The sequence below is a fragment of the Salmo salar genome, chromosome ssa09 (genome assembly GCF_905237065.1).
Source record: "Salmo salar chromosome ssa09, Ssal_v3.1, whole genome shotgun sequence".
NCBI lineage: Eukaryota > Metazoa > Chordata > Actinopteri > Salmoniformes > Salmonidae > Salmo > Salmo salar.
The window spans coordinates 104,378,856-104,439,803 of NC_059450.1; the positions used below are offsets into that span (position 1 = coordinate 104,378,856).

General features: G+C 42.3%; 1 protein-coding gene across 1 annotated transcript; it reads left to right on the forward strand.

Moving 5' to 3' along the window:
- The first annotated feature begins 20,092 nt into the window (after positions 1–20,092).
- Positions 20,093–57,666, forward strand: LOC106612322 (cyclic nucleotide-gated cation channel). Its single transcript, XM_014213371.2, has 12 exons — positions 20,093–20,398; positions 21,090–21,196; positions 25,468–25,578; positions 26,007–26,186; positions 26,355–26,462; positions 46,054–46,160; positions 46,364–46,623; positions 48,410–48,619; positions 55,005–55,283; positions 55,930–56,144; positions 56,276–56,507; positions 56,819–57,666. Exons 2-12 carry the CDS (start codon positions 21,090–21,092, stop codon positions 57,038–57,040), a joined length of 2,031 nt encoding a protein of 676 aa, XP_014068846.1. The 5' UTR covers positions 20,093–20,398; the 3' UTR covers positions 57,041–57,666.
- Positions 57,667–60,948: the final 3,282 nt, after the last annotated feature.

Here is a 60,948-nt window from a genome sequence, read left to right on the forward strand (position 1 = left end):
GATCTCCTCCTGACTCTCTGTAGATCTGTATATAGATCTCCTCCTGACTCTCTGTAGATCTGTATATAGATCTCCTCCTGACTCTCTGTAGATCTGTATATAGATATATTCCTCACTCTCTGTAGATCTGTATATAGATCTCCTCCTGACTCTCTAGATCTGTATTTAGATCTCCTCTAGACTCTCTGTATATAGATCTCCTCTTGACTCTCTGTAGATCTGTATATAGATCTCCTTCTGTCTCTCTGTTGATATTTATATAGATCTCCTGACTCTCTGTAGATCTGTATATAGATCTCCTCCTGACTCTCTGTAGATCTGTATATAGATCTCCTCCTGACTCTCTGTAGATCTGTATATAGATCTCCTCCTGACTCTCTGTATATAGATCTCCTCTTGACTCTCTGTAGATCTCTATATAGATCTCCTCCTGTCTCTCTGTTCATCTGTATATAGATCTCCTCCTGACTCTCTGTACATCTGTATATAGATCTCCACCTGTGTCTCTGTAGATCTGTATATAGATATCCTCCTGACTCTCTGTAGATCTGTATATAGATCTCCTCCTGACTCTGTCGATCTGTAAATCGATCTCATGACTCTCTGTAGATCTGTACATAGATCTCCTCCTGACTCTCTGTAGATCTGTATATAGATCTATTCCTCACTCTCTGTAGATCTGTATATAGATCTCCTCCTGACTCTCTGTAGATCTGTATTTAGATCTCCTCTAGACTCTCTGTAGATCTGTATATAGATGTCCTCTTGACTCTGTAGATCTGTATATAGATCTCCTCTTGACTCTGTAGATCTGTATATAGATCTCCTCCTGACTCTCTGTAGATCTGTATATAGATCTCCTCCTGACTCTCTGTAGATCGGTATATATATCTCCTCCTGACTCTCTGTAGATCTGTATATATATCTCCTCCTGACTCTCTGTAGATCTGTATATAGATCTCCTCTTGACTCTCTGTAGATCTGTATATAGATCTCCTCCTGACTCTCTGTTGATCTGTATATAGATGTCCTCCTGACTCTGTAGATCTGTATATAGATCTCCTCCTGACTCTGTAGATCTGTAAATAGATCTCATGACTCGCTGTAGATGTGTATATAGATCTCCTGCTGACTCTCTGTAGATCTGTATATAGATATATTCCTAACTCTCTGTAGATCTGTATATAGATCTCCTCCTGACTCTCTAGATCTGTATTTAGATCTCCTCTAGACTCTCTGTATATAGATCTCCTCTTGACTCTCTGTAGATCTGTATATAGATCTCCTTCTGTCTCTCTGTTGATCTTTATATAGATCTCCTGACTCTCTGTAGATCTGTATATAGATCTCCTCCTGACTCTCTGTAGATCTGTATATAGATCTCCTCCTGACTCTCTGTAGATCTGTATATAGATCTCCTCCTGACTCTCTGTATATAGATCTCCTCTTGACTCTCTGTAGATCTCTATATAGATCTCCTCCTGTCTCTCTGTTCATCTGTATATAGATCTCCTCCTGACTCTCTGTACATCTGTATACAGATCTCCACCTGTGTCTCTGTAGATCTGTATATAGATATCCTCCTGACTCTCTGTAGATCTGTATATAGATCTCCTCCTGACTCTGTCGATCTGTAAATCGATCTCATGACTCTCTGTAGATCTGTACATAGATCTCCTCCTGACTCTCTGTAGATCTGTATATAGATCTATTCCTCACTCTCTGTAGATCTGTATATAGATCTCCTCCTGACTCTCTGTACTATAGATCTCCTCTAGACTCTCTGTAGATCTGTATATAGATCTCCTCTTGACTCTCTGTAGATCTGTATATAGATCTCCTCCTGACTCTCTGTAGATCTGTATATAGATCTCCTCCTGACTCTCTGTAGATCTGTATATAGATCTCCTCCTGACTCTCTGTAGATCTGTATATAGATCTCCTCCTGACTCTCTGTAGATCTGTATATATATCTCCTCCTGACTCTCTGTAGATCTGTATATAGATCTCCTCCTGACTCTCTGTAGATCTGTATATAGATCTCCTCCTGACTCTCTGTTGATCTGTATATAGATCTCCTCCTGACTCTCTGTAGATCTGTATATAGATCTCCTCCTGACTCTCTGTAGATCTGTAAATAGATCTCACTGACTCTCTGTAGATGTGTATATAGATCTCCTCCTGACTCTCTGTAGATCTGTATATAGATCTACTCCTGACTCTCTGTAGATCTGTATATAGATCTCCTCCTGACTCTCTGTAGATCTGTATTTAGATCTCCTCTAGACTCTGTCTGTATATAGATCTCCTCTTGACTCTCTGTAGATCTGTATATAGATCTCCTCCTGTCTCTCTGTTGATCTTTATATAGATCTCCTCGACTCTCTGTAGATCTGTATATAGATCTCCTCCTGACTCTCTGTAGATCTGTATATAGATCTCCTCCTGACTCTCTGTAGATCTGTATATAGATCTCCTCCTGACTCTCTGTATATAGATCTCCTCTTGACTCTCTGTAGATCTGTACATAGATCTCCTCCTGTCTCTCTGTTCATCTGTATATAGATCTCCTCCTGACTCTCTGTACATCTGTATATAGATCTCCACCTGTGTCTCTGTAGATCTGTATATAGATATCCTCCTGACTCTCTGTAGATCTGTATATAGATCTCCTCCTGACTCTGTCGATCTGTAAATCGATCTCATGACTCTCTGTAGATCTGTATATAGATCTCCTCCTGACTCTCTGTAGATCTGTATATAGATCTCCTCCTGACTCTCTGTAGATCTGTATATAGATCTCCTCCTGACTCTCTGTAGATCGGTATATATATCTCCTCCTGACTCTCTGTAGATCTGTATACAGATCTCCTCCTGACTCTCTGTAGATCTGTAAATAGATCTCCTCTTGACTCTCTGTAGATCTGTATATAGATCTCCTCCTGACTCTCTGTAGATCTGTATATAGATCTCCTCCTGACTCTCTGTAGATCTGTATATAGATCTCCTCCTGACTCTCTGTAGATCTGTATATAGATCTCCTCCTGACTCTCTGTAGATCTGTATACAGATCTCCTCCTGACTCTCTGTAGATCTGTAAATAGATCTCATGACTCTCTGTAGATCTGTATATAGATCTCCTCCTGACTCTCTGTAGATCTGTATATAGATCTCCTCCTGACTCTCTGTAGATCTGTATATAGATCTCCTCCTGACTCTCTGTAGATCTGTATACAGATCTCCTACTGACTCTCTGTAGATCTGTAAATAGATCTCCTGACTCTCTGTAGATGTGTATATAGATCTCCTCCTGACTCTCTGTAGATCTGTATATAGATCTCCTCCTGACTCTCTGTAGATCTGTATATAGATCTCCTCCTGACTCTCTGTAGATCTGTATATAGATCTCCTCCTGACTCTCTGTAGATCTGTAAATAGATCTCATGACTCTCTGTAGATGTGTATATAGATCTCCTCCTGACTCTCTGTAGATCTGTATATAGATCTCTTCTTGACTCTCTGTAGATGTGTATATAGATCTCCTGCTGACTCTCTGTTGATCTGTATATAGATCTCCTTCTGTCTCTCTGTTGATATTTATATAGATCTCCTGACTCTCTGTAGATCTGTATATAGATCTCCTCCTGACTCTCTGTAGATCTGTATATAGATCTCCTCCTGACTCTCTGTAGATCTGTATATAGATCTCCTCCTGACTCTCTGTATATAGATCTCCTCTTGACTCTCTGTAGATCTGTATATAGATCTCCTGCTGACTCTCTGTTGATCTGTATATAGATCTCCTTCTGTCTCTCTGTTGATATTTATATAGATCTCCTGACTCTCTGTAGATCTGTATATAGATCTCCTCCTGACTCTCTGTAGATCTGTATATAGATCTCCTCCTGACTCTCTGTAGATCTGTATATAGATCTCCTCCTGACTCTCTGTATATAGATCTCCTCTTGACTCTCTGTAGATCTGTATATAGATCTCCTCCGGTCTCTCTGTTCATCTGTATATAGATCTCCTCCTGACTCTCTGTACATCTGTATATAGATCTCCTCCTGTGTCTCTGTAGATCTGTATATAGATATCCTCCTGACTCTCTGTAGATCTGTATATAGATCTCCTCCTGACTCTGTCGATCTTTAAATCAATCTCATGACTCTCTGAAAATCTGTATATAGATCTCCTCCTGACTCTCTGTAGATCTGTATATAGATCTCCTTTTGACTCTCTGTACATCTGTATATAGATCTCCTCCTGACTCTCTGTAGATCTGTAAATAGATCTCATGACTCTCTGTAGATGTGTATATAGATCTCCTCCTGACTCTCTGTAGATCTGTATATAGATCTCCTCTTGACTCTCTGTAGATGTGTATATAGATCTCCTGCTGACTCTCTGTTGATCTGTATATAGATCTCCTTCTGTCTCTCTGTTGATATTTATATAGATCTCCTGACCCTCTGTAGATCTGTATATAGATCTCCTCCTGACTCTCTGTAGATCTGTATATAGATCTCCTCCTGACTCTCGTAGATCTGTAAATAGATCTCCTCTGACTCTCTGTAGATGTGTATATAGATCTCCTCCTGACTCTCTGTAGATCTGTATATAGATCTATTCCTCACTCTCTGTAGATCTGTATATAGATCTCCTCCTGACTCTCTTAGATCTGTATTTAGATCTCCTCTAGACTCTCTGTATATAGATCTCCTCTTGACTCTCTGTAGATCTGTATATAGATCTCCTTCTGACTCTCTGTTGATCTTTATATAGATCTCCTCCTGACTCTCTGTAGATCTGTATATAGATCTCCTCCTGACTCTCTGTAGATCTGTATATAGATCTCCTCCTGACTCTCTGTAGATCTGTATATAGATCTCCTCCTGACTCTCTGTATATAGATCTCCTCTTGACTCTCTGTAGATCTGTATATAGATCTCCTCCTGACTCTCTGTAGATCTGTATATAGATCTCCACCTGACTCTCTGTAGATCTGTATATAGATCTCCTCCTGACTCTCTGTAGATCTGTATATAGATCTCCTCCTGACTCTGTCGATCTGTAAATCGATCTCATGACTCTCTGTAGATCTGTATATAGAACTCCTCCTGACTCTCTGTAGATCTGTATATAGATCTATTCCTCACTCTCTGTAGATCTGTATATAGATCTCCTCCTGACTCTCTGTAGATCTGTATTTAGATCTCCTCTAGACTCTCTGTAGATCTGTATATAGATCTCCTCTTGACTCTGTAGATCTGTATATAGATCTCCTCTTGACTCTGTAGATCTGTATATAGATCTCCTCCTGACTCTCTGTAGATCTGTATATAGATCTCCTCCTGACTCTCTGTAGATCTGTATATAGATCTCCTCCTGACTCTCTGTAGATCTGTATATAGATCTCCTCCTGACTCTCTGTAGATCTGTATACAGATCTCCTCCTGACTCTCTGTAGATCTGTATATAGATCTCCTCCGACTCTCTGTAGATCTGTATATAGATCTCCTCCTGACTCTCTGTAGATCTGTATATAGATCTCCTCCTGACTCTCTGTAGATCTGTATATAGATCTCCTCCTGACTCTCTGTAGATCTGTATATAGATCTCCTCCTGACTCTCTGTAGATCTGTATATAGATCTCCTCCTGACTCTCTGTAGATCTGTATATAGATCTCCTCCTGACTCTCTGTAGATCTGTATATAGATCTCCTCCTGACTCTCTGTAGATCTGTATTTAGATCTCCTCTGACTCTCTGTAGATCTGTATATAGATCTCCTCTTGACTCTCTGTAGATCTGTATATAGATCTCCTCCTGACTCTCTGTAGATCTGTATATAGATCTCCTCCTGACTCTCTGTAGATCTGTATATAGATCTCCTCCTGACTCTCTGTAGATCTGTATATAGATCTCCTCCTGACTCTCTGTAGATCTGTATATAGATCTCCTCCTGACTCTCTGTAGATCTGTATATAGATCTCCTCCTGACTCTCTGTAGATCTGTATATAGATCTCCTCCTGTCTCTCTGTAGATCTGTATATAGATCTCCTCCTGACTCTCTGTAGATCTGTATATAGATCTCCTCCTGACTCTCTGTAGATCTGTATATAGATCTCCTCCTGACTCTCTGTAGATCTGTATATAGATCTCCTCCTGACTCTCTGTAGATCTGTATATAGATCTCCTCCTGACTCTCTGTAGATCTGTATATAGATCTCCTCCTGACTCTCTGTAGATCTGTATATAGATCTCCTCCTGACTCTCTGTAGATCTGTATATAGATCTCCTCCTGACTCTCTGTAGATCTGTATATAGATCTCCTCCTGACTCTCTGTAGATCTGTATATAGATCTCCTCCTGACTCTCTGTAGATCTGTATATAGATCTCCTCCTGACTCTCTGTAGATCTGTATATAGATCTCCTCCTGACTCTCTGTAGATCTGTATATAGATCTCCTCCTGACTCTCTGTAGATCTGTATATAGATCTCCTCCTGACTCTCTGTAGATCTGTATATAGATCTCCTCCTGACTCTCTGTAGATCTGTATATAGATCTCCTCCTGACTCTCTGTAGATCTGTATATAGATCTCCTCCTGACTCTCTGTAGATCTGTATATAGATCTCCTCCTGACTCTCTGTAGATCTGTATATAGATCTCCTCCTGACTCTCTGTAGATCTGTATATAGATCTCCTCCTGACTCTCTGTAGATCTGTATATAGATCTCCTCCTTGACTCTCTGTACATCTGTATATAGATCTCCTCCTGACTCTCTGTAGATCTGTAAATAGATCTCCTCCTGACTCTCTGTAGATCTGTATATAGATCTCCTCCTGACTCTCTGTAGATCTGTATATAGATCTCCTCCTGACTCTCTGTAGATCTGTAAATAGATCTCATGATTCTCTGTAGATCTGTATATAGATCTCCTCCTGACTCTCTGTAGATCTGTATATAGATCTCCTCCTGACTCTCTGTCGGTATCTATATAGATCTCCTCCTGACTCTCTATAGATATGCATATAGATCTCCTCCTGACTCTCTGTAGATCTGTATATAGATCTCCTCCTGTCTCTCTGTAGATCTGTATATAGATCTCCTCCTGACTCTCTGTTAATCTGTATTTAGATCTCCTCCTGTCTCTGTAGATCTGTATATAGATCTCCTCCTGACTCTCTGTAGATCTGTATATAGATCTCCTCCTGACTCTCTGTAGATCTGTATATAGATCTCCTCCTGACTCTCTGTAGATCTCTATATAGATCTCCTCCCGACTCTCTGTAGATCTCTATATAGATCTCCTCCTGACTCTCTGTAGATCTGTAAATAGATCTCATGACTCTCTGTAGATCTGTATATAGATCTCCTCCTGACTCTCTGTAGATCTGTATATAGATCTCCTCCTGACTCTGTAGATCTGTATATAGATCTCCTCCTGACTCACCCCCACCTGCTCCTCTATCAGGCCTGGCTAATAGATCACTTCCTCTTGCTCCTCTATCAGGCCTGTCTAATAGATCACCCCCTCCTGCGCCTCTATGAGACCCGACTAATAGATCACTCCCTCTTGCTCCTCTATTAGGTCTGAAAAATCAGATCACCCCCCTCCTGCCCCTCTATCAGGCCTGTCTAATAGATTTTCCCTACTGCTCTTCTATCAGGCCTGACTAATAGATCAGCACCTCCTGCTCTTCTATCAGGCCTGACTAATAGATCCCCCCCTTCCTGCTCCCTCTATCATGCCTGTCTAATAGATCTCCCCTGCTGCTCTTCTATCAGGCCTGACTAATAGATCACCCCCACCTGCTCTCCTCTATCAGGCCTGACTAATAGATCACCACCTCCTGCTCTTCTATCAGGCCTAACTAATAGATCCCCCTTCCTGCTCCTCTATCATGCCTGTCTAATAGATCTCCCCTGCTGCTCTTCTATCAGGCCTGACTAATAGATCACCCCCACCTGCTCCTCTATCAGGCCTGACTAATAGATCACTTCCTCCTGCTCCTCTATCAGGCCTGACCATTAGATTCCTCCTTCCTGCTCCTCTGTCAGACCTGACTAATATATCCCCCCTTCCTGCTCCTCTATCATGCCTGTCTAATAGATCTCCCCTACTGCTCTTCTATCAGGCCTGACTAATAGATCACCCCCACCTGCTCCTCTATCAGGCCTGACTAATAGATCACTTCCTCCTGCTCCTCTATCAGGCCTGGATAATAGATCACCTCCTCCTGCTCCTATCAGGCCTGACTAATAGATCACCCCTCCTGCTCCTCTAGCAGGCCTGACTAATAGATCACCTCCTCCTGCTCCTTAGTCAGACCTGACTAATAGATCACCCCCTCCTGCTCCTCTATCAGTCCTGTCTAATATATCACACCGTCCTGCTCCTCTATCAGGCCTCACTAATGGATCACCCCTCCTGCTCCTCTATCAGGCCTGACTAATAGATCACCCCCTCCTGCTCCTCTATCAGGCCTGACTAATAGATCACCCCCTCCTGCTCCTCTATCAGGCCTGGATAATAGATCACCTCCTCCTGCTCCTTAGTCAGACCTGACTAATAGATCACCCCTCCTGCTCTTCTGTCAGACCTGACTAATAGATCACCCCCTCCTGCTCCTCTATCAGACCTGACTAATAGATCACTCCCTCCTGCTCCTCTATCAGACCTGACTAATTGATCACCCCCTCCTGCTCCTCTATCAGGCCTGTCTAACAGATCACCCCCTCCTGCTCCTCTGTCAGGCCTGACTAATAGATCACCCCTCCTGCTCCTCTGTCAGACCTGACTAATAGATCACCCCCCTCCTGCTCCTCTATCAGGCCTGACTAATAGATCACCTCCTACTGCTCCTCAGTCAGACCTGACTAATAGATCACCTCCTCCTGCTCCTCTGTCAGACCTGACTAATAGGTCACCCCCTCCTAATCCTCTGTCAGACCTTACTAATAGATCACCCCTCCTGCTCCTCTATCAGGCATGACTAATAGATCAGCCCCTCCTGCTCCTCTATCAGACCTGACTAATAGATAACCACTTCCTGCACCTCTATCAGACCTGACTAATAGATCACCCCCTCCTGCTCCTCTATCAGACCTGACTAATAGATCACCTCAGATACACTCTGAATATTCTGGAGGACCTTGAGATGGAGAGGCTGCTAACGATGACCTCATCATCAACTGGGTCAACAGAACCCTGACTGGAGCCAGGAAGAGCTCCAATATCTCCTGCTTCAAGGTGACAAGACAGATGGAACGGAGTGGCTTTATAGTGTCTGTTCTACTGTGTGATCTGTGATTCACTAGGAACTCTCAGTTAATAAACCGTAAACACAGTGTTTCTCTGTAGCTCCAAAGCCAGTGGTTCTCTATAGCTCCAAAGCCAGTGCTTCTCTGTAGCTCCAAAGCCAGTGGTTCCCTATAGCTCCAAAGCCAGTGTTTCTCTATAGCTCCAAAGCCAGTGCTTCTCTATAGCTCCAAAGCCAGTGCTTCTCTATAGCTCTAAACACAGTGGTTCTCTATAACTCCAAAGCCAGTGGTTCTCTGTTGCTCCAAAGCCAGTGGTTCTCTGTTGCTCCAAAGCCAGTGGTTCTCTGTTGCTCCAAAGCCAGTGGTTCTCTGTTGCTCCAAAGCCAGTGGTTCTCTGTAGCTCCAAAGCCAGTGGTTCTCTATAGCTCCAAAGCCAGTGGTTCTCTGTAGCTCCAAAGCCAGTGGTTCTCTGTAGCTCCAAAGCCAGTGGTTCTCTATAGCTCTAAACACAGTGGTTCTCTATAGCTCCAAAGCCAGTGGTTCTCTGTAGCTCCAAAGCCAGTGGTTCTCCTGTAAGCCAGTGGTTCTCTGTAGCTCCAAAGCCAGTGGTTCTCTATAGCTCCAAAGCCAGTGGTTCTCTGTAGCTCTAAAGCCAGTGGTTCCCTATAGCTCCAAAGCCAGTGGTTCCCTATAGCTCCAAAGCCAGTGGTTCTCTGTAGCTCCAAAGCCAGTGGTTCTCTGTAGCTCTAAACACAGGGGTTCTCTGTAGCTACCTAGCCAGTGGTTCTCTGTAGCTCCAAAGCCAGTGGTTCTCTGTAGCTCCAAAGCCAGTGGTTCTCTGTAGCTCCAAAGCCAGTGGTTCCCTATAGCTCCAAAGCCAGTGGTTCTCTGTAGCTCCAAATCCAGTGCTTCTCTATTGCTCTAAACACAGTGGTTCTCTATAGCTCCAAAGCCAGTGGTTCTCTATAGAGTGTGAGTCAGGTACAGAACGGCAGGGGAGGCTCAGGTACAGAACGGCAGGCAGGCTCAGGTACAGAACGGCAGGCAGGCTCAGGTACAGAACGGCAGGCAGGGTAAGGGCAGACAGAAAACTCTGGTAGATTTCACAAAACGAACTGGCAACATACAAACAGAACACAGGTATAAATACACTGAGGATAATGGGGTAGATGCGTGACATCTGGAGGGGGTGGAGACAAGCACAAAGACAGGTGAAACAGATCAGGGTGTGAGATGTCAGGGTGTGAGTCAGGAAAGCAAAGGCTAGCTTCTTCAAGCAGAAATGTGCATCCTGTAGCTCTAACTCCAAAAAGTTTTGGGACACTGTAAAGTCCATGGAGAACAAGAGCACCTCCTCCCACCTGCCCACTGCACTGAAGCTAGGTAACACGGTCACCACCGATAAATCCATGACAATCGAAAATTTCAACAAGCATTTCTCAACGGCTGGCCATGCCTTCCTCCTGGCTACTCCAAACCCGGCCAACAGCCCCCCCCACCCCCGCAGCTACTCGCGCAAGCCTCCCCAGTGTCTCCTTCACCCAAATCCAGATAGCAGATGTTCTGAAAGAGCTGCAAAACCTGGACCAGTACAAATCAGCTGGGCTAGACAATCTCTAACCTCTCTTTCTAAAACTATCCGGCGCCATTGTTGCAACCCCTATTACCAGCCTGTTCAACCTCTCTTTTGTATTGTCGAGATCCCTAAAGATTGAAAGCTGCCGCGGTCATCCCCCCTCTTCGAAGGGGTGACACCCTACACCCAAACTGTTACAGACCTATTTCCATCCTGCCCTGCCTATCTAAAGTCTTTGAAAGCCAAGTTAATAAACAGATCACTGACCATTTTGAATCCCACAGTTCTCCGCTGTGCAATCCGGTTTCCGAGCCGGTCACGGGTGCACCTCAGCCATGCTCAAGGTACTAAATGATATCATAACCGCCATCAATAAAAGACAGTGCTGTGCAGCCGTCTTCATTGACCTGGCCAAGGCTTTCGACTCTGTCAATCACCGTATTCTTATCGGCAGACTCAATAGCCTTGGTTTTTCTAATGACTGCCTCGCCTGGTTCACCAACTACTTTGCAGACAGAGTTCAGTGTGTCAAATCGGAGGGTATGTTGTCCGGACCTCTGGCCGTCTCTATGGGGGTACCACAGGGTTCAATTCTTGGGCCGACTCTTTTCTCTGTATATATCAATGATGTCGCTCTTGCTGTGGGCGATTCCCTGACTAATACCCTGACTAATACACCTCTACGCAGACAACACCATTCTGTATCCTTCTGGCCCTTCTTTGGACCTCTTACATCTAGACGTTCCGCTAGCGGAACACCTGCTCCAATATCCAATGATAGGCGTGGCGCGAATTACAAATTCCTCAAAAATACAAAAACTTCAATTTTTCAAACATATGACTATTTCACAGCATTTTAAAGATGACTCTCCTTTATCTAACCACACTGTCCGATTTCAAAAAGGCTTTACAACGAAAGCAAAACATTAGATTATGTCAGCAGAGTACCAAGCCAGAAATAATCAGACACCCATTTTTCAAGCTAGCATATAATGTCACAAAAACCCAGAAGACAGCTAAATGCAGCACTAACCTTTGATGATCTTCATCAGATGACAAACCTAGGACATTATGTTATACAATACATGCATGTTTTGTTCAATCAAGTTCATATTTATATCAAAAACCAGCTTTTTACATTAGCATGTGACGTTCAGAACTAGCATACCCCCCGCAAACTTCCGGCGAATTCACTAAGAATTTACTAAATTACACACGATAAACGTTCACAAAAAGCATAACAATTATTTTAAGAATTATAGATACAGAACTCCTCTATGCACTCGATATGTCCGATTTTAAAATAGCTTTTTGGTGAAAGCACATTTTGCAATATTCTAAGTACATAGCCCAGGCATCACGGGCTAGCTATTTAGACACCCGGCAAGTTACGAATTGTGCCATGCTCGTGACCCTTATTTACACTTCGGATAGTGTCTTGAACACACGAACAAAACGCCGCTATTTGGATATAACGATGGATTATTTTGGACCAAACCAACATTTGTTATTGAAGTAGCAGTCCTGGGAGTGCATTCTGACGAAGAACATCAAAGGTAATCAAACTTTTGTAATAGTAAATGGGAGTTTGGTCAGGGCTAAACTTGGTGGGTGTCTAAATAGCTAGCCGTGATGGCTGGGCTATGTACTCAGAATATTGCAAAATGTGCTTTCACCGAAAAGCTATTTTAAAATCGGACACCTCGATTGCACAAAGGAGTTCTATATCTATAATTCTTAAAATAATTGTTATGCTTTTTGTGAACTTTTTCTGTAAACTCTCCTTCCAGACTCATATTAAACATCTCCAATCCAAAATCAAATCTAGAATCGGCTTTCTATTTCGCAACAAAGCCTCCTTCACTCACTCCGCCAAACTTACCCTAGTAAAACTGACTATCCTACCGATCGTCGACTTCGGCGATGTCATCTACAAAATAGCTTCAATTACTCTACTCTGCAAACTGGATGCAGTCTATCACAGTGCCATCCGTTTTGTTACCAAATCACCTTATACCACCCACCACTGCGACCTGTACAGTGGGGAGAACAAGTATTTGATACACTGCCGATTTTGCAGGTTTTCCTACTTACAAAGCATGTAGAGGTCTGTAATTGTTATCATAGGTACACTTCAACTGTGAGAGACAGAATCTAAAACAAAAATCCAGAAAAATCACATTGTATGATTTTTTAAGTAATTAATTTGCATTTTATTGCATGACATAAGTATTTGATCACCTACCAACCAGTAAGAATTCCGGCTCTCACAGACCTGTTAGTTTTTCTTTAAGAAGCCCTCCTGTACTCCACTCATTACCTGTATTAACTGCACCTGTTTGAACTCGTTACCTGTATAAAAGACACCTGTCCACACACTCAATCAAACAGACTCCAACCGCTCCACAATGGCCAAGACCAGAGAGCTGTGTAAGGACATCAGGGATAAAATTGTAGACCTGCACAAGGCTGGGATGGGCTACAGGACAATAGGCAAGCAGCTTGGTGAGAAGGCAACAACTGTTGGCGCAATTATTAGAAAATGGAAGAAGTTCAAGATGACGGTCAATCACCCTCGGTCTGGGGCTCCATGCAAGATCTCACCTCGTGGGGCATCATTGATCATGAGGAAGGTGAGGGATCAGCCCAGAACTACACGGCAAGACCTGATTAAAGAGAACCTTGTTGTTAATCCCACCAGTGTCCGATTTAAAAAATGCATTACTATGAAAGCACACCAAATGATTATGTTAGGTCAGCAACTAGTCACAGAAAAACACAGCCATTTTTCCAGCCAAAGAGAGGAGTCACAAAAAGCAGAAATAGAGATAAAATGAATCACTAACCTTTGATGATCTTCATCAGATGACACTCATAGGACTTCATGTTACACAATACATGTATGTTTTGTTCGATAAAGTTCATATTTATATTCAAAACTCTCAGTTTACAGTGGTGCGTTATGTTCAGTAATGTTTTGCCTCCAAAACATCCAGTGATTTTGCAGAGTGCCACATCAATTTACAGAAATACTCATCATAAATGTGGATGAAAATACAAGTGTTATGCATGGAACTTTAGATAAACTTCTCCTTAATGCAACCGCTGTGTCAGATTTCAAAAAGCACACCATGCAATAATCTGAGTGCGGCGCTCAGACACAAAAATAAGCCATGTTGGAGTCAACAAAGTCAGAAATACCATTATAAATATTCACTTACCTTTGATCTTCATCAGAATGATCAATCTTTAGGATGTTTTTATCATAAATATTCAATAAGGTTTCAACCGGAGAATTCCTTTGTCTTTAGAAATGCAATGGAACTCAACTACCTCTCACAGGTGCGCGCATGACTGAAGCTCATGCCCTTCTTAGCAGACCTCTCAATCAGATCTTATTCTCCCCCACTTCACAGAAGAAGCCTCAAACAAGGTTCTAAAGACTGTTGACATCTAGTGGAAGCCTTAGGAAGTGCAATATGACCCCACAGACACTGTATATTGGATAAGCCAATACTTCAAAAACTACAAACCTCAGATTTCCCACTTCCTGGTTGGATTTTTTCTCAGGTTTTTGCCTGCCATTTGAGTTTTGTTATACTCACAGACATCAAACAGTTTTAGAAACTTCAGAGTGTTTTCTATCCAAATCTACTAATAATTTGCATATTGTAGCTTCTGGGCCTGAGTAGCAGGAAGTTTACTCTGGGCACCTTATTCATCCAAGCTACTCAATACTGCCACCCAGCCCAATCCTTCCAGTTCTCTGCTGCCAGTGACTGGAATGAATTGCAAAAATCGCTTAAGTTGGAGACTTTTATTTCCCTCACCAACTTTAAACATCAACTACCTGAGTTGCTAACCGATCGCTGCAGCTGTACATAGTCCATCTGTAAATTGCCTACCCAATCTACCTACCTCATCCCCATACTGTTATTTTATTTACTTTTCTGCTCTTTTGCACACCAGTATTTCTACTTGCACATCATCATATGCTCATTTATCACTCCAGTGTTAATCTGCTAAATTGTAATTATTCGCTCCTATGGCCTATTTATTGCCTACCTCCTCATGCCTTTTGCACACACTGTATATAGACTTTTTTTCTTCTACCGTGTCATTGACTTGTTTATTGTTTACTCCATGTGTAACTCTGTGTTGTTGACTGTGTCACACAGAGGAAAAGCAGTGCTCAGCATTTGTTGGAACTCCTTCAAGACAGTTGGAAAATCATTCCAGGTGAAGCTGGTTGAGAGAATGCTAAGAGTGTGCAAAGCTGTCATCAAGGCAAAGGGTGGCTACTTTGAAGAATATCAAAAATAAAATATATTTTGATTTGTTTTTGATATGATTCCATATGTGTTATTTCATAGTTTTGATGTGTTCACTATTATTCTTCAATGTAGAAAAAGTAAAAATAAAGAAAAACCCTGGAATGAATAGGTGTTCTAAAACTTTTGACTGGTACTGTATGTATATAACTACTACTATCTTCATATACACTACATACAGTTGAAGTCGGAAGTTTACATACACCTTAGCCAAGTACATTTAAACTCAGTTTTTCACAATTCCTGACATTTAATCCCAGTAAAAATGCTCTGTTTTAGGTCAGTTAGAATCACCACTTTATTTTAAGAATGTGAAATGTCAGAATAATACTAGAGAGAATTATTTTTTTCAGCTTTTATTTCTTTCAACACATTCCCAGTGGGTTCAGAAGTTTACATACATTCAATTAGTATTTGGTTGCATTGCCTTTAAATTGTGTCAAATGTTTTGTGTAGCCATCCACAAGCTTCCCACAATAAGTTGGGTGAATTTTGGCCCATTCCTCCTGACAGTGTAACTGAGTCAGGTTTGTCGGCCTCCTTGCTCACACATGCTTTTTCAGTTCTGCCCACAAATATTCTATGGGATTGAGGTCAGGGCTTTGTGATGGCCACTCCAATACCTTTACTGTGTTGTCCTTAAGCCATTTTGCCACAACTTTGGAAGTATGCTTGGGGTCATTGTCCATTTGGAAGACCCATTTGCGACCAAGATTTAACTTTCTGACTGATGTCTTGAGATGTTGCTTTAATATATCCACATCATTTTCCGTCCTCATGATGCCATCTATTTTGTGAAGTGCACCAGTCCCTCCTGCAGCAAAGCACCCCACAACATGATGCTGCCACCACCATGCTTCACGGTTGGAATGGTGTTCTTTGGCTTGCAAGCCTCCCCCTTTTTCCTCCAAACATAACGATGGTCATTATTGCCAAACAGTTCTATTTTTGTTTCATCAGACCAGAGGGCATTTATCCAAAAAAAGTACGATCTTTCTCCCCATGTGCAGTTGCGAACCGTAGTCTGGCTTTTTTATGTCGGTTTTGGAGCAGAGGCTTCTTCCTTGCTGAGCGGCCTTTCAGGTTATGTTGATATAGGACTCGTTTTACTGTGGATATAGATACTTTTGTACCTGTTTCCTCCAGCATCTTCACAAGGTCCTCTGCTGTTGTTCTGGGATTGATTTGCACTTTTCACACCAAAGTACATTCATCTCCAGGAGACAGAACGTGTCCCCTTCCTGAGCTGTATGACAGCTGTGTGGTCCCATGGTGTTTATACTTGCATACTATTGTTTGTATAGAGGAACGTGGTACCTTCAGGCATTTGGAAATTGCTCCCAAGGATGAACCAGACTTGTGGAGGTCATGGCTGATTTCTTTTGATTTTCCCATGATGTCAAGCAAAGATGCGCTGAGTTTGAAGGTAGGCCTTGAAATACATCCACAGGTACACCTCCAATTGACTCAAACGATGTCAATTAGCTTATCAGAAGCTTCTAAAGACATGACAACATTTTCTGGAATTTTCCAAGCTGTTTAAAGGCACAGTCAACTTAGTGTATTTAAACTTCTGACCCACTGGAATTGTGATACAATGAATTATAAGTGAAATAATCTGTCTGTAAACAATTGTTGGGAAGATTACTTGTGTCATGCACAAAGTAGATGTCCTATCCGACTTGCCTAAACTATAGTTTGTTAACAAGAAATGTGTGGTATGGTTGAAAAACAAGTTTTAATGACTCCAACCTAAGCGTATGTAAACTTCCAACTTCAACTGTATATAACTACTACTATAGTCATATACACCACATATATACACACTACTACTATATTCATATATACGCTACTACCATATTCATATATATAACAAATATAACAACTACTATATTCATATATACACTACTACTATATTCATATATACAGCATTTATAACTACTACTATATTCATATATACTACATATATAACTACTACTATATTCATATACACTACATATAAACACTACTACTATATTCATATACACTACATATATAACTACAACTATATGCATATACACTACATATCTAACTTCAACTATATTCACATACACTACATATTGTGGCATACAACAGGTCAGCCACCAGGGGGAGACTCGTCGAGGCCTGGTGACAGATGGAGTATACATCACGAGGCGATCTGCTGGACGTGCCAGGTCTCGACAGGCTCTCCGGCCAGGACAAATTGGGGCTGATTGGGAGTTGGTGAGTAATCAAGGGCTGATTGCTCACCAGCTGTGCAAGGCCCATAAAGCTGCCAGAAGGGCAGCACACAAGGGAGGGTGGGGGAAGAATGGACTCCCGTATAGTTGGGGGCAGTTGCAGAGGTATGAGGAGGGAGTTCAGTTTTTGTTCCCGACAGGATACAGCAAGACCCAGAGCCCAGAAGACAGTATCCCGAAGAGGGTCTCATGGGGGAGACCTATTCTTTTCTTTTTGATTTATTATTTAAATAAACACCCTTGAAACCGAACTAATCCTACTCTGTCTGTGTCTGATCTGTGTAAACGTCTTGACCAAACCCCTGGTCTGCCACAATATATAACTACTACTATATTCATATATACTACATATATAACTACTACTATATTCATATACACTACCATTCAAAAGTTTGGGGTCACTTAGAATAGTCCTTGTTTTTGAACCATGTATTAATCAGTTACCTGTATCTCTAATATAACCATGTAATCATCATCTTCCTGTATCTCTCTTAGAACCATGTATTAATCAGTTACCTGTATCTCTAATATAACCATGTAATAATCAGCTACCTGTATCTCTCTTAGAACCATGTCATAATCAGTTACCTGTATCTCTAATATAACCATGTAATCAGCAACCTGTATCTCTAATATAACCATGTATTAATCAGCTACCTGTATCTCTCTTAGAACCATGTAATAATTAGTTACCTGTATCTCTCGTAGAACCATGTATTACTCAGTTACCTGTATCTCTCTTAGAACCATGTAATAATCAGCTTCCTGTATCTCTCTTAGAACCATGTAATAATCAGTTACCTGTATCTCTAATATAACCATGTAATCAGCTACCTGTATCTCTAATATAACCATGCATTAATCAACTACCTGTATCTCTCTTAGAACAATGTAATAATCAGTTACCTGTATCTCTCTTAGAACCATGTATTAATCAGCTACCTGTATCTCTCTTAGAACCATGTATTTATCAGTTACCTGTATCTCTAATATAACCATGCATTAATCAACTACCTGTATCTCTCTTAGAACAATGTAATAATCAGTTACCTGTATCTCTCTTAGAACCATGTATTAATCAGCTACCTGTATCTCTCTTAGAACCATGTAATAATCAGTTACCTAAATACTCTTGCCCAGAAACGAGAATATGCATATAATTAGTAGATTTGGATAGAAACCATTCAAACAGTTTTAGAAACTTTAGAGTGTTGTCTGTGAGTATAACAGAACTCATATGGAAGGCCAAAACATGAGAAGATTCCATACAGGAAGTGTCCTGTCTGACAATTTGTTGTCCTTCAGTTGCATCTCTATCAAAAATACAGCATCTCTGCTGTAACGTGACATTTTCTAAGGCTTCCATTGGCTCTCAGAATGCGCCAGAAAGTGTAATGGGGTGTCTGCAGTCTCTGGGCGAAGTACAGCAGCTCTGTTTGTGAGTGGTCAGCCTGGGAACAGTGAGACTGAGAAGTGCATTCATGAGAATTCTCAATTTTTATAGTAAATCTGAGTTTGGTGAGGGCCAAACTTGGTGGGTGTCAAATTAGCTAGCCGTGATGGCCGGGCTATCTACTCAGAATATTGCAAAATGTGCTTTCGCCGAAAAGCTATTTTAAAATCTGACACAGCGATTGCATAAAGGAGTTCTGTATCTATAATTCTTAAAGTAATTGTTATGTATTTTGTGAATGTTAATCATGAGTAATTTAGTAAATTCACCGGAAGTTTGCGGTGGGTATGCTAGTTCTGAACATCACATGCTAATGTAAAAAGCTGGTTTTTGATATAAATATGAACTTTATTGAACAAAACATGCATGTATTGTATAGCATAATGTCCTAGGAGTGTCATCTGATGAAGATCATCAAAGGTTAGTGCTGCATTTAGCTGTGGTTTTGTTTTTTGTGACATATATACTTGATTTGAAAATGGCTGTGTGATTATTTTTGGCAGGGTACTCTCCTGACATAATCTAATGTTTTGCTTTCGCTGTAAAGCCTTTTTGAAATCGGACAATGTGGTTATATTAACAAGAGTCTTGTCTTTAAAATGGTGTAAAATAGTAATATGTTTGAGAAATTGAAGTTATAGAATTTGAGGTATTTGTATTTCGCGCCACGCGATTCCACTGGCTGTTGACTAGGTGGGACGCAAGCGTCCCACCTAGCCCAAGGAAGTTAATCAGCTACCTGTATCTCTCTTAGAACCATGTAATAATGAGCTTCCTGTATCTCTCTTAGAACCATGTATTAATCAGCAGATCTGAACATGAAACAGAACACTCACACACATTACCAAACGTTCTGTGCACTTCACACACTTCAAACACGCTTCCTGAATAATGATGAGCTCATGGTACAATAGGAAAGGAGCTGGCAGGGGGTTGAACACACAGACAGAACGTTGGAAGACCACCACTCAAAGGACATGGGGCGATGGAGAGAGAGGGATGAAGAGAGAGGGATGGGGAGAGAGAAAGCATTTGTCTAAGTTGAACTGAGATGAAGGGAGGCGTGTGGTGTGTTTCTGTTTGGAGTGGCATATGATTACCCTCTCATTTGCTCTCAGCTCTTCCCACTCGCTACGTCTCTCCATCCTTCCATCTCTCCCCTCCTCCCTCTACATCTCTCCATCCTTCCATCTCTCCCCTCCTCCCTCTCATCTCTCCCCTCCTCCCTCCATCTGTCTGTGTTTGGATTTCACAGTAATAACCTGTTGCATTCAGGGGCAGACTGACACATAGGCAGACCTCTATAGCATCTAAACAACTGACACACTTTTTCAACACAACACACATTCACACAGCTTTGGAGAGACAGATGATTTAGTCTGTGGTTTACTACTCAATGTTAGTACACAGTGAGTTGGTTTTGAGGTTGTGTGGCTGGTTGACTGGCTGGGATGGGACGATGTAGTGTCTAGCATTCTACACAGACAGAAGGAAGACAACATAAAGGTGAGTGCCTGAAAAATACCAAATTTTAGTTAAGGTATTTGTCTAGGGTTCCTCATTTCATCCCGCTAGTCCTTTCATCTTTACCTCTGTCTCTCTCCATCTCCCTTTCTCTCCCTCACGCTCTCTTTCCTCTCTCGTTCTCACCCTCTCATTTTCTCCTCTCTCCCTTTCCCCCTCTCTCTCTCGTTCTCTCCCTCTCCTCTCTCCTTCTCCCCCTCTCTCTCCCTCTTTCCCCCTCTCTCCTTCTCTCCCTTTCCCCCCCTCCTTCTCTCCCTTTCCCCCCCTCCTTCTCTCCCTTTCCCCCCCTCCTTCTCTCCCTTTCCCCCCTCCTTCTCTCCCTTTCCCCCCTCCTTCTCTCCCTTTCCCCCTTCTCACCCTTTCCCCCTTCTCACCCTTTCCCCCTCTCTCCCCTCTCCCTTTCCCCCCCCTCTCTCCTCTCCCTTCCCCCCTCTCTCCTCTCTCCCTTCCCCCCCTCTCTCCTCTCTCCCTTCCCCCCTCTCTCTCCCCCTTCCCCCTCTCTCTCCCCCTCTCCCTTTCGCTCTTTCGTTACTCATCATATTCTTTGTGTCTGTGACCAGGCGGTTGCTATGGTTTCCAAGGTTGTCTCCATGGTGATGGCAGCTTGTTGGTTACAATTGGTTATGTTTCTGGATAATCCATGTCCTGGCTGACCTTCAACCTGTGTGTCTAGATGACGGGGCAGGTGTTGGGTGAGGGCACTGAGCTGGCGTCTCAGAGGCTGTCAGTGAAGACATGGCTGGACGAGGAATGTGAGAGAGCAGACAGCAACCTGAGTCGGTATGAACACACACACACTTATTTACCAGCAGCACACCACCCTGCATTCCACCGCTGACTTGGCTCAAATAAAATAAAATAAAACCACATTTTATTGGTCACATACACATATTTAGCAGATGTTATTTTGAGTGCAGTGAAATGCTGGTGTTCCTAGCTCCAACAGTGTAATGTTGGTGTTCCTAGCTCCAACAGTGTAATGCTGGTGTTCCTAGCTCCAACAGTGTAATGCTGGTGTTCCTAGCTCCAACAGTGAAATGGCAGTGTTCCTAGCTCCAACAGTGAACTGCTGGTGTTCCTAGCTCCAACAGTGAAATGCTGGTGTTCCTAACTCCAACAGTGAAATGCTGGTGTTCCTAGCTCCAACAGTGAAATGCTGGTGTTCCTAGCTCCAACAGTGAAATGCTGGTGTTCCTAGCTCCAACAGTGAAATGCTGGTGTTCCTACCTCCAACAATACAGTAATATCTAACAATTCACAACAATACTGTGACGTAGAAGTCCGTCACTGGCACGCAGGCAGCATTTGGTACTTTAACCCACGTACACATTCATCACTCCTCCCTGCTCCGTTATCAGATAAGTTAACAATATGGGTCGACACACAAGTTAACTTTTCTATCTTAGTACATACATTTCACACTTACATCAGTAACCGGTTATGGTATAAAGAAATAAACAGACAAGTGTACATATTTAATATAAGAAATATTTATTATACTTAGATGTTATGGATGAGCACGTTGTTTGTTTGTTCTGTTCCTCTCTCTCTCCATCTCTGTAGCTTCCGGGTATGCTGGATAAGGACCCGAGCTAAGGGAATGGGCTGACTTTGTAGTGCCTGTCCCGAATGGCTCATTAATGTAAATTGAGAGTATTGAAAGACACTATGTCAGCAGTGATGTAATTTTGTAAATGTTATATTGGGATATTGTTTCATAAAAAATGTGTTCCAATGTATATACTTTAGTATGTTTAGTTAAATGGAAAATGTAGATTTGAATAAGTAATTGCTTAATTAATTAGTGTTAATTGTTCTGAGGGGAGGGGCTACCCCTACAAAAGGAGCCTCTCTTTCAGTTCATGAGAAGTCATTTTGGATTGAACTGCGGGTGGGGCAGCATTGTTTTTAGCTGTCCCATAAGGTATACGGTTGATGGCAGTACTGTTGTTTTTGTTTCTGGAATCACTATGTAAATAAACACCCAGAAGCACAGAAGAACTTTTGCGGCGCCGCCATCTTTTTATTTTCATAGAGGTTAGGTTTTCCAGTTTAGCCTTCTGGCCTACTCTGTTACAAATACACATCTAAAATAATGCCATTAAGAAATCTATAAATATTAGGACGAGCCATGTACACTACTGGTTGAGTTTTAGAACACCTACTCATTCAAGAGTTATTATATGTTTACTATTTTCTACATCAAAGCTATGAAATAACACATAAGCATCATGTAGTAACCAAAAAAGTGTTAAACAAATCAAAATAGATTTGAGATTCTTCAACTAGCCACCCTTTGCCTTGATAACAAATAGACACCCTTTGCACACTCTTGGCATTCTCTCAACCAGCTTCATGAGGTAGTCACCTGGAATGCATTTCAATTAACAGGTGTGCCTTAAGTTAATTTGTGGAATTTCTTTCCTTAATGTGTGTGAGCCAATCAGTTGTGTTGTGACAAGGTATGAGTGGTATACAGACGATAGCCCTATTTGGTAAAATACCAAGTCCATATTATGGCAAGAACAGCTCAAATAATCAAAGAGAAATGACAGTCCATTACTTTAGGACATGAAGGTCAGTCAATATGGAACATTTTAAGAACTTTGAAAGTTAAGTGCAGTTGCAAAAAAACATCAAGCGCTATGATGAAACTGGCTCTGAGGACCACCACAGGAATGGAAGACCCAGAGTTACCTCTGCTGCAGAGGATAAATTCAATAGTTACCAGCCTCAGAAATTGCAAAGTTCAAGTAACAGACACATCTCAACATCAATTGTTCAGATGAGACTGTGTGAATCAGGCCTTCATGGTCAAATTGCTGCAAAGAAACGACTAAAGGACACCAATATGAAGAACACATTTGCTTGGGCCAAGGAACATGAGTAATGGACATTAGACCGGTGGAAATTTGTCCTTTGGTCTGGAGTCCAAATTTGAGATTTTTAGTTCCAACTGCCGTGTCTTTGTGAGATGTGGTGTGGCTGAACGGATGATGTCTGCATGTGTATTTCCCACCGTAAAGCATGGAGGAGGTGTGATTGTGTGGGGGTGCTTTGCTTGCGACACTGTCTGTGATTTTTTTATTTTTTTATAGAATTCAAGGTGCACTTAAGCATGGCTACTACAGCATTCAGCAGCGATACGCCATCCCATCTGGTTTGGGCTTAGTGGTACTATCATTTGTTTTTCAACAGGACAAGAACCTTTGACTTTTACCACATTTTTCTACGTTACAGCCTTATTCTAAAATGGATCACACAGTACCCCATAATGACAAAGCGAAAACAGGTTTTAAGAAATGTTAGAACATTTATAAAGAATAAAAAACAGATACCTTATTTACATGAATATTCAGACCCTTTGCTATGAGACTCGAAATTGAGCTCAGGTGCATCCTGTTTCCATTGATCATCGGTGAGATGTTTCCACAACTTGATTAGAGTCCACCTGTGGTAAATTCAATTGATTGAAAATTATTTGGAAAAGCACAAACTCTGACAGACCTCCAGAGTTCCTCTGTGGAAATGAAAGAAACTTCCAGAAGGACAACAATCTCTGCAGCACTCCACCAATCAAGCCTTTATGGTAGAGTGGCCAGACGGAAGCCACTCCTAAGTAAAAGGCACATGACAGCCCACTTGGAGTTTGCCAAGACCATGAGAAACAAGATTCTCTGGTCTGATGACACCAAGATTGAACTCTTTGGCAAAACAATTAGCAAAAAAATCCAAAAAACAGTTTTTGCATTGTCATTTTTGGCTATTGTGTGTAGATTGATGAGGGGGGGAAAAAAAACATTTTAATTTTAGGCTCTAACATGACAAAATGTGGCAAAGTGCACTATATCCTGCAGTAGTTGAAGAGGATGGCCTTGGCTAGAGTAATGTTATATGAAATGAGTAAAATAATATGAAACATTATTCAAGTGACCAATGGATGTCTATCAGGTGTTTAACATAGCTACTAACAGGATGTCTATCAGGTGTTTAACATAGCTACTAACAGGATGTCTCTCAGGTCAGGTGTTTAACATAGCTACTAACAGGATGTCTATCAGGTGTTTAACATAGCTACTAACAGGATGTCTATCAGGTGCTTAACATAGCTACTAGCAGGATGTCTAGTAGGGGGGCGGGTTCAATGTACAATTTCCCAGTGGACATTTGATTAATTGTTCAGCAGCCACATGGCTTGGGGGTGGAAGCTGTTCAGCAGTCTGATGGCTTGGGGTTAGAAGCTGTTCAGCAGCCACATGGCTTGGGGATAGAAGCTGTTCAGCAGCCTCATGGCTTGGGGGTAGAAGCTGTTCAGCAGTCTGATGGCTTGGCGGTAGAAGCTGTTCAGCAGTCTGATGGCTTGGGGGTAGAAGCTGTTCAGCAGTCTGATGGCTTGGGGGTAGAAGCTGTTCAGCAGTCTGATGGCTTGGGGGGAGAAGCTGTTCAGCAGTCTGATGGCTTGGGGGAGAAGCTGTTCAGCAGTCTGATGGCTTGGGGGAGAAGCTGTTCAGCAGTCTGATGGCTTGGGGGAGAAGCTGTTCAGCAGTCTGATGGCTTGGGGGTAGAAGTTGTTCAGCAGGAAGATGGCTTGGGGGTAGAAGCTGTTCAGCAGTCTCATGGCTTGGGGGTGGAAGCTGTTCAGCAGTCTCATAGCTTGGGAGTAGAAGTTAAGGAGCCTTTTGGACGTAGACTTTGCGCTCCTTTATGGCTTGCCATGTCGTAGCAGAGAGAACAGTCTATGACTTGTGTCTTTGAACATTTTGGGAGCCTTCCTCTGAGTGTGCAAAGCTGTCATCAAGGCAAAAGGTGGCTACTTTGAAGAACCTAAAATCTAAAATATATTTTGATTAACACTTCTTTTGGTTACAACATGATTCCATATGTGTTCTTAGTTTTTATGTCTTCACTATTATTCTATAATATAGAAATTGTAAAAATAAAGAAAAACCCTGGAATGAGTAGGTGTGTCCAAACGTTTGACTGGTACTGTACACACACACACACACACACACACACATACTTATTTCTTTATCCTTCATGTATGCGTGTAGAGCCCAGTCTATGTGTGATGACACGTCGTCAGAACTACAACGGATGGCTGTCATTGACCGGAGAGGACTCACCTCCCAAAACTCCTTCAGAGGGAGAGGAGCCATGTCCAGGTGACACAGAAAACACTGCCATGTTGTCTGTTATATTCATATATAATGTTTATACACTGAACAAAAATAGAGATGCAACATGTAAAGTGTTGGTCCCATGTTTCATGAGCTGAATTAAAAAATCCTGAGGAGTATTTCTGTCTGTAGTAAAGCCCTTTTTGGAGGAAAAACTCATTCTGATTGGCTGAGCCTGGCTCCCCAGTGGGTGAGCCTATGCTCTCCAATGCCCACCAATGGCTGCGCCCCTTCCCAGTCATGAAATCCGTAGAGTCGGGCCTAATGAAATTATTTCAATTGACTGATTTCCTTATATGAACTGCGTTTATATAATTTTTGTTTCAGTATAAATAATATGTCAATATTTTCTAACATAGTAAAATACAATGTTATATCACAATATCCTAATATACACGTGTGTGTGTTTCCAGGTTGGTCAGCATGGTGGTGACTTTGAGAGAGTGGGCTCATAAGAGTTTGGTTGAGGAGCAAGAGAGACCTGATTCGTTCCTGGAAAGGTTCCGAGGCCCCGATCTGCAGGCTCCGCCCAGCAGGATCAGCCAATCACGACCGGATGCTGAGCCCACGGACCACAACGATCACATACACACGTATGACACTCCGTATAATTACCCAATTTCTGATTTACTAGAAATAGTGACATTTCATACCACTGTCAGCTGACAAACACAGCCAAGCAATTCCACTCTTCCCCTCTTGCTCTCTCTCTCTCCCTACACCTCTCTGTCACTCACTTCCTCTCACCCCCCTTCCTGCAGTAAGAGTCCAGGTATGTTGATATTATCTCCAGCTGATGATATCTATTACCACTGGCTCCTCATCATCTCGACTGCTGTGCTCTACAACTGGTGTCTCCTGGTGGCCAGGTATGGCAGCACACTTCTCTCCTTTTATACAACATTATTGTTGTGAACGTTGTAAGACTTCTGAGTCGTTTTACGTAGGTCAGGATTTAATCCAAGGCATTTTTCAGAGCAGCGCGCTAGACAGCTGACAATCAAGGCATTTTTCAGAGCAACGCGCTAGACAGCTAACAATCAAGGCATTTTGCTCCACCTTTAAAAGTCTGTTAGGGACTGTATGTTATTTATACTGAACAAAAATATAAAAGCAACATGCAACAATTTCAAGTACTTTGCTGAGTTACAGTTCATATAAGGAAATCAGTCAATTTATATAAATTCATTAGGCCCTAATCTATGGATTTCACATGACTGGCAGTGGTGTAGCCATGGGTGGGCCTGGGAGGTAGCCAGACCCACCCACTGGGTAGCCAGGCCCAGCCAATCAGAATTAGTTTTTCCCCACAAATGGGATATATTTCAGCATTCATCCCCCCCGACGATCCCGCGGGTGCAGCTGTGTAATGATCATGATGTTTAATCATCTTGATATGCCAAGTGGCTGGGTTATCTTGACAAAGGATAAAATGTTCACTAACAGGAATGTAATCAAATTTGTGCACAACATTTTAGACAAATAATCTTTGTGCATATGGAATATTTCTGGGATTTTTTCATTTCAGCTCATAAAACATGGGACCAGCACTTTACATTGTAGCAAGATCAAGGGTGTGGGGTTTCCACATCACCAAGTTCAATGACAAAACAGGCACCAGTAGCACAAATAGAATGCAAAGGGGAAGTTTATTAGGGATGTTGGTACTGCGCTCACCTGGTTTAGATGTGCCTCCCACTCACTCTCATAAATCGGGCGGTCCCTAGCCGTTCTATTAGTTCATCAAGTCGGGGCATGAGGTAGGTGTCGAACTTTGAGATTTAATTTACCTTCCTAAAATCCTTACAGAATTGAATGGTGCCGTCTGGTTTCGGCACCAACACTATGGGGCTGCCCCACTCACTACTTAGCTCTTCGATTATATCAGCTTCCAACATCGTTTAAACCTCAGTCCTGACAGCCTCTCTCCTTGCTTCCGGTATGTGGTAGGGTCTCAACTCCACCTTTTTCCCGGGTTTGGTGATGATGCGGTGCAGTACCAGATCGGTGTGTCCTGGTTCACTGGAGAACACATCCAGGTTTCGGCCGACCAACTCCCTCAGTTCCTGCTTCTGAGCTTGGCTCAGCTGCTCCCCCATTGGCACCTCCGCCGGCTCGGTCTCTATGGTAGCCTTCTTCTGGGAAATAGAGTAGAGCACGTCACAGGCATTCCATTTCTTTAGCAGATTCACATGCTAAATCTGGGCCAAAAACTGGGCCAAAAACTTACATTCTGAGGTGGGCACCAACACCAACACTTTGTCTCCGGGCTAAAAGTTCCTCTGTTGTACACCCTCGCTTGGGCCTCTTGGGCCTCCAGCATGTGTTCCTGTACCAGGGGCCACAGGGTTGCCATCCTCTCTCTCTCATGTCTACTACCTGTTCCACCAAGTTTATCCCTTCTTCTGGTGTCTCTCCCACCTCTCTGACTTCCTCCTCCCTTCTGGTTACCTCGGTTCCACACATCTCCGGACATACTGGTCCACAGTTGGCGGTACGTCGGGAAATCCCGTCTGATCAGGACCGGCACAGGCAGGTTTGGGACGACTCCCACTGGTCCCGTGTGTTGTCCCTTTGTGGTCTGTAGGTGGAGGAGTATGGTAGGGTAGTCCTTGGTCTCACAGTTTATGCACGTAATGGCCACAGTGTCAGTCAGGTTCAGGGACCGGGCAAAGTCAGGTCGGATCAAGGTCATCATACTCCCGGAGTCCAAAAGTGCCGTGGTGTCCTTTCCGTTGGCTCTTACCCGGGTGACAGGGGAAGAACCACTCTCCTCAGCCCAGCATGCCCTCAGTAGGCCACAGGGATGCCCGGTGGCTACCTCACTGGCTGAGGCCGAAGGCATCGGGACATCGCAGACTGCACAGTTCCAGGCGATGTGTCCCAGCTCACCACACCGTAGCACTTCCTGCTGTCCAGGTTCAGGAAGAGGCGTCGTCTCAGGGAGCTGGCTGTCGGTTGGTTCATCCCCCACCCTGGGGTTCCGGCCTTGTCCGCCTTCCTTTTCCGCTCCTTTGAGCGAGTGGAGGGGTCCGCCTTCCGCTCCTTGGAGCGAGTGGAGGGGTCCGCCTTCCGCTCCTTTGGGCGAGTGGAGGGGTCCGCCTTCCTTTTCCGCTCCTTTGGGCGAGTGGAGGGGTCCGCCTTCCTTTTCCGCTCCTTTGGGCGAGTGGAGGGGTCTGCCTTCCTTTTCTGCTCCTTTGAGCGAGTGGAGGGTTCTACCTTCCTTTTCCGCTCCTTTAGGCGAGTGGAGGGTTCTTGCCTTCCTTTTTCGCTCCTTTGGGCGAGTGGAGGTTTCTGCCTTCTGTGGTTGTCCACTGCGCAGGACCTCCTTCAACCGGTTCCACCAGCTTATCTGCACTCTGCGGGTTAGCTTGGCTGGCTAACTGTTTAGCTTCGAATGGGAGAGAGCATATACATTTATCTATGACCACTTTCTCAATGGTCATGAGTGTCAGGGGTTCAGCAATTAGCCAGCTCTTGGCCAGCCTAATTAGATCATGCATTTGTGATCAGGGGATGTTGTAAGATCATATGGCCAATCATGGAATCTTTGTGTGCTGCTAATCAGGGTGTAGCCATACCTGCACATGATTTCCTTTTTCAGCACCTCGTAATGCATCGCCTGGTCAACCGTCAGATTGTGTTGCAAAATCAACCCTCCCTGAACGCTTGGAAATCCCTAAATAATAATTAAATCAAAGTGGATAGCAGAGAACATGCCTAACCTGCTGTTCTTTGGTTTGCAAGCATTACATGCCAAAGTAGGCAGAAGGTTGTAGATTTGCAGATCACCGCTGACAAGGGTTGGGGTGAAAAGATAGCCACTATAAAGCACTGCTTGAATCTTTCAACTTATTTGCGTCCGAGAAAAAATTGCCTTTTATAAATGTATTTCATGCAATTCTACATGACTGGGGAGAAGCAGAATCTATTTTAATATCACAACAGAGCATGACAATGAGTGAGCACATGCTGCAGCACCGGAAATGTTTTGATTTCTATACATGCTATTGTTAAAAAGAGTCTAAGTTTGGAACAGTGATGAAGTTATCTGATGTCTAAATCCTGGCTTAGGAAGGCCACCAACAATTCTGAAATTTCCATCCCCAACTACAACATTTTCCGTTAAGATAGAACTGCCAAAGGGGGAGGAGTTGCAATCTACTGCAGAGATAGCCAGCAGAGTTCTGTCATACTATCCAGGTCTGTGCCGAGCTTCTACTTTTAAAAATCCTCCTTTCCAGAAATAAGTCTCTCACTGTTGCCAATTGTTATAAACCCCCCTCAGCCCCCAGCTGTGCCATGGACACCATATGTGAATTGATTGCCCCCCCATCTATCTTCAGAGTTTGTACTGTTAGGTGAACTAAACTGGGATATGCTTAGCACCCCGGCCATCCTACAATCTAAGATATATGCCCTCAATCTCACACAAATTATCAAGGAACCTACCAGGTTCAACCCTATCCTGGAAGGATATTGACCTCATCCCATCAGTAGAGGATGGCTGGTTGTTCTTTAAAAGTGCTTTCCTCACCATCTTAAATAAGCATGCCCCATTCAAAAAAATTAGAACTAAGAACAGATACAATTGAAGTCAGAAGTTTACATACACCTTAGCCAAATACATTTAACCTCAGTTTTTCACAATTCCTGACATTTAATCATAGTAACAATTCCCTGTCTTAGGTGAGTTAGGATCACCACTTTATTTTAAGAATGTGAAATGTCAGAATAATAGTACAGAAAATGATTTATTTCAGCTTTTATTTCTTTCATCACATTCCCAGTGAGTCAGAAGTTTACATACACTCAATTAGTATTTGGTAGCATTGCCTTTAAATTGTTTAACTTGGGTCAAACTTTTCAGGTAGGCTTCCACAAGCTTCCCACAATAAGTTGGGTGAATTTTGGCCCATTCCTCCTGACAGAGCTGGTGTAACTGAGTCAGGTTTTTAGGCCTCCTTGCTCGCACACACTTTTTCAGTTCTACCCACACATTTTCTATAGGGTTGATGTCAGGGTTTTCTGATGGCCAATACCAATACCTTTACTTTGTTGTCCTTAAGCCACAACTTTGGAAGTATGCTTGGGGTCATTGTCCATTTGGAAGACCATTTGCGACCAAGCTTTAACTTCCTGTCTGGTGTCTTGAGATGCAGCTTCAATATATCCACATAATTTTCCTGCCTCATGATACCATCTATTTTGTGAAGTGCACCAGTCCCTCCTGCAGCAAAGCACCCCCACAACATGATGCTTCACGGTTGGGATGGTGTTCTTCAGCTTGCAAGTGTCCCCCTTTTCCCTCCAAACATAATGATGGTCATTATGGCCAAACAGTTCTATTTTTGTTTCATCAGACCAGAGGATATTTCTCCAAAAAGTACGATCTTTGTCCCCATGTGCAGTTGCACATCATAGTCTGGCTTTTTTATGGCGGTTTTGGAGCATTGGATCTTCCTTGCTGAGCTGTCTTTCAGGTTACGTCGATATAGGACTCATTTTACTGTGGATATAGATACTTTTGTACCTGTTTCCTCCAGCATCTTCACAAGGTCCTTTGCTGCTGTTCTGGGATTGATTTGCACTTTTCGCACCAAAGTACGTTCATCTCTAGGAGACAGAACGCGTCTCCTTCCTGAGCGATATGACAGCTGTGTGGTCCCATGGTGTTTATACTTGCATATTATTGTTTGTACAGATGAATGTGGTACCTTCAGCCATTTGGAAATTGCTCCCAAGGACAAACCAGACTTGTGGAGGTCTACATTTTTTTTGTCTGAGGTCTTGTCTGATTTCTTTAGATTTTTCATTATGTCAAGCAAAGAGGCACTGAGTTTGAAGGTAGGCCTTAAAATACTACATCCACAGGTGCACACCTCCAATTGACTCAAATTATGTCAATTATCCTATCAGAAGCTTCTAAAGCCATGACATAATTTTCTGGAATTTTCCAAGCTGTTTAACAGCACAGTCAACTTAGTGTATGTAAACTTTTGACCCACTGGAATTGTGATACAGTGAATTATAAGTGAAATAATCTGTCTGTAAACAATTGTTGGGAAAATGACTTGTGTCATGCTCAAAGTAGATGTCCTAACCGACTTGCCAAAACTATAGTTTATTAACAAGACATTTTTGAAGCGGTTGAAAAATGAGTTTTAATGACTCCAACCTAAGTGTATGGAAACTTCTGACTTCAACTGTATAAAGAGCCGTTGTGTTGAACACTGTGCGATGTTTAGCAGTGAGAATGGCAGAATGGTGAGCTTACTAAATGACTGAGAGTTTTACTGTGTGATATTAGGTTGCTTCTTGTGTAAATATTTTCCGTCTGGATTTTAACGATTTGTATATGTAATTTTATATGTAATTTACTCAAATGTGATAATTTACCAGGGTCCTGTTCACCAGGGCACACCATAACTAAATGTTAAATCATTTTGCTACCCAAAAAAAGTAAATGAGCGTTTCTTATTGGACAAGTTAAAGAGTGTTTTCAGCCGTTTTCTTCTGTTATGTGCCTGCTGAACACAATCCCGATTTCTAATGTATTTAAGAAGTCATTTGTAAATCATGTTGAAGAAACTTGATGTTCACCCCAGACCTCACTGCCCTTGACCAGCACAAAAACATAATGTGTTGTATTGCATTAGCATCGAATTACCCCCGCGATATGCAACTTTTCAGGGAAGTCAGGAACCAAAATACAAAGTTAGTTAGGAAAGCAAAGGCTAGCTTTTTACACAAAAGTTTGCATCCTTTAGCACTAATTTCAAAAAGTTTTGGGACAATATAAAGTCCACGGAGGATAAGAGCACCTCCTCCCAGCTGCCCACTGCACTGAGGCTAGGAAACACTGTCACCACCAAAAAATCTACGATAATCGAACATTTCAAAAGCATTTTTCCACAGCTGGCCATGCTTTCCACCTGGCTACCCCTACCCCGGCCAACAGCTCTGCACGCCCCACAGCAACTTGCCCAAGCCCCCCCCTGCTTTTCCTTCACCCAAATCCAGATAGCGGATGTTCTGAAAGAGCTACAAAATCTGGATCCCTACAAAATAGCTGGGCTTGACAATCTGGACTCTCTCTTTCTAAAATTATACGCCAACAATTTTGCAACCCCTATTACTAGCCTGTTCAACCTCTCTTTCGTATCGTCTGAGATCCCTAAAGATTGGAAAGCTGCCGCAGTCATCCCCCCTCTTGAAAGGGCAAGACACTCTAGACCCAAACTGTTATAGACCTATATCCATCCTGCCCTGCCTTTCTAAAGTCTTCAAAAGCCAAGTTAACAAACAGATCACCGACCATTTTGAATCCCACCGTCCCTTCTCCACTATGCAATCTGGTTTCCGAGCTGGTCATGGGTGCACCTCAGCCACGCTCAAGGTCCTAAACAATATCATAACTGCCATCGATAAAACACAGTACTGTGCAGCCGTCTTCATTGACCTGGCCAAGGCTTTCGACTCTGTCAATCACCACATTCTTATCGGCAGACTCAATAGCCTTGGCTTCTCAAATGACTGCCTCGCCTGGTTCACTAACTACTTCTCAGATAGAGTTCAGTGTGTCAAATCGGAGGGCCTGATGTCCGGACCTCTGGCAGTCTCTATGGGGGTGCCACAGGGTTCAAATCTCGGGCCAACTCTTTTCTCTGTATACATCAATGATATCGCTCTTGCTGCTGCTGACTCTTTGATCCACCTCTACGCAGACGACACCATTCTGTATATGTCTTGCCCTTCTTTGGACACTGTGTTAACCTGTTAGGGCTAGGGGGCAGTATTTGCACGGCTGGATAAAAAAATGTACCCGATTTAATCTGGTTACTAATCCTACCCAGTAACTAGAATATGCATATACTTATTATATATGGATAGAAAACACTCTAAAGTTTCTAAAACTGTTTGAATGGTGTCTGTGAGTATAACAGAACTCATTTGGCAGGCAAAACCCTGAGACATTTTCTGACAGGAAGTGGATACCTGATGTGTTGTATTACCTTTAAACCTATGCCATTGAAAAACACAGGGGCTGAGGAATATTTTGGCACTTCCTATTGCTTCCACTAGATGTCACCAGCCTTTACAAAGTATTTTGAGTCTTCTGGAGGGAGATCTGACCGAACAAGAGCCATGGAACGATGATGGCCCATTAGACACCTGGCGCGCGAGTTCATGTTGGGTACCCTCGTTCCAATACGTTATAAAAGAGAATGCATTCGTCCACCTTGAATATTATTCATGTTCTGGTTAAAAAAGGCCCTAATGATTTATGCTATACAACGTTTGACATGTTTGAACGAACGGAAATATATTTTTTCCCCTCGTTCATGAAGTGAAGTCCGGCGGGCTTAGATCATGTGCTAACAAGACGGAGATTTTTGGACATAAATGATGAGCTTTTTTGAACAAAACTACATTCGTTATGGACCTGTGATACCTGGAAGTGACATCTGATGAAGAGAATCAAAGGTAATGGATTATTTACATAGTATTTTCGATTTTAGATCTCCCCAACATGACGGCTTGTCTGTATCGCAACGCGTATTTTTCTGGGCGCAGTGCTCAGATTATTGCAAAGTGTGATTTCCCAGTAAGGTTATTTTTAAATCTGGCAAGTTGATTGCGTTCAAGAGATGTAAATCTATAATTCTTGCGTCCCACCTAGCCCATAGAGGTTAACCTCTATGGGCTAGGTGGGACGCAAGCGTCCCACCCGTGGTGCACTCCATCAACAGCAGGTGCATTTCAAGAGCGGCAAATTTGAATCCAAATAAATGTCCAAATTCAAATTTTTCAAACATACAACTATTTTACACCCTTTGAAAGATAAACATCTCCTTAATCTAACCACGTTTTACGATTTCAAAAAGGTTTTACGGCGAAAGCATACATTTAGAGTATGTTAGGACAGTACATTTACAAGAGTTGTGTGTAATGTTGTGCCATTTCAAAGACAGGCGTCACCAAAACCATAAAATCAGCTAAAATTATGCACTAACCTTTTACAATCTCCAACAGATGACACTCCTAGGACATTGTGTTAGACAATGCATGCATTTTTAGTTCTATCAAGTTCATATTTATATCCAAAAACAGCGTTTTACTGTGGCGTTGATGTTCAGGAAATCGTTTCCCTCCAATAACCGGCATTCAAGTCAGCACCACAAATTAACCTCTATGGGCTAGGTGGGACGCCTGCGTCCCCCCCGTGGTGCACTCCATCAACAGCAGGTGCATTTCAAGAGCGGCAAATTTGAATCCAAATAAATGTCAAAATTCTAATTTTTCAAACATACAACTATTTTACACCCTTTGAAAGATAAACATCTCCTTAATCTAACCACGTTTTACGATTTCAAAAAGGTTTTACGGCGAAAGCATAAATTTAGAGTATGTTAGGACAGTACATTTACAAGAGTTGTGTGTAATGTTTTGTGAATTCAAAGACAGGGTCACCAAAACCATAAAACCAGCTAAAATGATGCACTAACCTTTTACAATCTCCATCAGATGACACTCCTAGGACATTGTGTTAGACAATGCATGCATTTTTAGTTCTATCAAGTTCATATTTATATCCAAAAACAGCGTTTTACTGTGGCGTTGATGTTCAGGAAATCGTTTCCCTCCAATAACCGGCATTCAAGTCAGCACCACAAATTAACCTCTATGGGCTAGGTGGGACGCCTGCGTCCCCCCCGTGGTGCACTCCATCAACAGCAGGTGCATTTCAAGAGCGGCAAATTTGAATCCAAATAAATGTCAAAATTCTAATTTTTCAAACATACAACTATTTTACACCCTTTGAAAGATAAACATCTCCTTAATCTAACCACGTTTTACGATTTCAAAAAGGTTTTACGGCGAAAGCATAAATTTAGAGTATGTTAGGACAGTACATTTACAAGAGTTGTGTGTAATGTTTTGTGAATTCAAAGACAGGGTCACCAAAACCATAAAACCAGCTAAAATGATGCACTAACCTTTTACAATCTCCATCAGATGACACTCCTAGGACATTATGTTAGACAATGCATGCATTTTTAGTTCTATCAAGTTCATATTTATATCCAAAAACAGCGTTTTACTATGGCATTGATGTTGAGGAAATCGTTTCCCTCCAATAACCGGCAGTCAAGTCAGCATCACAAATTAAATAATTAAAATTAGAAAACATTGGTAAAATATTATATTGTCATTTAAAGAATTATAGATTTACATCTCTTGAACGCAATCAACTTGCCAGATTTAAAAATAACCTTACTGGGAAATCACACTTTGCAATAATCTGAGCACTGCGCCCAGAAAAATACGCGTTGCGATACAGACTAGTCGTCATGTTGGGGAGATCTAAAATCGAAAATACTATGTAAATAATCCATTACCTTTGATTCTCTTCATCAGATGTCACTTCCAGGTATCACAGGTCCATAACGAATGTAGTTTTGTTCAAAAAAGCTCATCATTTATGTCCAAAAATCTCCGTCTTGTTAGCACATGATATAAGCCCGCCGGACTTCACTTCATGAACGAGGGGAAAAAATATATTTACGTTCGTTCAAACATGTCAAACGTTGTATAGCATAAATCATTAGGGCCTTTTTTAACCAGAACATGAATAATATTCAAGGTGGACGAATGCATACTCTTTTATAACGTATTGGAACGAGGGTACCCAACATGAACTCGCGCGCCAGGTGTCTAATGGGCCATCATCGTTCCATGGCTCTTGTTCGGTCAGATCTCCCTCCAGAAGACTCAAAACACTTTGTAAAGGCTGGTGACATCTAGTGGAAGCAATAGGAAGTGCCAAAATATTCCTCAGCCCCTGTGTTTTTCAATGGCATAGGTTTAAAGGTAATACAACACATCGGGTATCCACTTCCTGTAAGAAAATGTCTCAAGGTTTTGCCTGCCAAATGAGTTCTGTTATACTCACAGACACCATTCAAACAGTTTTAGAAACTTTAGAGTGTTTTCTATCCATATATAATAAGTATATGCATATTCTAGTTACTGGGTAGGATTAGTAACCAGATTAAATCGGGTAAAAAAAAATTATCCAGCCGTGCAAATACTGCCCCATAGCCCTAACAGGTTAAATTATTAAAATTAGAAAACATTGGTAAAATATTATATTGTCATTTAAAGAATTATAGATTTACATCTCTTGAACGCAATCAACTTGCCAGATTTAAAAATAACCTTACTGGGAAATCACACTTTGCAATAATCTGAGCACTGCGCCCAGAAAAATACGCGTTGCGATACAGACTAGCCGCCATGTTGGGGAGATCTAAAATCGAAAATACTATGTAAATAATCCATTTCCTTTGATTCTCTTCATCAGATGTCACTTCCAGGTATCACAGGTCCATAACGAATGTAGTTTTGTTCAAAAAAGCTCATCATTTATGTCCAAAAATCTCCGTGTTGTTAGCACATGATCTAAGCCTGCCGGACTTCACTTCATGAACGAGGGGAAAAAATATATTTCCGTTCGTTCAAACATGTCAAACGTTGTATAGCATAAATCATTAGGGCCTTTTTTAACCAGAACATGAATAATATTCAAGGTGGACGAATGCATTCTCTTTTATAACGTATTGGAACGAGGGTACCCAACATGAACTCGCGCGCCAGGTGTCTAATGGGCCATCATCGTTCCATGGCTCTTGTTCGGTCAGATCTCCCTCCAGAAGACTCAAAACACTTTGTAAAGGCTGGTGACATCTAGTGGAAGCAATAGGAAGTGCCAAAATATTCCTCAGCCCCTGTGTTTTTCAATGGCATAGGTTTAAAGGTAATACAACACATCAGGTATCCACTTCCTGTCAGAATCTGTCTCAGGGTTTTGCCTGCCAAATGAGTTCTGTTATACTCACAGACACCATTCAAACAGTTTTAGAAACTTTAGAGTGTTTTCTATCCATATATAATAAGTATATGCATATTCTAGTTACTGGGTAGGATTAGTAACCAGATTAAATCGGGTACATTTTTTTATCCAGCCGTGCAAATACTGCCCCCTAGCCCTAACAGGTTAACAAACCTCCAAACAAGCTTCAATGACATACAATACTCGTTCTGTGGCCTCCAACTTCTCTTAAATGCTAGTAAAACTAAATGCATACTCTTCAACCGATCGCTGCCCGCACCTGCCCGCCCGTCCAGCATCACTACTCTGGACAGTTTTGACTTAGAATATATGGACAACTACAAATACCTAGGTGTCTGTTTAGACTGTAAACTCTCCTTCCAGAATCACATTAAGCATCTCCACCCAAAATTAAATCTAGAATCGGCTTCCTATTTTGCAACAAAGGCTCCTTCCCTCATGTTGCCAAATATACCCTCGTAAAACTGACTATCCTACCGATCCTTGACTTCGGCGATGTCATTTACAAAATAGCCTCCAACACCCTACTCAGCAAATTGGATGTAGTCTATCACAGTGCCATCCGTTTTGTCACCAAAGCCCCATATACTACCCACTGCTGCAACTTGTATGCTCTCGTTGGCTTTCCCTCGCTACATATTTGTCACCAAACCCACTGGCTCCAGGTCATCTATAAGTCTTTGCTAGGTAAAGCCCCGCCTTATCTCAGCTCACAGGTCACCATAGCATCACTCACCCGTAGCATGCGCTCCAGCAGGTATATTTCACTGGTCATCCCCAAAGTCAAAACCTACTTTGGCCGCCTTTCCTTCCAGTTCTCTGCTGCCAATGACTGGAACGAATTGCAAAAACTGCTGAAGCTGGAGACTTACAGTGAGGGAAAAAAGTATTTGATCCCCTGCTGATTTTGTACGTTTGCCCACTGACAAAGAAATGATCAGTCTATAATTTTAATGGTAGGTTTATTTGAACAGTGAGAGACAGAATAACAACAAAAAAATCCATAAAAACGCATTGCAAAAATGTTATAAATTGATTAGCATTTTAATGAGGGAAATAAGTATTTGACCCCCTCTCAATCAGAAAGATTTCTGGCTCCCAGGTGTCTTTTATACAGGTAATGAGCTGAGATTAGGAGCAAACTCTTAAAGGGAGTGCTCCTAATCTCCGTTTGTTAACTGTCCACAGAAGCAATCAATCAATCAGATTCCAAACTCTCCACCATGGCCAAGACCAAAGAGCTCTCCAAGGATGTCAGGGACAAGATTGTAGACCTACACGAGGCTGGAATGGGCTACAAGACAATCGCCAAGCAGCTTGGTGAGAAGGTGACAACAGTTGGTGCGATTATTCGCAAATGGAAGAAACACAAAATAACTGTCAATATCCCTCGGCCTGGGGCTCCATGCAAGATCTCACCTCGTGGAGTTGCAATGATCATGAGAACGGTGAGGAATCAGCCCAGAACTACACGGGAGGATCTTGTCAATGATGTCAAGGCAGCTGGGACCATAGTCACCAAGAAAACAATTGGTAACACACTACGCCGTGAAGGACTGAAATCCTGCAGCGCCCGCAAGGTCCCCCTGCTCAAGAAAGCACATATACATGCCCATCTGAAGTTTGCCATGAACATCTGAATGATTCAGAGGACAACTGGGTGAAAGTGTTGTGGTCAGATGAGACCAAAATGGAGCTCTTTGGCATCAAATCAACTCGCCGTGTTTGGAGGAGGAGGAATGCTGCCTATGACCCCAAGAACACCATTCCCATCGTCAAACATGGAGGTGGAAACATTATGCTTTGGGGGTGTTTTTCTGCTAAGGGGACAGGACAACTTCACCGCATCAAAGGCACGATGGACGGGGCCATGTACCGTCAAATCTTGGGTGAGAACCTCCTTCCCTCAGCCAGGGCATTGAAAATGGGGCGTGGATGTGTATTCCAGCATGACAATGACCCAAAACACATGGCCAAAACAACAAAGGAGTGGCTTAAGAAGAAGCACATTAAGGTCCTGGATTGGCCTAGCCAGTCTCCAGACCTTAATCCCATAGAAAATCTGTGGAGGGAGCTGAAGGTTCGAGATGCCAAATGTCAGCCTCGAAACCTTGACTTGGAGAAGATCTGCAAAGAGGAGTGGGACAAAATCCCTCCTGAGATGTGTGCAAACCTGGTGGCCAACTACAAGAAATGTCTGACCTCTGTGATTGCCAACAAGGGTTTTGCCACCAAGTACTTAGTCATGTTTTGCAGAGGGGTCAAATTTCCCTCATTAAAATACAAATAATTTTCTAACATTTTTGACATCCGTTTTTCTGGATTTTTGTTGTTGTTATTCTGTCTCTCACTGTTCAAATAAACCTACCATTAAAATTATAGACTGATCATTTCTTTGTCATTGGGCAACCGTACAAAATCAGCAGGGGATCAAATACTTTTTTCCCTCACTGTATATCTCCCTTACTAATTTGAAGCATCAGCTGTCAAAGCAGCTTACGGATCACTGTACCTGTACACAGCCCATCTGTAAATTCCATACCTCATCCCCATAATGTTATTTATTTTCTTGCTCTTTTGCACCCCAGTATCTCTACTTGCACATCATCTTCTGCACATCTATTCACTCCAGTGTTAATGCTGAATTGTAATTATTTCGCCTATTTATTGCTTTACCTTTCTAATCTTACTACATTTGCACACACTGTATATAGATTTTTCTGTTGTGTTATTAACTGTACATGTGTTTATTTCATGTGAAACTCTGTGTTGTTGTTTTAGTCGCGCTGCTTTGCTTTATCTTGGCCTGGTCACAGTTGTAAATGAGAACTTGTTCTCAACTGGCCTACCTGGTTAAATAAAGGTGAAATACATATATATATTTTTCTAAATCTAACAACTTTAAAAATGTAGCTCAGCAGTTACAACTGAAGTATCTGATGATCAATGAATTAGAGGGAAAGCCATTTGTTTCTTAACACATTAGTTAGGCCTGTATGCACATTTTATATAAGCACATTTTCTAATTCATTCCTCTATATTGTTGTTGCAAAATATATGTCTGGTGACTGATCAGGGCATGGGAATGGAAGAGCATCTGATAGGCTAAATTAACAAGGCATGCACAAATCACCACATGATTCTCTATCCAAAGACTGGCCAAACCTGTGTTCCTAAAAGTTCATTCAAATGCAACTATAGTTAGATCAACCAATACATCACTAGTAGTCTAGTTATAGTTAGATCAACCAATACATCACCACTAGTAGTCTAGTTATAGTTAGATCAACCAATACATCATCACTAGTAGTCTAGTTATAGTTAGATCAACCAATACATCATCACTAGTAGTCTAGTTATAGTTAGATCAACCAATACATCATCACTAGTAGTCTAGTTATAGTTAGATCAACCAATACATCATCACTAGTAGTCTAGTTATAGTTAGAAAAACCAATACATCATCACTAGTAGTCTAGTTATAGTTAGATCAACCAATACATCATGAGTAGTCTGGTTATAGTTACGTTTCTCATGATGATGTATTGCTTGGTTGCTTTTGAAGCGCTTTGAGATTGTTATGAAAAACGCTATAGAATCAAATCAAAGTTTATTTGTCACGTGTGCTGAATACAACAGGTGTAGACCTCACAGTGAAATGCTTACTTACAGGCTCTAACCAGTAGTGTGAAAAAAAGGTGTGTGTGTGTAAGTAAAGAAATAAAACGACAGTAAAAATACATTTGAAAATAAGAGTAGCAAGGCTATATACAGACACCGGTTAGTCAGGCTGATTGAGTTAGTATGTACATGTAGATATGGTTAAAGTCATTATGCATATATGATGAACAGAGAGTAGCAGTAGCATAAATAGGGGGGTTGGTGGGTGGTGGGACACAATGCAGATATTATTATTATTATTATTATTATTATTATGAATATATTATAACATGTCCAACAGGTAGGCCTACCTCTTATTTCTGAATAGGAAGAAATTGTCTCCAACACAAAACCCTTGTGTTGTTAGTAGCCTGAAGTCAATTTAAAAGACTGTTTAATTTAATTAGGCCTTCTCGAATTAGCCTACTTTCAGCACCCAGGCGCTGTCAATCTCTGCAGCTTCCACTTCATAGTAATGTAAATTATAGGAATTTTTTGAATATATGGCTTATTGTGTGGTCAATACTTTTTGTTCAATAGCTTCATTATGGGCAACAAAACGTATTGTTTTTATTCAAAAAAAACTATAGCAGTACCAAGCCTACCTCCAGCCCTCGTTCTCATCTTCGCTTTCTCCCTCATAGTTATTGCATTTTTTAAACAAATGAAGAAGAAAATAATCAGAGGAAGCCTTTGATTCACTTCCTGAGTGCCACTGTACACAGCACAGCCATTGTTTAGGCAACACAAAAGGGTTTACATCAGCAAGAGCAGGGCAGGCCAGGGCTTATGATTGGGATAGCCTATCCATTGCAGTGGGTAATGCAGGGTAGCCTAGTTTTTTATACACCATTCCAGCAGTGCAAATACTCAGGAAGGAAGGTAATTTCTTAGATATATAACTTTGCCCTGTGCTTCTCTGAGCATGCTCTTCATATACAGTGCCTTGCATAAGTATTCATCCCCTTAGTGTTGTCACGCCCTGACCTGAGAGAGACGGTTTATTTCTCTATTTTCTTAGGTCAGGATGTGGGGTGGGCATTCTATGTCATAATATTTCTATGTTTTGGCCAGGTATGGTTTCCAATCAGAGCTGTCTATCGTTGTCTCTGATTGGGAACCATACTTAGGCAGCCTTTTCCCACCTGTGTTTGTGGGTAGTTGTTTTCTGTTTTGTGCTTCAGTACCTGACAGAACTGTACGCTTTCTTTTGCCTTTGTTAGTTTTGTTCGAGTGTTTGTTTGATTCAAATAAATAATCATGAACACGTGCCACGCTGCATCTTGGTCCCCTCTCTACAACGATCGTTACAGATGTTTTTACTATTTTGTTGCATTACAACCTGTAATTTAAATTGATTTTTATTTGGATTTCATGTAATGGACATACACAAAATAGTCCAAATTGGTGAAGTGAAATGAAAAAAATTACTTGTCATAAAATTCAAAAAAATTCAAAAACTGAAAAGTGGTGCGTGCATATGTATTCACCCCCTTTGCTATGAAGCCCCTAAATAAGATGTGGTGCAACCAATTACGTTCAAAAGTCAGAATTAGTTTTAAAAAAGTCACAGGTGGTGTGCAATCCAAGTGTCACATGATCTGTCACATGATCTCAGTATAGAGTGGAAGTCGGACATTAACATACAGTTAGGTTGGAGTCATTAAAACTAGTTTTTCAACCACTCCACAAATTTCTTGTTAACAAACTATAGTTTTGGCAAGTCGGTTAGGATATCTATTTTGTGCATGACACAAGTAATTTTTCCAACAATTGTTTACAGACAGATTATTTCACTTATAATTCACTGTATCACAATTCCAGTGGGTCAGAAGTTTACATACACTAAGTTGACTGTGCTTGACATCATGGGAAAATCAAAAGAAATCAGACAAGACCTCAGAAAAAAATGTAGACCTCCACAAGTCTGGTACATCCTTGGGAGCAATTTCCAAACGCCTGAAGGTGCCACATTCATCTGTACAAACAATAGTAAGCAAGTATAAACATCATGGGACCACGCAGCCATCATACCGCTCAGGAAGGAGACACGTTCTGTCTCCTAGAGATGAACTTACTTTGCTACGAAAAGTGTAAATCAATCCCAGAACAGCAGCAAAGGACCTTGTGAAGATGCTGGAGGAAACAGGTACAAAAGTATCTATATCCACAGTAAAACGAGTCCTATATCGACATAACCTGAAAGGCCGCTCAGCAAGGAAGAAGCCACTGCTCCAAAACCGCCATAAAAAAGCCAGACTACGGTTTGCAAATGCACAAGGGGACAAAGATCGTACTTTTTGGAGAAATGTCCTCTGGTGTGATGAAAGAAAAAGAGAACTGTTTGGCCATAATGACCATCGTTATGTTTGGAGGAAAAAGGGGGAGGCTTGCAAGCCGAAGAACACCATCCCAACCGTGAAGCACGGGGGTGGCAGCATCATGTTGTGGGGCTGCTTTGCTGTAGAAGGGACTGGTTTACCCCAGAAAATAAATGACATCATGAGGTAGGAAAATTATGTGGATTTATCAAAGCAACATCTCAAGGCATCAGTCAGGAAGTTAAAGCTTGGTCGCAAATGGGTCTTCCAAATGGACAATGACCCCAAGCATACTTCCAAAGTTGTGGCAAAATGGCTTAAGGACAACAAAGTCAAGGTATTGGAGTGGCCATCACAAAGCCCTGACCTCAATCCTATAGAAAATGTGTGGGCAGAACTGAAAAAGTGGGTGTGAGCAAAGAGGCCTACCAACTTGACTCACTTACACCAGCTCTGTCAGGAGGAATGGGCCCAAGTTCACCCAGCTTATTTTGGGAAGCTTGTGGAAGGCTACCCGAAATGTTTGACCTAAGTTAAATAATTTAAAGCCAATGCTACCAAATACTAATTGAGTGTATGTAAACTTCTGACCCACTGGGAATGGGATGAAAGAAATAAAAGCTGAAATAAATCATTCTCTCTACTATTATTCTGACATTTCACATTCTTAAAATAAAGTGGTGATCCTTACTGACCTAAAACAGGAATATTTTACTAGGATTAAATGTCAGGATTTGAGAAAACTGAGTTTAAATGTATTTGGCTGAGGTATATTTAAACTTCCGACTTCAATTGTATATATACACCTGATCTGAAAGGCCCCAGAGTCTGCAACACCACTAAGCAAGAGGCACCACCAAGCAAGCGGCACCATGAAGACCAAAGAGCTTTCCAAACAGGTCAGGGACAAAGTTGTGGAGAAGTACAGATCATTGTTGGGTTATAAAAAAACGTTCAACATCCCACGGAGGACCATTAAATCCATTATTAAAAAATTGAAAGAATATGGCATTCCAACAAACCTGCCAAGAGAGTGCCGCCCACCAAAACCCACAGACCAGTCAAGGAAGGCATTAATCAAAGAGGCAACAAAGAGACCAAAGATAACCCTGAAGGAGCTGCAAAGCTCTACAGCGGAGATTAGAGTATATGTCCATAGGATCACTTTCAGCCGTACACTCCACAGAGCTGGGCTTTACGGAAGAGTGGCCAGAAAAAAGTAATTGCTTAAAGAAAAAAATAAGCAAAAACATTTGGTTTTCGCCAAAAGGCATGTGGGAGACACCCCAAACATATGGAAGAAGGTACTCTGGTACTCTGGCGCAAACCCAACACCTCTCATCACCCCGAGAACTCCATCTCCACAGTGAAGCACGGTGGTGGCAGCATCATGCTGGGGACATGTTTTTCATCAGCATGGACTGGGAAACTGGTCAGAATTGAAGGAATGATGGACGGCGCTAAATACAGGGAGTTTCTTGAGGGAAACCTGTTTCAGTCTTCCAGAGATTTGTGACTGGGACGTAGGTTCACCTTCCAGCAGGACAATGACCCTAAGCATACTGCTAAAGCAACACTTGAGTGGTTTAAGGGGAAACATTTAAATGTCTTGGAATGGCCTAGTCAAAGCCCAGACCTCAATCCAATTGAGAATCTGTGGTATGACTTAAAGATTGCTGTACACCAGCGGATCCCATCCAACTTGAAAGAGCTGGAGCAGTTTTGCCTTGAAGAATGGGAAAACATCCCAGTGGCTAGATGTGCCAAGCTTATAGAGACATACCCCACAACACTTGCAGCTGTAATTGTTCGAAAGGTGGCTCTAAAAAGTATTGACTTTGGGGGGGATGACCAGTTATGCACGCTCAAGTCTTATTTCTTGTTTGTTACACAATAAAACATATTTGGCATCTTCAAAGTGGTAGGCATGTTGTGTAAATCAAAGGATATTAACCGCCAAAAAAATCTACGTTAATTCCATGTTGTAAGGCATCAAAATAGGAAAAATGCCAAGGGGGCGGTGAATACTTTCGCAAGCCACTGTAGCCTAGGCCTATGGCCTATAGTAATCAAGACCACACTAACATAACTTGATACTGAGCGCCCAGCAGAGCATCAGGGATGAGGGGCATCATCGGGCACACATGAGATACTATAACAAGCAACTCATTATCAACCCCTGAGCGATAAGACATTTAATACTAGTAACAATTCCCTGTCTTAGGATCACCACTTTATTTCAAGAATGTGAAACCCCTGATGAGATACTATAACAAGCAGCTCATTATCAACCCCTGAGCGATATGACATTTAATCTAAATTCAAATTTTAAACAGATGACCCTCCCCCATTTTCCTCAAGGGAAATTGTGTACATTTCGACCACTCCCTTTTAGTCAACAATGTGTCTTGATTTGAAGCTACCCCACCTAGCATCAGACTGGCTGGTTCATTCTTTGCTCACCTTAAAGATATGTAGTGACAGTAATGTAGTGACAGTAAGGTAGTGACAGTATTGTAGTGACAGTAATGTAGTGACAGAATTGTTGTGTGTTCTGTGCAGGGCATGTTTTGATGAGCTTCAGACGAGTGGTGCCATCGTGTGGCTGGTGTTGGACTACCTGTGTGACGGTCTCTACATCTTGGACACAGCCGTCAGGCTACGCACAGGTCAGAGGTCAATTTCTCACAATGTGTTTCTGTCGTGTTTCTGTTCTCTTTCCTTGAATCCTCACGTCCCCTGTTCTCACCTCCTCAAAGAGCATTGGAGGACAATATCCACCCTGAGTCTGTCTGCCTACCCTGAGTCTGTCTGCCTACCCTGAGCCTGTGCCCTAACACTGATTGTGTAACTCTACCTGTTTGTTTATCAGGTTTCCTGGAGCAGGGTCTGTTGGTGAAGGACCTCTCTAAGCTGAGAGACAGTTATCTGAAGACGGTTCAGTTTAAACTAGACCTGTTGTCTATCCTGCCTACTGACCTGTTCTACCTATCTCTGGGAATACACACTCCTCTCCTCCGCTTCAACAGACTGCTGCGGTTCAACCGCATGTTCGAGTTCTTCGACCGCACAGAGACCAGGACCAGTTACCCCAATGCCTTCCGCATCACTAACCTGGTCCTTTACATACTGGTACGTGCACACACACACACACACACACACACACACACACACACACACACACACACACACACACACACACACACACACACACACACACACACACACACACACACACACACACACACACACACACACACACACTGGTGAGAGATATGTGGTACACACACAAACTAACACATTTACACACACAAGCATGCATGTGTAACCAAGTTGAATTAGTTAAACTTACAGCTCAGCTAAAAATGCCACCACCTGCACCATCCAGTGGCGAGTTGTTTGGTGGCGCAGCTGTCTAAAGTGTTTCAAACAGGGTGGTCACATGGGTATGCGAGGCTGAGGATTCAACATCGAATACCAGTTTGGGCTCATCAGCAAGGAAGCTATACTAATAAGCAAACAGAATTAAGCCAGTATATAAACACACACAGACTCTAACATTAAAAAAGAGCTGATCGCGAACTACAGGAAACGGAGGAGCGAGCACACCCATATCCACATCAATGGGGTTGTATTAGTTTCTTGGCGTCCACATTACTAAGGAATTATCAAGGTCCACCCACACAGTTGTGAAGAGGGCACAACCTCGTCCCTCTCACGAGGCTGAAAAGATTGGCATGGGCCCTCAGATCTTCAAAAGGTTCTACAGCTGCACCATTGAGAGCATCTTGACTGGCTGCGCGACTGCTTGGTATGGCAACTGCAATGCACTGACTTCAAAGGGTGGTGTGAACGGCCCAGTACATCACTGCTAAGGGTGGTGTGAACGGCCCAGTACATCACTGGGAAGGGTGGTGTGAACGGCCCAGTTCATCACTGGGGCCGAGTTCCCTTCCATCCAGTACCTCTATATCAGGAGGAGAGTCCAGCCACCCAACAGGACCCTGAACAGCTTCTACCCCCAAGCCATAGACTGTTTTCTCTGCTACCGCACAGCAAGCATACCAGAGCACCAAGTCTGGAACCAACAGGACCCTGAACAGCTTCTACCCCCAAGCCATAGACTGCTAAATAGCTCATCAAATGGCTACCACGGACTACCTGCATTGACCCTTTTTCCAGCTAACTCTTTTGCACTGAATCTACCCACACACTCACACATACATACACACATACACACATACATATACTGACACCCCAACACACACACACACACACTTGAGTAATTTAGCAGACCCTCTTATTCAGAGTGACTTACAGGAGCAATTAGGGTTAAGTGCCTTGCTCATGGGCACATCGGCAGATTTTTTTACCTAGTCAGCTTGGGGATTCAAACGACAAACCTTTCGGTTACTGGCCCAACACTCCTAACCGCTAGGCTACCTATCATTGGATTAAAGGTAAAAGTTGGGTGAAAAAAATACTAAATGCCCTTACGTTGATGACTTTTAGCAAATCCAATGAGTCTGTCTAATACCCTCAGTCTGTCTAATACCCTGAGTCTGTCTAATACCCTGAGTCTGTCTAATACCCTGAGTCTGTCTAATACCCTGAGTCTGTCTAATACCCTGAGTCTGTCTGCTATCCTGAGTCTGTCTGCTATCCTGAGTCTGTCTACTACCCTGAGTCTGTCTACTACCCTGAGTCTGTCTACTACCCTGAGTCTGTCTGCTACTGATTCAACGTTATTGCATAGATTTGAGGGGTTGAAATGACTAGGAAACAATCTTGATTCAACCAGTTTTTGCCCAGTGGGTTGTTGGAAAAGGACCCATAAGTAAGCTTTTCCTGTTAGTCTACACCTGTTGACAAATAAATGTTAATTTGATTTAACCCTAACCTGCTGTTTCTCCTCCAGGTGATCATCCACTGGAATGCCTGTATGTACTACTCCTTCTCCAAGGCCCTGGGACTGGGGTCTGACTCCTGGGTGTATCCCAACCAGACCACTCTGTCGCGGGGTTACATCTACTGCCTCTACTGGTCCACCCTCACCCTCACCACCATAGGAGAGACACCGCCACCCGTACGAGATGAGGAGTTCCTCTTCGTGGTCTTTGACTTCCTGGTGAGTGTATAATGTAACCCTATACCATAAACCCTATTCCCTAGATAGTGGACTACTTTATGTCTGACATAGAACACTATTCCCTAGATAGTGCAGTACCAAGGCTATTGAGTCTGCCAATAAGAATGCAGTGATTGACAGAGTCGAAAGCCTTGGTCGGGTCGATGAAGACAGCTGCACAGTATTGTCTTTTATCGATTTCGGTTATGATATCGTTTAGGACCTTGAGCGTGGCTGAGGTGCACCCATGACCAGCTCGGAAACCAGATTGCATAGTGGAGAAGGTACAGTGGGATTCGAAATGGTCGGTGATCTGTTTGTTAACTTGGCTTTTGAAGATTTTAGAAAGGCAGGGCAGGATGGATATAGGTCTATAAGAGTTTGGGCCTAGAGTGTCTCCCCCTTTGAAGAGGGGGATGACCGCGGCAGCTTTCCAATCTTTGGGGATCTCAGACGATACGAAACAGAGGTTGAACAGGCTAGTAATAGGGGTTGCAACAATTTCGGTGGATAATTTTAGAAAGAGAGGGACCAGATTGTCTAGCCCAGCTGATTGGTAGGGATCCAGATTTTGCAACTCTTTCAGAACATCAGCTGTCTGGATTTGGGTGAAGGAGAAATGGGGAGGCTTGGGCAAGTTGCTGCGGGGGGTGCTGAAATGTTGGCCGGGTTTGGGGTAGCCAGGTGGAAGCATGGCCAGCGGTAGAAAAATGCTTATTGAAATGATCGATTATCGTAGATTTATCGGTGGTGACAATGTTTCCTATCCTCAGTGCAGTGGGCAGCTGGGAGGAGGTGCTCTTATTCTCCATGGACTGTATCGTATCCCAAAGAGGTAGAGACCTCTTATCTTGGTGCTAGGTGCAGTAGAATCCTCTTATCTTGATGTACACAGGAAACTCTGCAGCGCAGCTGAGACCGGTGTTAACCCTAACAAGCTGCTTTTTACTTTCAGTCTGCTACTCTGTGGTGATGTACACCCCTGTCCTGGCCCAAACACCACAAAGCAAGCTAAACAACTATGCCCAAACTGCGGTAAGACCGTAAGGAAGAATTCCAATGCGGTGGCTAATGACATTTGTGATTTGTTTGATCACATAAAGTGTGGAGATATCCAACACTTGTCATATGATGAATCTGTAAAGTCTCAAAGTAACATTTCGCTTGTTTGCAATGTATGCTGTGTAAATGTGGTTCCAAACATTGGGATGCTGGGCACAAGCAGGGATGATGAGTGAAATCTAGATGAGATAGTTGATGTATCAGCAGTGGGCACAGAAGATGACATGTTTGACTGTTTCAATCAGAGAGGTCTTCACTTTATCCATGTGAACGCACGGAGCCTGCTGCCGAAATTAGAGGACTTAAAACTCCTGGCTTCTAACACCCAGGCTTCAGTAGTTGCTGTGACTGAGACATGACTCGATGGGTCTACTGAGGACGATGAGGTTGAGCTACCAGGTTTAAGCATTTATAGAATAATCTGAAACTGAAATGGTGGCAGTGTGTTTTTACTAGGAAGGATGTGCATTTTATCCCTTGTTCAGATCTGAAAATGGATGGTCTTGAGGTTGCATGGGTAGAAACACTTCTTCCTGAATGTCGTCCTGTACTGGTTGGTCTGTGTTATCGGCCTCCTAAGCAGAAGAATGTCTATGATTGAACTGAATTGCTGTGATCACAATGTATTGGCTGATAGAGAATGTATTCTGATTGGTGGTTTTAATACAAATGTACAGTTACCATCCCAGAGAAATACACTAGTAAATGCCCTGGATAACTTTAATCAGTTATTTGGACTGAAACAACTGATTGTTGAGCCAACCCGGGTGTGTATTGACAGTAAATCAACTTTGGATTTGATTATTGTATCAGACCAAGAGAACGTCTGTCAGTCAGGAGTCTTAAATATTGGTTTTAGTGATCATATGGTAACCTGCTGTACCCGTAAGACATCCAAACTGCTACTAGAGACAGGTAATAACTACATGAAGGTACAATCTATAAAACAAAACTCAAAGGAACGTTTTGCAGAAGGACTTGGACATTTGGATTGGTCTCATGTACTAAACTGTGATGTCACTTCACCCCTACCTACATGTACAATTTACCTCAACAAACCTGTACCCCCGCACACTGACTCGGTACCGGTACCCTCTGTATATAGACTCGTTATTGTTATTTTATTGTGTTACTTTCTATTATTTTTTATTTTATTTTATTTGGTAAATATTTTCTTAACTCTTCTTGAACTGCACTGTTGGTTAAGGGCTTGTAAGTAAATATTTCACGGTAATGTCTGCACTTGTTGTATTCGGCGCATGTGACAAATTAAAGTTTGATTTGATCAAGCTTGGTATCTTTTTAACAATCTGTTTCTGTCTGCGCTCAACTCTCTGACTCCAATGAAACAAATTAGAATCAAACTAGCGGTCAGGGAAATGGATCACTTCTGAGATCTTAGAAAAGGAAAAGGGATCGCTACCTGGCCAGATTCAGAAGGACAAATCTACAATACGATTATGATGGTTATATTAACTGTAGAAACCAGGCAAGATACAAAATGGATAAGGCCAAATCCTAACATTACATAGACACTGTTAATGACAACTTACATCAGCCTCGTAAACTGTGGAACATTTTAAAGGACAATGGCTCAAAAGCTCTACATAAGGGAAAATCCTGTAGTATTAACCTGGATATTGATGATGTTTCATGTTATGACCAGGCAAAGGTTGCTAATTATTTTAACCCAGTTTTAACAACTATAGCCTCATATCTGGTTAATAAGTTACCCACCTACTCTGGACACCATGGCCAGTCTTTATTAACAACTTTTACCATAGCAAAGGATCACTAATGATTTGTTTGAGCTGTGCATGGTAACAGAGGACAAAGTTTCCAATCTACTATGCTTAATGAGCACCAACAAAGCAACTGGGCTGGATAACCTTCCAGCAAGATTCATAAAGGATAGTGCTTGTGTCACTGCTAAAATGATAACTCATATTGTAAACCTTTCTATTACTAGTGGTACGTTTCCCAATGATCTCAAAACAGCCCTGGATGGTTCCACTCCACAAGAAGAGCAGTAAAACAAATGTAGGAAACTACAGGCCTGTGTCAATCCTCAGAACCTCATCCAAAGTTGTTGAGAGATTAGTTTCTAATCAACTTGAAGGATACCTTCTGGAGAACAATCCTCTTTCTGAACTCCAGTCTGGCTTTAGAACAGCTCATTCCACTACTTGCCTTATCCACCTTTTTGACCACATTAAGCAGGAAAGTGAGAAGTGGAACTATACAGCTATGGTCATGTTAGACTTGTAGAAAGCTTTTGACACTGTGGACCAATGATATTCTCCTGATGAAACTGAAATGCAGGGGTCTAAATGATGTAGCAGTGGTTTAGGTCTTATCTGACCAACACAACACAAGTATGTAATGTTGGTGATGTCAGAGGCCAAAGAAATATCCTGTGGAGTACCACAGGGATCCATTTTAGGGCCTCTCTAATTTCTAATATATGTTCATGTATTTATTTATTATTATTTATAATTTATAATTTACATGTAGTGTGTGTATCTATCAGTTACACATTTATTTGTATTTATTTATTTAACCTTTTATTTAACTAGGCAAGTCAGTTAAGAACATGTTCTTATTTACAATGACATCCTACCAAAAGGCAAAAGGCCTCCTGTTGGGACGGAGATGAAAACAATATATATATATATATATATATATATATATATATATATATATATATAATTGGTCAACACACATCACTACAAGAGAGAGACAACACTACAAGAGAGAGACACCACACCACTACAAGAGAGAGACAACACAACACTACATAAAGAGAGACCTAAGATAACATAGCAAGGCAGCAACACATCACTACAAGAGAGACAACACAACACTACATAAAGAGACAACACAACACTACATAAAGAGAGACCTAAGACAACATAGCAAGGCAGCAACACATCACTACAAGAGAGACAACACAACACTACATAAAGAGAGACCTAAGACAACAGCATGGTAGCAACATGACATGGTAGCAGCACAAAACATGGTACAAACATTATTGGGCAAAGTCAACAGCACAAAGGTCAAGAAGGTAGAGACAACAATACATCACGCAAAGCAGCCACAACTGTCAATAAGCGTGTCCATGATTGAGTCTTTGCATGAAGAGATTGAGATAAAACTGTCCAGTTTGAGTGTTTGTTGCAGCTCGTTCCAGCCGCTACCTGCAGCGAACTGTAAACTGTACCCAGGGATGTGTGAGCTTTGGGGACTTTTAACAGAATGTGACTGGCAGAACGGGTGGAGGATGAGGGCTGCAGTAAATATCTCAGATAGGGGGGAGTGAGGCCTAATGATATGCCAGATACAGTAAAGTGCAAAATCCTGCTTTATGCTGATGACTCAACCATGCTGGTATCAGGGAAGGATACAGATTACATAGAGAAGACCCTGAGTAAGGAATTGCATTTTGTTACAGAGATTGGTTGATGGACAACAAATTGTCACTACATTTGGGAAAAACTGAATTGATTTTGTTTTTAACAAAACGTAGATTGCTTAGGGCTGACAAGATAAAGGTAAACTGTGGAGATTGAATCTAAAACAAGTGTAACGTATCGTAGTTTGTCTCTAGATCAATCCCTTTCTGAAGACTTCGAAAATTCTTTCTAAAATTGCGAACAAATTGACGTTTTGATATCGTAACACTAAATATTTTAACATCAAAGGTAAGAAACTGCTTGTCTCAAACTTGATTCAGTGTCATCTGATTATGCCTGCTCTGCTTGGTATAGTGGGCTATCAAAAACAGCTGAACAAGTTAACTCAGGTCAAGCAAAATAATGTTACCAGGTATATGCTGAATGTCCCCCCCAGGACCCACATAATTTTCAGGTATATGCTGAATGCCCCCCCCCCAGGACCCACATAATGTTATCAGGTTTGTGCTGAATGTCCCCACCCCCCCAGGACCCACATAATGTTATCAGGTATATGCTGAATATCCCCCCCCCAGGACCCACATAATGTTATCAGGTATATGCTGAATATCCCCCCCCCAGGACCCACAATGTTATCAGGTATATGCTGAATGCCCCCTCCCCCCAGGACCCACATAATGTTACCAGGTATATGCTGAATGCCCCCCCCCAGGACCAACATAATGTTACCAGGTTTATGTTGAAAGTCCCCCCTCCCCCCCTTAGGACCCACATGGGGCTACAGGAGTCCTGGGAGGTTGCCTTTGGTGTCCAGATTGGACCAACTTAATTATATGTATGATTTCTTAAATGATCGTGCCCCAGGTTATATGAAAAACCACATTGATATGGTCTATAACCAACACAGTCACAATACCAGAGCTTGTGTTGTCTTGTAAAATCCCAAGAGTAAACACTACAACGAGGAGCAGGTTTTTCTATACAGGCATTTGTCTATGGAATAGCTTCCCCTTGGAGATCAAGCAGGGAAAAAGTAGAAATAGCTTTAAAAAGCAGGCAAAGGTTTTCATTTGTCAAGGTTGTCTCAGTAAGGGAAACCACTCACTGCCCCTTGTGCCCCCTGCTGTTGGTCAGGTGTATTTATCTGAATGATAGGTATGATGTGCAATTATAGATTGTTTTAATGTAAAATGTTTATTGATATTGAAGGTTAGGGAAAATTGCAGTGAATAGTGCCACTTTTAACTTGTCAATATAAATGAATGTATTTATGTTAATTTGTAATTTAGTCTTGCCTTTTAATCATTATATGTATTGTTTTTACCATCGACGACCACTTTGGAAACAACCGTTTTAATTAATACTTTCAAATATTATCCTCTGGATCCACATTCTATATTTTGTTGTATGTCTGTTTCTCAAAATTAATTATATTAAAATCAATATCCTAGATAGTGCTCCCTATTCCCTAGATAGTGCACCTTATTCCCCAGATCAGATACACTCTTAGGAAAAAGGGTTCTTAAATGGTTCTTCAGCTGTCCCCATAGGAGAACCCTTTTCGGTTCCAGGTAGAACCCTTTTTGGTTCCAGGGAGAACCCTTTTTGGTTTCCATGTAGAACCCTCTGTGGAAACCTTCACATACTGTGTGTCTTAGCAACATTGGCATATTGGGTGTCTTAATCCTAGAATATTAGCATATTGGGTGTCTTAATCCTAGAATATTAACATATTGGGTGTCTTAATCCTAGAATATTAACATATTGGGTGTCTTAATCGTAGAATATTAACATATTGGGTGTCTTAATCCTAGAACAATAGCATATTGGGTGTCTTAATCCTAGAATATTAACATATTGGGTGTCTTAATCCTAGAATATTAACATATTGGGTATGTTCATTTTAGGTGGGCGTGTTGATCTTCGCCAGCATCGTGGGGAATGTGGGAGCCATGATCTCCAACATGAACGCTACGCGGGCAGAGTTCCAGAGCCGCATCGACCAGGTAAAACACTACATGCAGTTCAGACACGTCAGCCGTGACCTGGAGCACCGTGTCATTCGCTGGTTTGACTACCTCTGGACCAATCAGAAGGCGGTAGACGAACAGGAAGTTCTGAAGAGCCTGCCCAATAAACTGAGGGCTGAGATCGCTATCAATGTGCACCTGGAGACTTTGAAGAAGGTAGAACCCACACCCACAAACACATACTCTCACACACTTGCTGTCCAATCTCTTCACCTCCCTCTCTTTCTCTCTCCCCCTCTCTCGAGGTGTGTAACTTCCAGGACTGTGAGGAAGTAGAGTTGGTATTGAAGTAGAGTTGGTATTGAAGCTGTTTCTACTTCTCCCTCTCGGCCTCTCTCTCGGCCTGCCTTCTCCCTCTCGGCCTCTCTCTCGGCCTGCCCTCTCCCTCTCGGCCTGCCTCTCTCTCTCTCGGCCTGCCTCTCTCTCTCTCGGCCTGCCTCTCTCTCTCTCGGCCTGCCTTCTCCCTCTCGGCCTCTCTCTCGGCCTGCCTTCTCCCTCTCGGCCTGCCTCTCTCTCTCTCGGCCTGCCTCTCTCTCTCTCTCGGCCTGCCTCTCTCTCTCTCTCGGCCTGCCTCTCTCTCTCTCTCTCTCCGGCCTGCCCCTCTCTCTCTCTCTCTCTCTCTCTCGGCCTGCCCCTCTCTCTCTCTCTCTCTCTCTCTCGGCCTGTCTCTCTCGCTCTCTCTCTCTCTCGGCCTGTCTCTCTCGCTCTCTCTCTCGGCCTGCCTCTCTCTCTCCTCCTCTCTCGGCCTGCCTCTCTCTCTCCTCCTCTCTCTTCTCCTCCTCTCTGTCCCCCACTCTTCTAGGTGCGTATCTTCCAGGACTGTGAAGCAGGCCTGCTAGTAGAGTTGGTATTGAAGCTGCGTCCCCAGGTCTTCTCTCCAGGAGACTATATCTGTCGTAAAGGAGACATTGGGAAGGAGATGTACATTATTAAAGATGGCCGCCTGGCGGTGGTGGGAGATGATGGAGCTACTCAGCTGGCCATGCTCACTTCAGGAAGCTGCTTCGGGGAGATCAGGTAGGAGGGGGTGGGGGTGTGTGGGCGTGGGAGTGTGTGTTAGTGTGTGTGTGTGATTGCACGACTGTGCGTGTTTTTGTCTAATTGTTGTTACATAAATACTATAATGTTTGTGTGTTTCCCTCTGTCAGCATCCTGAACATCCGGGGCAGTAAGATGGGAAACAGGAGAACAGCTAACATCCGTAGCCTTGGTTACTCTGACCTGTTCTGTCTGTCTAAGAGAGATCTGACCGAGGCACTCAGCGACTTCCCTCATGCTAGAACCCAGTTGGAGCAGAGGGGGCGGGACATCCTCAGGAAGGAGGGGCTACTGGATGAAGTGGGAGGAGATAGCCTGGGAGTGGAGGAAATGGAGGAGAAGGTGTGTGTTTGTTTGTTTGTAAGGAAGCACAACATGCATAGCAAGATGATTGAGGTGGACACATTAAAGACCTATGTGTTTCCTGAATGGCCCCCATAGAGGACTCTAGCCTCAAGGACTGCCCCCATAGGACTCTAGCCTCAAGGAGTGCCCCCCGTAGGACTCTAGCCTTAAAGACTGCCCCACTAAGAGTATACGGAAGACTCATTTTCCTCATGGGCCTCACATAGGAGACAAACTGGAAGTGTGTGTGAACCGGTTACAGAATTATAATACTCATCATCATCATCTTAACTACTGTCCTCTTATAGGTGGAGAAGTTGGAGGCGTGTGTGGATCGTCTCCAGACGCGGTTGGCACGTTTACAAATGGAGTATGCCACCGCGCAGCAACGTCTAAAGCAGCGAATCACGGCTCTGGAACACAGCGTCGGCACCACGGTTACCGTCGGAAGCGGTTTGCTGTCCGACGCCGACGGCAACGAGAGTGGCGGTGATGACGGAGCACGCAGTGAGATCAACATCAGACTGTGACAACAACGCTGTATCGCCATTGAGACAGCTGGAAGAGCGTTTATCTTATATACTCTCTGTTTTATTTAGTTAGATTTATATTTTTGTGGCAGATTTGTGGCAGATTTGATATCTGTTGTTCTTGTTGTTTATGTCTGTAAGCAGGGTGTCGCTGTATTTAATGATGGTGTAACGCTGAATCTACCTGTAAGCTACTGTATGTTCAACAATGTAAAAACAAAACTGTCTCCTGAAAAACATGTTGAAGAAATTATTTCACTTTAAATTCCTGTTAATGACAACCCAAATAATAACTTCCAATAGTTTTTTTTTTACTTGATGGTTATTTTGGAAATAACAGAGCTCTCTCTACCAGGCGGTTGAGAAGTCAACAGGAAATAACAGAGCTCTCTCTACCAGGCAGTTGAGAAGTCAACAGGAAATAACAGAGCTCTCTCTACCAGGCAGTTGAGAAGTCAAAAGGAAATAACAGAGCTCTCTCTACCAGGCGGTTGAGAAGTCTGAGGGTCATACCAGCAATGCCATATTAGAATGTCAATTTCCATACAATTTTACTAATTTCAACAATATTTAAAAAAAATACTTTAGATCTGCTTCAATGGCAACTATAGGTCAAATAAGGACTAATGTCAAATGTTAATAAAATATGGTAATCTTATATGTCCAAGCATGAATATTCAATTACTTGAAAACACATACATTTTAATGTGGTGTATAGTGCAATGTCTCTCAAAATGGTTTTCTTAAATTTGAAATGATCCAGGTTTCCCAGGTGATTTGATTTATTAGGATCCCCATTAGCCAATGCCAATGGTGACAGCTAGTCTGACACATAATGAAAAAGACAGTACAGACAAAATAATGTATAATTGACATATAGTGTATGCATCTATCAGTTACACATTTATTTGTATTTAACTAGGCAAGTCAGTTGACAGCCTACCCCAGCCAAACCAGGATGACGCTGGGCCAATTGTGCGCTGCCCTATGGGACTCCTAATCACGGCCGGATGTGATACAGCCTGGATTTGAACCAGGGACTGTAGTGATCCAGTGAGATGCAGTGCCTTAGACCGCTGCGCCACTCGGGAGCCACATACATATCAGTACATACACACAACAAGTAGGTCACATGGAGGAGAGGCGTTGTGCCATGAGGGAAAGGGGGATACCTTGTCAGTTGTACAACTGAATGCATTCAACTGAAATTAGGTGTTGCTTTATTCGTTTTTGAAACCAGGTATGCTGTTCACTGTATAAGATGGAAGGGAGTCCCATGCACTCATGGCTGTGTATAATACTGTATGTTTCCTTGAATTTGTTCTGGACCTGGGGTCTGTGAAAAGACCCCTGGTGGCATGTTTGCTGGGGTAAGTGTGTGTGTCAGTGCTGTGTGGAAGTTGACAGTGCAAACAATTATGAATTTCCTACACGTTAATATTTCTTATAAAAACAAGAAGTGACGCAGTCAGTCTTCCTCGACTCTTAGCCAAGAGAGACTGGTGGGCACGGTGTTGATACAGTATAGCCCTCTGATTACGATGAAGAGCAAGACGTGCCACTCTGTTCTGGGCCAGCTGCAGCTTAACTAGGTCTTTCATTGCAGCACTTGACCATATGACTGGACAATAATCAAGATAAGACAAAACTAGAGCCTGCAGGACTTGCTTTGTGGAGTGTGGTGTCAAAAAAGCAAAGCATATCTTTATTACGGACAGACCTCTCCCCATCTTTACAACCATTGAATCTATATGTTTTGACCATGCCGGTTTACAATCTAAGGTATTATCAAGTCATTTAGTCTCCTCAACTTGTTCAACAGCCACACCATTCATTACCAGATTCAGCTGAGGTCTAGAACTTAGGGAGTTATTTGTACCAAATACAATACTCTTAGTTTTAGAGATGTTCAGGACCAGTTTATTACTGGCCACCCATTCCAAAACAGACTAACTCTTTGTTAAGGGTTTCAGTGACTTCATCTGCGGTTGCTGATGTGTATATGGTTGAATCATCAGTATACATGGACACACATGCTTTGTTTAATGCCAGGTCATTGGTAAAAATAGAGAAGAGTAGAGGGCCTAGAGAGCTGCCCTGCGGTACACCCCACTTTACATCAAATCAAATGTATTTATATAGCCCTTCTGTAACAGCTGTCTATGGAAGTAGACCAAGGTGCAGCAGAGGATGTGTTCATCATTAGAATTTTAATAGAACAACGTGAACACTATACAAGAAAACTGACAGCCAAAACAGTCCTGTCAGGTGCAAACACTAACAGAAACAATTACCCACAAAACCGAAAGGAAAAACATGCTCCTTATGTGTGACTCCCAATCAGCAACAACGAGCTTCAGCTGTGCCTGATTGGGAGCCACACACGCGCCCAAAACAAAGAAATACAAAAACATAGACAAAGGAACATAGAACGCCCACCCAATGTAACACCCTGGCCTAACCAAAATAAAGAACAAAAAAACCCTCTCTATGGCCAGGGAGTTACACCTTCTTACATCAGCTGATATCTCAAAGTGCTGTACAGAAACCCAGCCTAAAACCCCAAACAGCAAGCAATGCAGGTGTAGAAGTCATTTACATGTTTGACATTAGAGAAGCTTCCATTAAAGAAAACCCTCTGTTCTATTAGATAGCTCTCAATCCACGATATGGAGGTTGAAAACCCATAACACACGTTTTCTCAACAATAGATTATGGTCAATAATAACAAAGGTTGCAATGAAATCTAACAGTACAGCTCCTACAACCTTCCTATTATCAATTTATTTTAACCACAATGGCTAACCGTTTTGTGGGCTGCATTTAAGCTCTGAAGAAAACCCTGCTAGCTTGATAGGCAGCTAGCTGGCAGCTAGTTTAGCTACTACGCCAAGCAGCTCCTCAGACCTGGCCTTGGTCAGCAGGATCACTGGACAGATAGTAGCTTTCCCAGCAACTGATGCCAACCGCATCACTGGAACCAAAATCAAAAAGGTAGCTAGCTAGTAACCAAACTTTTTCAAAAGACTTTCAAAACTTTCCAAAACAACAAACTTTCCAAAACAACAAACCGAGCTCTCCCTCATTACACATTCCGTGTACAACAGCATTAACTTTTGAGATAATATAAAGTTCCATCTTTTATTACAATTATAGTCATTATTGTATAGGTGACCTTAAGTCATTATTGTATAGGTGACAAGTCATTATTGTATAGGTGACCTTAAGTCATTATTGTATAGGTGACCTTAAGTCATTATTGTGTAGGTGACCTTAAGTCATTATTGTATAAGTGACCTTAAGTCATTATTGTGGAGGTGACCTTAAGTCTGAAAATTTACTCATTTACCCCATTGGTCAGGAAATGTGGTTTAACCAATTCATGTGTTCTAATATAGTATGTTGTCAACAATTCAATAATACTTTTCACCAAAATAAGTATATAAAAAAAATAAAAGTACCTTATTCTTAGTCTACCTTTTATTGACATATCAACCACTTGTTTGAGCACAGATTATTTTTTATCTAGCTTTTTAGCCTTTTAAATTGTAACTATTTATATTAATATTCCTACAGTTCAAGGTCTCTATTAACAGGAATGGTTTTGCTAGCACAGACTGGAATATGTTCCGGGATTCTTCAAATGGCATTGAGGAGTACATCACATCAAACATTTGCTTCATCAATAAGTGCATCGATTACTTTGCAAACACAGTGACTGTACGTACATACCCCAACCAGAAGTCATGGATTACAGGCAACATTCGCACTGAGCTAAAGAGTAGAGCTGCCGCTTTCAAGGAGCGGGACTCTAACCCGGAAGATTATAAGAAATCCCACTATGCCCTCGGACAAACCATCAAACAGACAAAGCATCAATACAGAACAAAGATCGAATCAGCTACACC

What these genes read in the sequence shown, in the direction of transcription:
- LOC106612322 (XM_014213371.2), top strand. Translation starts at nt 21,090, where the DNA reads ATGACGGGGCAGGTGTTGGGTGAGGGCACTGAGCTGGCGTCTCAGAGG. An exon ending in CACAACGATCACATACACAC is followed by an intron (nt 26,187 to 26,354) that starts GTATGACACTCC and finishes CCCTTCCTGCAG; the next exon opens with TAAGAGTCCAGGTATGTTGA. An exon ending in TCGTGGTCTTTGACTTCCTG is followed by an intron (nt 48,620 to 55,004) that starts GTGAGTGTATAA and finishes TGTTCATTTTAG; the next exon opens with GTGGGCGTGTTGATCTTCGC.